Source organism: Lepeophtheirus salmonis, chromosome 5, assembly GCF_016086655.4.
Source record: "Lepeophtheirus salmonis chromosome 5, UVic_Lsal_1.4, whole genome shotgun sequence".
Classification (NCBI taxonomy): domain Eukaryota; kingdom Metazoa; phylum Arthropoda; class Copepoda; order Siphonostomatoida; family Caligidae; genus Lepeophtheirus; species Lepeophtheirus salmonis.
The window spans coordinates 34,249,879-34,310,826 of record NC_052135.2 but is presented as its reverse complement, the minus strand read 5'-3'; the positions used below and the strand labels follow the sequence as shown (position 1 = coordinate 34,310,826).

The 60,948-nt window shown below is 29.1% G+C and overlaps 3 protein-coding genes and 1 long non-coding RNA gene across 7 annotated transcripts; 2 read left to right on the top strand and 2 right to left on the bottom strand.

Moving 5' to 3' along the window:
• Positions 1-12,329: 12,329 nt before the first annotated feature.
• Positions 12,330-35,818, top strand: LOC121118404 (ras-related protein Rab-23). 3 transcript variants are annotated; one of them, XM_071888629.1, is made up of 5 exons: positions 12,330-12,490; positions 16,384-16,669; positions 18,717-18,838; positions 34,661-34,903; positions 35,106-35,818. In XM_071888629.1, exons 3-5 carry the CDS (start codon positions 18,756-18,758, stop codon positions 35,488-35,490), a joined length of 711 nt encoding a protein of 236 aa, XP_071744730.1. In that variant the 5' UTR covers positions 12,330-12,490; positions 16,384-16,669; positions 18,717-18,755; the 3' UTR covers positions 35,491-35,818. The 3 variants fall into 3 exon arrangements, with proteins under 3 accessions (XP_071744730.1, XP_040568920.1, XP_040568918.1); XM_040712984.2 differs by having other exon boundaries at positions 12,331-12,490; positions 16,384-16,588; XM_040712986.2 differs by lacking the exon at positions 16,384-16,669.
• Positions 35,819-49,081: 13,263 nt separating this feature from the next.
• LOC121117387 (12S rRNA N(4)-cytidine methyltransferase METTL15) lies at positions 49,082-50,956 on the top strand. 2 transcript variants are annotated; one of them, XM_040711803.2, is made up of 3 exons: positions 49,082-49,736; positions 49,809-49,956; positions 50,017-50,956. In XM_040711803.2, the coding sequence occupies exons 2-3, from the start codon at positions 49,815-49,817 to the stop codon at positions 50,913-50,915; spliced, it is 1,041 nt and encodes a 346-aa protein (XP_040567737.1). In that variant the 5' UTR covers positions 49,082-49,736; positions 49,809-49,814; the 3' UTR covers positions 50,916-50,956. The 2 variants fall into 2 exon arrangements, with proteins under 2 accessions (XP_040567737.1, XP_040567736.1); XM_040711802.2 differs by having other exon boundaries at positions 49,098-49,736; positions 49,809-50,956.
• Rae1 (ribonucleic acid export 1) lies at positions 50,913-52,392 on the bottom strand. Its single transcript, XM_040711801.2, has 3 exons — positions 51,963-52,392; positions 51,474-51,906; positions 50,913-51,417 (listed from the first exon to the last, which is right to left on the bottom strand). The coding sequence occupies exons 1-3, from the start codon at positions 52,251-52,253 to the stop codon at positions 51,005-51,007; spliced, it is 1,137 nt and encodes a 378-aa protein (XP_040567735.1). The 5' UTR covers positions 52,254-52,392; the 3' UTR covers positions 50,913-51,004.
• Positions 52,393-53,656: 1,264 nt separating this feature from the next.
• Positions 53,657-57,756, bottom strand: LOC121118636 (uncharacterized). Its single transcript, XR_005864518.2, has 4 exons — positions 57,550-57,756; positions 54,613-54,893; positions 54,049-54,488; positions 53,657-53,966 (listed from the first exon to the last, which is right to left on the bottom strand). It is a non-coding gene; the product is annotated as an uncharacterized lncRNA (long non-coding RNA).
• Positions 57,757-60,948: the final 3,192 nt, after the last annotated feature.

Sequence of the window (60,948 nt, the reverse complement as noted above, 5' to 3'; positions counted from 1 at the left end):
TTTGTATAGGAATAGCGCAAATTGCAATCAAAGAATAAGATAAATTTTGTTTAAATGAACACTTGTTATGAAGATAATTAAAAAACTTATATTTTTAAATGTACACATATTTATTTAAAACATAAATTTAAATTTTTTCGCAATATTGTAATATGCGAAATCATTAAATATAGAAAAGTGTCATTTAAATTTTAGATAATGCAATATTTAAATATTCCATAGATGGTCTATCTATTAATGGTTCAATATTATATTTTTTATTGAACTTTACTAATAGATAAGACACATTAGATGGTAATGGGTAGAGCAAAAGTCCCCCTACCATTTCCATTACCTACAACTTTTTTCAGAGAAAAGATAAGTAAGTTTGGTTCTCATAAAAAGTTTACTTAGTCTTTACATTTTTTTTCCCGTTATGACTGGAAAATTATATCGGCTAAATGGTGACTGCAATTCGAAAAACAACAAAAAATCTTCAATTTCACTAGACAGCCTTAGGATTGCATTGCTTTACTTAGTTCGTTGATAGCAATCTTGGTAGCAATTTATGGACTAATTTTGTACGAGAACATTTTCAAATTAGTTTTCAAAATTCTCCTTAAATTGTGTGCAGAAATGTGTTACTGGAATGCACGTCTGCGAATTGATGTTTTTGGATACTCCGCAACACAATTGCACAACAGAGCCACATTTTCTGCGTAAAGAGACGTCTGTTATCTTCCAGAACGAGGTCTGTCTTTTGTCGTACCGTACTGTCAAAAATTTGAATGTGAAGGATAAATTGTGGTTTTGTGAGGCACTGGATGATTATGATATCAAAATGGTAGCTGGATTTTTGCCCCACCTGTTATGAAGGGATTTGAGTGAAGAATGAATTCAATGAATGAATTTATTAACTATTCTTGTTGGAAATAAAAATAGAATGTAATTAGTTACTCTAATTGAAAACTATAAAAGGAATTATAAAATATAGCCACTAATTTTTTCATAAATTAACATTACATCATTCGTTTTTTTATGCACGTCAATTTTTTGTCTATTTCTTTTTGTGTTAGAATGATTAATTTCATCATAAATCAGTTCAAACATATGATGATAAATAAATGATGCTAATTCTTCATAATTGGTGGAGATTTATTCTAGTGTAATATAATTTCCCATTATGCAAGAATAATGACTGTAAACAATTTTTCACGCCATATAAATCCTTAGAAGGAAAAAGTTATAGAAATAGACTTGTAAGAATAATTACATATTAGATTTTTTTTTTCATATGCTGCATTTAATTGAAGTGAAAAGTAGTAACATAGTTCAGATAATAAGATAAAGAAGATGATATTAGACAATTTAGCGTTAAAATGATTTATCATATTGATTCATTAATCTACAAGTTTAGTCTAATTGAAGAGCTTTCAAAAATTAGTTTTTTTTTGTGTTGTATTTTGCATAGTTATAGGAGGAAACTCTTTTTAAGATAAAGAGTTGTTTTTTTTCTCAAAAAAAAACCGTTTATCTGAACATAGATATATGTATATGGTTCGTCATCAGAAATGTAATTTTGATCAAAATGATAAAATATGAGAATCTCCAATTCTTTTTTTTCACTTAATATAAACAGTTCAATATTTAATTGACATATTTCGATATTAGTTTCAAAATTATGGGATAGAATAATATTTTTCAAAATTTTAACTATAATTTAAAACAATGTTTCACAAATTATATTCGATACATAATTTACTTTTGTTCAGAAATTTTCCTGGGGAAGGAGTTCTAATAATTTTATACATTTATATTGGGTGTATTAAAAATAAATCCATTACTTTTAATGGATTTAAAAAAAAATCTATTAATGTTTATCTGCTGGGTAATCAAAACAGTTGTTACGTGATGGTCAGAGTCGACGATTCTATTATTTTATCCACATTTTTGACAATGGCCTTCCAGAGCGTGATGGATTTTTGACCAAAATTAATGAAATGGAATCGACGAAACCATAATTGTGCATAATTGGGTGTTAAAATATGAAAACACTATTCACATTTTCAGCTGCTTGACTTACGTTTTCGCCTTTTTTTGAAGAAAAACTGTAAATATGACGTATTTTCTCTCTGCGGATATCCATCCTTGAAGTGCGCTCAAACAATATTGAATAAAACAATCACAAAACTGACTAAGATTTTTTTTAGTATGAAATCTTATATTTTTACACCCTCTAGGGTAAACTGATCGCACTTATACAATGCAAGATACACATTATTAAATCTATCGTTTCCAAATTTAATAGATTTCTTTTTACTACTTATTATGTATAATAAATATCATTTAGGAAATGTATTTCGTAGAACCACAGGAGGTCTATAATATAGCTCTTCTGTTCCGTTGAACCACGGACTTAGAGCGAGCATCCATTTGATTATATATTATTTATTTTTCTACAATATAGTCTATCAAAATTTGATTATGAGAGGAAGATGAGCCCTCTTTGTGGCGCCTCCAAAAGATTCACCAGAAAAATGTATAATAAAAACTATAATTGTTCTGTTAATAAATTGTAATTCTTATTCATTTTTGAAAAAAAAAAACAACAACAGCCAAAAACATTCTTACTTGATTTTGTATGGATGGCCTACAAATATATCACTTTATTTATATAGGTAGTACTAGATTTATATTATTTCATGGATTTTAACTATTATATATAATATAAAATAAACTAAGTAAACTAACATAAATTATACAAGGTTTATAAGATATTTTTTCTCAACGGTATATAGACTCATTAATAAAAAGGTCGTATGGGTCACACGTACAGAAAAATGCACGATACTGTAAAGAAAATTTGAACATAAATAAAAAATAATTTTTATGGAAACACTTTATTTGAAAACTTTTTTTCCTCATATATTTTGTCGTTTTTATTAATTAATTTTCATTAGTGCTATGATGCACAACTTCTTTAATGGTAACTAATGGCCCAGTTTTGACTTCAATCAATGATTTAATTTGTTTTAGGGAATAAGTAGAGACACTACGGGCTCATTATTATTTTTCTTAGAAAATACATTTTGATGAAGAATAGAACAAAGGATGATGAACTAGTAAATTAGATGAAGAAATATAATGGTTGTTAAGGTTGCATAATTTGTTTGACTTACAAGATTAAATCTTCTTTGTTATCGTTTTTTTCCACGAAATCCAAAAAGGAAGTTTCTTTCAAGTTTTTTTCGTATATTTTGAATCAAACATCAATACTTATAGCCAAAATATGAGAACACAGATAGATTGATTGATAATAAATGCACGGAGTAGTGAAGTTTTATATGATAATTCTTTTATCATATATTTTTAATTTCATTTTTTTTTGTGGAATTTATCCCAAGATTTTCAACTTTATACATGACATTTATAAAGAGGAAATGTGTACAAAGAAAAAAACAAAATTTAGCGATTAAAAAAGGAAAAACGGTTGATGCGTTTGCTTTTCTTCTATCGACATTTTTTAGTAAGTAGTGGTGTGTTAATATCTCCCCTGAAAGAATAATTATCTTCTATATTTGATATAAATTAAATTAAAAATGAATAACAAAATAAATATATATATATATTTAAATATAATTATAATACTTTCTCTGAACTAATACTATTTTAAATGTAGAAGGTTCTCCTCTTTATAACAGAAGTTCATTTATTCCTTCCCAAATCATGAAACAGGCAGCTGATACTAAAACGAAGGTTTTAATTCAGATGTACTATATATGGCTTGCTCCTGCTTTTTTTCTTGCTCTTACAAAAAACCATCTCTAGTTATATCGTTGTGTTTATTGTATCTCACAACCTTTCCCCTAAAAAGTAAAAAAATAAAACAAAATAAATTAGTAGGTAGTTGGCCAATTCTTCCCAACCATAGAACTAGTATTCAATCCTTGTTGATAACTGTTCAAAGCTGAACAAGGGATAGTTTCAATTCAACCAATCAACGTTCAGAATACTGATTAGGGCAAACGAAATAGAAATATCGACATCTAACAACAATATGCAATGTAAATTCTTGTGTTAAGTAGGATTACCACATCTATCATGCGTGTACACGTAATACATCTTTAAACAATATATTACTAAAGACTTTGTCGATATATATTAGGTAACACATAGGGGGAAAAGTCCCTGAATTTTACAGATTGAGGGGGTTATTTTTTAATAACTTTATTTTCAGTTGGTACCAACCTTCAAAAGACAGCTGTCAAAATTTTATGACAAGATGTTCTTCCGTTTTGTGAGCTATTGTTCTATATGTGATGCTACGTTTCTTATTTCCAAAACAATGAATTAAAAAAATCGGGTTTTAATTTTAAACTGCTTCTTGATGCGAAAAAATACCGTTAGAGCTAAATTACTCAAAGGAAAGACTGGACAGACAAAAAATCAAAAAACAACGACATAAAGAAGAAATAAGCTTCTCATCTACACATTCATGGAACACTAAAAATTGTAATACATATTACATTGATAGTTGAGCATATTCAGGAATATACAATATGGACGAACAATAAGTTGTATTTTTGACATTTATTGTCCGTTTCTTATCAAATATTTGAAGAACTGTTGGAATCCTCATCATCACTTTTCCAATGTACTTCATTTTCTTTAATCATGAAATGGTAGGCTAGTTTGGAAATCAAAAATCACGTCGATATCATTCTCCTAAATCTTTGCTAATATTATTATATTCAAACAAATGATCGAACAAATTTATATCAACTAATTTGAAATTAATCAAAACCTTTGTATTCAAAAATAAATAATTGCAATTCTAACTCAATGAACAAAATATAGGTTAAATAAATAAGTTGAAATAGATTTCAATACACATAAACTTTTTTGTCGGCTAGAGTAATTTTTTAATTAAATCTTAGGATATTTAATTAGGAGTTATGATGTTAGCTAATAGATTTTAATTTTTAGAAGATGCTGCGATAATAATAAATAAATCATTTAAACAGTATCCCTATACAAATTTGGTAATTTTAATTTATTTTTTAAGGAGTGTACTACTAATGCTGTTTTCATTTAGTTTTTTATTTACTTGGATATCTCGTGTATCACTATTTAGTATTTACTGTATCTATTTGGAATTAATGCATATTAAAGTATTTTACAGTCTTATGAAGTATCGCGAGCTACGAGTATAATAGCGTATTGTATGTCAAATTTCCTTGGAAAAATTCATTATATTTAGTCTGAAAGGAAAACTTTGAATACACCCTAATCAAATTTCATACAGAGACTTCGTATCGGAAACAAAGATCAAGAAGAAATATTGGCCAAGAACGGTAGCCAGTAGACCACTTCAAGAAAAAACGTTAATCATAATTTACTTATTGAACGAGATACGAAGGAATATACTCTAGAATAGCTATACTCAAGCGGTCTCTTTATCTCTCGTTGAAGCCGACTAAAAGATCTAAGCCTCTAAACGAGGTTATGAATTTTCCAAATAATTCTATTCTATAAAAAATTAATTGTGTAGGTAATATCCAAATCTGGATGAAATCCAAATTTTTATTTAAGCTAGAAAGAAATTGAAAAAAGATGGCAGATTATGTTAGTACAATATTTTAATTATCTATGTCAATAAGAAAAATATGTGACTGACATCATATGAAACGCAAAATCTTGTGAAAAAACATTAAATGCTGCAACATTGTATCTCCTCAGGCTTATGGCCGCGTTTCGTTACTTTATTTTAACGCTTTATATCCAACTATCGTCTGTCAGTGCATATTAGGTATTTCTTATATATTAATGTGCAGTTCCTCATAGGCTTTAATTTTTCTTGGAATTGACGATTTCCCTGTTTCTATATATGTACATGTTTAGCAGAATTGGGAATTAGTTATGCAACTTTTTCTGCTACTTTTTATATAAAAATTAAATATTGGCATTGCGATCGAACTACTAAATATATCTTGTTTTTTTTTTTTTTTTGGCAAACTGACAAATCTTGATGTATAAGAAAGAATTAAATCCCATAAACAGATGTATCCATCGGGAAATTGAGCGATCACAAATACTTAATTGCAATAAAGGTTAATTATAAAAGTAACTGTAGGCTTTATTCAAGGGACTGACTTAATTAAAAAAAGTTGGTGCGCTTCAACACGTAAGGATGCTTTTTATTATTTTAGTTATCTAATTTTATCCAAACTTTTTTATCTGGGTTACCATTGAAAAAACAATTTCTCTCCTCCGGGGTTTTTTCATTGGTTTCCAAATGGTAAAGTATTAGTTATGTTTCTGTAAATGAACCAATGCATGGAAAAGTCCAGTCTTTTACAATTTATGGAACGTAATATTCTCCTTACAAATGCCGCTTCGCCCATAGATTCCTGTTTGTTGTTTATTGATCGGATATATTGTATTTTTGTAATTCAAGGACCTGTAATCTTCGAGCCTGTCGATTTGCCTGTCCCCTTATGAAAAATAACAAAAAACTATGCGTGGTCCAATCTCCCTTCCACGTACTCTAATGTTTTTAAGAACTCTGTTAATGTCCCTATTCCTCGAGGTAAGTCGAATTAAGGGTTGAGTTGAAAATCTCACCGACATAATCGAATTTATTCTTTGTTTCAAGAATTAATATCTCAGTATATATACAAACGTATATTTAATTCACAAATCAATTCTTCCAACATTTAAGAAGTTATAAAGGTTTCAATTTGTTGTTTTTGAATGTAAAATAATGATAATAGTTTACAAAATATTTTAAACTAATTTCTGTTAAATCATTAAGAAATATATTTAGATATTCTTGCTATCAAACAAAAAGAAAAGAAAATTCTATTTAAAAACACGCGATATTGAATATTCGTGACACCAGTGGCCCTTGTATGCCATAAAGTTTAGGTCTAATTGGAATATGTTATATTCATATAAATATGGGGAGTTTGTTGGTGAAGATGTATTGTTGATGATGTGATAGGCTGGTTTTTGTGATGACTTCGCTTAGAAGTTTGACATTTTATCTATCAAATATAAAAAGAAAATTCAATTTAAAAACAATTTATATTGAATTTTCGGGATACCGGTGGTGCTTGGTTACCATAAAATTTAGGTCTAATTAAAATATAAATTATTTCTATAAATATTAGATCTTTGTAGATCGAAAATTATTGATAATGACGGGATAGGCTGGTTTCTATGGTGACACCATTTAGGAAAGTCCAATTTATATGGGACGGCTTGCTTCCAATTTGAAGGTATTCTTAAGATTTAGGTCGAGACGTCAAAATTTTTTTGGACCTATTCACCGTCCAAATAAATTATAATAGATATTTGTATAAGCTTCCATTGCCGCTTACAAATAAAGAACCAATATTATTTATGGTTTAACAATTTTTGAAATCATATTGTGAAATTTGTGTGCTTAGGTATAATATTTGGAACTCCATCAATTGTCTAATTGTTTAATGAATGAATATTTTAAAGCATTTTTCACGTATCAAATTTCATTTCATTAGAAAAAAAATGTTCTACATAATCTCTCCAAAAACTTATTCTGACATTAATCCAGCATTATCTCTATAAAAATGCTATTCATTCATACAATGAATATATAACTATTGTGAATGTATGTATGTAACCAAGTAATTATTACAATATAAAGTTTGATTAAGCTATGAAATAAGTTAGTGCCTACTTCACAAAATTATTTATCCTTTTTGGATAATATGTACTTGGGATGGTTCTGGGTAATACCCATACCTGTGGATTCGTACCTGGGGCTTGAATGAAAAAATATCCGTATAGTAGCCGCAAAAATGGTTACCTAACATCGATAAAAAAGTATTTGGGTCTTATTTATTGCAGAATACCCATTTTTACCCGGGTATTTGTGCTTTACCCTTCACTATTTCCAAATAATTTCGAATCTTTCCTTTTTTGTATGATTACTAGAAGAATAACTGAGACAACGAAGTAGTTCATAGTTCCTGTAACATCATCATCTGTCTTGGAAACTCACTAAGAAATGTTTACGATTATGTCACATTTATGTAGTTTAGGTATTTGCCTCTGTTTGTTTGTTTTTTAGTCACCAGGATGATGCAAAAATTTACGGATCGATTTTGATCATACTTGGTACAAAAAATATATGGTCATAGAAAGAGGCTATTAAATTTTGAGATATCAGGTCAAAGGCAAGATCAAAGTAACACAGAACGTAAAAAAATGCATAATGGACCATAACTTTGAAACAAATTGAGATACATAACTTAATTTGATTTTAGTGCAGAGTTTTTGCACTCTATCGCGTGCCCCTTCTTGTTATAAATTGTTCTCTACCCACGCTCTCATTCATTTGTGATCAGCATGGGTGATAATAATATTATTCACCGGTATGTTAAAAAAAGAAACCAAAAATTAATATGTTCACCCTGATAATTTGGAAAATGTTTGGGAGAAGAGCAGTATAGCTGTCATGACGTTTCATTAAATAGCTGTGAGTAGTTATGAGTTGAAGGAAATAAATAAAAAGCCCACTCTGTGTTCACCAATGATACAGGGAGGAATTACTCTGATGTCGTTCTCAATTTACTCCGAGTCCAACAATTAATCCTCAACATATACTCACAGTTACTCCTTGTCTTTCGCGCACTAGTGATTATTTTAAACTTATAATAAGGACAGCTTTGGAATTTATAAAAAACATACATTCTAGTAGCAACTACGAAAAGTTGGGCCCTCTTTTATAATAATATTATTTTTATATGTATATGGTCATTAGTAACATAGAAATTGAATTATTGCATTAATTTCTACTTCTGAAGATTTTTTTTCATTAAGGGATATGGCTACAAATTACTCCAAGGTATTAAAATAACCGAGTTCGAAGTTAAGTTCAATAACCCGTGTATGCCTGGTTAAAAAAATGCCCGAAAACTATTCATAATATGCATTAACTTAATATCCGAATGTATTAGAGATTAAATATGCTTGCACTAATCTCATTCAAAAGGTGTTTGCCTATATATGTAATTGTTAACATTTAAAAAGATGAATAACATTCTAACATCATAAATGAAAGTGGGAATATATCCATAAAAATATTTTATTCCGTCAAAACATTAGCTCACTATTTTTTTATACATAAAAAATAAACAGAAAAATAGCTGTAGGCATAAACATGTCCAATCATTTAAAAAACAAAAAAGTCATGGTAAAAATTTAGTGACAGTTGTTGGGTTAGTAATATAAATGTTTCATAAGATTTAGATGATTATTTTATGTAATCAAAGATACTGTAGATCCGATACTCAAACGAAAGAAAATAAGAAATAAAAATGTTTTATTATATTTTAGGAAATATGATACATTTTATTATTTTAAGATGTTATTCCAACTAATGTGATGTAAATCATCGATCACCCTTCTAAAAATACTTTTTGCCATATTTCTTGCAATGTAATGTTATAATAAGTACCCTTGATATAAAATATTATAAGAAAAATATATCCTTGACTTATTTTGGCTCAGATAGAATCACTTTCCCAGGAAGCCTTACCTTCTTTTTAAGGATGAATTATGATGGTATATCTATATGCCTACAAAATTGATTTGAAATATAAATACTTATATATTTATTTATTGGGTATGTATCATATAAGTACAAATACTTCTGATTAATAATTATTCACCAATTGGATACATTAATAATTATATAGGTACCTACAAAGAACTTCGTTCAAGAGCCCTTTCCTTAAATCAAATATATAGAGTTAAAAAAATTATAGTGGGCAATCGAAAATGTTAACCTTGTTTTTTTTTAAGAAATGAAAAATAATTGATCTACTTGCTTTGGTATTGAAAACAACATCAACATTTTGAGTTGTCAAAATGTCTAGTTTTGTGTCATTCCTTATTTATCCGGACAGTCCATAATTACGACGGGACTATAGTCTTCATTCATAAATAAAGACCAACATAACACAAGATATATCCCCTCTCTTTAAAATTATAATTTTTTTAAGAGACACAAATAATAAAATACAAGCTGTAAGTTTTTTTAACCTCCCAAGGAATTATGATATTAAATAAAAATTTTGTTCCTGGTCTAGACTAAGACTCAGTGGTGTTAATAACACTTTTTTTCTTCTCAGAGGGAGTTGGGGGCGTATTTGTTAATTTTTGGCTAAACCTTTAAAGACAATTTTGCACGACTTTTTTTTTTAAATAAAAGGTTAATGACATTAATTCCATTAAAGACAGTTAAAAACATATATGTAATTTTTTTTTTTAAATTTGACACAAAAAATATCGTTGAATTTATTAAATATTATGAAAATATCATTTTATCTTCTTTAAAGACCAACCATTGGAATTTGAATGGATCAAGGTTCTTGGTCCTAAATAATACTGATCTGTCTTCCATATTTAAAGAAAATTACAAAATTCCAACTTGTTATTGGGCTCAAAAGTAAAGTACACACTACAGGATTTGGCACTCAGGGAAACAAGGAAAATATATCATTCTTTACAAAACTATATTACTTTCATAATGGAATAAATTATGTCTACCATTTTAGCATGTTTGTAATTAAAAAATATATATACTTACTAACATAAATTATGTTATGCACAAATAAATATATATTGAAGGTTGAAGACAAGAAAGAGCTTTGGTGTTTCAAGTATGTTTCACATAGGTATATACATTATATATACATATAAATATAGGTGTAATTATTAGTTTGACGTGGAATATGCAAGTATGTATTCTATATGTTTGTATGTTGAAATACTTTTATAATATATAGTCTTGCTTTACATGACTTAACGTTGGAAATTAAAAATATAAAGTTTTACTTCAAAAAGTAAAGTATAAGCTACATCATTTTTTTAAATTGTATGACTCATTTTTCTATTAAAATTGTCATTTATATGTTAATTACACTTAATACCTATTAAGATTGAAACACGATAACAAAGTGCAGAAAAATAGTTGTTTTATCAATCTGCAGGTGTTGAAATCCCATATTTAAAGAACGATAAATGAAAAAGTTTTAGAGAATAATTTTGGAAGGGAAAAAAAGTATTTTATAAATTGTGTTTCAAATATTTGATTCATTAAGAGGAAAAGAGAACATGTTCTCCCTGTTTTATGACAAACGTGCATCCTTCAGGACGGTATTAACCCCATTTATATTGTATTTTTGTTGTCATCTGTCGATATCTGCTTGTTTTATCTTTATTAGTGTTCTGAATGTTGATTGGTTGAATTAGAATGGACTCTTTTTAAGCGGTGAACTATTCCTAAATGTAATTAGTTATAATTATAGCTCAATAGTTGGGACAAATCAGCCTTGTTTCTGCTTTTTTTTTCTTGGTACATAGTTTGTGAAATACACTAAAGATAACAATATTTCAGAGCTGTATTGGTGAGGCAGTGACCGGAAAAACCTGTGCGTTTTTCTTAAATGAATTATGACACGGAGACAGTTTTACCTGGAGAACACAAAAGTTTACACTTTATTTTATTTGTCAGCTGTCGATATTTATGTTATTTCCCCTCCTAATCTGTCTTGTGAAAGTTAGTTATTTGAATTCGAATTTGTTTTACTTTTTCAGTTGTGAGCAATTTCCAACAAAGTTTTTTAAATAATAATTTCATAATTGGAATGATTGGCTAACAACTATTTTTGGGAATTTTTTCTGTTTCTTTTGTCTAGTGGCAACTGCTTTAAGTCACCCATAAAAAAATTCAAAGTAGAAGCCTTGATAAGAAAAATACAATCAGTCATGTATGCAGCAAGGACTAATAGAAAAACAATACCTCAAGGGATAGGGAAGATGGTCAAGAGATTAATATGATGTTGATGAAGATGAGATACTGATTGAATATATATAAAGAAGTAGAGTGTTAAAATTTGTGTTTTAAACTTTAAATCTCGTTATAGTTTTTTAAATAGTGATCCTTTAATTATCCAACAATACTTCAACTAATAAAAATGTTTAAAGTATTGTTTTCAATTGCATAATGTGTATTTTACGCAAATAAACTAAGATTTACTAATAATTTCTCATCATTTGTTACTAAAAATCTTATTTTATAATTATTCATCTCATTTTTTGGTTGAAACTTGTACACCTTACTTATACAAGTTACAACTTGTACATAACATAAATATACATATATTTGCAAGTTATGTTTGTAACGTTGAAACCACTTTGTAAAAACGTATCTAGAAGAAGAAAGAATCGTACGCGCTTTAACGCAAGTTACGCTCTTTGCGCTCACAGAAATAGAAGATATATTATCATACGCATTAGTTATAAACTTCGTAAAGAGTTGAACATAGTCGATAGTGCAGTAGTCATAGGTGTGATTTCTATCGTCCTTGGTTATGTGAATGAAAAAAAAAAAAAAAAAAGAACAACAACTTTAATATACCAAAGGATATGAAGAAGTTGAAATTCATCATTATCTAAGATTGTAAGTATTGAGTGACTTGTTTGTTTGTTCATTTGTTGTCTTTACAAAAGAATATTTTTCTTTTTTTGTTGAAGAAACAAGGATTTTTTTACATTATATATTCATTCTTTGCCCTTTTATTTTTTTTTTCTTAACCTTTTGGCACTCATTATGAGTAAGGAAGGAAGTATGTATTGCGAGAGGATTGTATTAACTCAATCATTATTTCCTCATCTTTCTCTCCATTATCCAGCCAGATTATTTATATAATGTTTTTGTAAACACTGATGAATTAACCAAAAATATTCAATGATATTTTTTATGACATCCCTTTTATAAAATCAAAGAGTTGATTAATGAGTAAATTTGAGTGTTTGTACGAAAAATTATATATGGATAATTTTTTGGGCTTTATTTTATGTTTCCAGATTAGGTATACTCATTAATGATTGAGTGCTTTTTTTAATAAAAAACTTGTTAATTTACATTGCATGTAAATTATTATTACTACTAGTTGTGTGTTACTTCCCTTCAAGCCCTACAAATGTATTTCCTTAGGGGTGTTTATTCACCCCAACATTAAAATGGATATTTTATCAATATAAAACATTATTTGGGCTTAGTAGTTTCTGTATAGAATACCTACTCTATGCATCAGTAAACAAATCGAATAACTTTGTACTATTTTATTTTATAAATGTGAAATTTATAGTGTAAATTCATTATCTAAAATAGTAGTTGGAGAAATATTATTAAATTTTGTAAAATGTAGCGGATAAATTATTATCAAATAAGACCTTTTATTTAAAGAAAAATATATTTGCAACTCCCATTTCATCTCCTTTGTTATATACAACATTGGCATGAATAAACAATGTAAACGCAGTAAAAGCATTCGGTCTTAAACTTGGATTATTAACTGTTGAACTTAAAAATAACTCTAAAACTAATGAGGTATTATATAAAAAAAAGTGTTTTATGAAAGTAATTTATAAATTAAGGGCTTTCATTTAAGATGGAGCAGACATCTGATACACACAAGATATTAATTGGTTATTTCGGTCTCTGAAAGGAAAAGTAGCATAAAGAAGCTCCTTAGACTGAGATACAAAAAAATATGATCCTTAACCAACTTTCATTGGGAAGTATCGACTCCAAAAGAATAGAAAATACATCTATATTTTGGATTTTTAAGGGATGTCAAGAGCAAATTTATAATGACGTATTTAAAAGTATAATACTGGTAGTATCCGCAATCCCTATTGATCTAATTTTTGTGAAATCACATTATTCTACTTTATTTTATTAATTGAGAATAATTTCGTAAATAATCTAAAATTTTGGTATTTTGTAAAGAGTAAAAACGAACATTCATCTATTTTATCAAAAATTTTATGTAAAAATAAAAAAGTAAATGTTTTTGTAACTTTAAAAAAAATAGTTACACAAAGTACAGTTTTTACAGATTGAATAAATGACAAAGATATGTTTATTTTACAAGTCATTTAATAATTTAGAAATTAATTATAGTTATATTATAGCTTCAAATGCAACTATATAGATAAATATACATATTAGACGTACTTGAACACATGAATGCTCCTTAATGCATGAATTTAGATACAAATATGGACATACATAGAATTAGAAATATGTCCTCAATGGATTATTATAGTAATAACGATTATCCATATATTACTTTTCATAGGTGATTTAATATGCAAGAAGGTATTTTTAGTTCTAGAGAATAAAATCAGAGACCTTTAAAGCTATATACATATATACAGTCGTATTTGAAATATTAGCTGCATGAAAAGAGATAGATCCCTTATATGTATGAATATCGCTTTTTCAAAAAAAAAAAATTATATACATAAATGTATGGTAGGACTATTACGGGGTAGGTTGTGGAAAAAATAGCTGAATATATTTATTTAAAAGATCAAACCCTTATCACAAGTTATAAAAGTTTTTTATTTGACATATGTGGTAATTTAATATACAAACAATATTAAACAAAAGTCAGGGAAAGGATAATTTTTGCTATTTTTTCTTTTTTTTTACATCTGATACATATTTCAATCAATTAATAGGCTTTGTATTCCCATTTATGAGATGATAAAATCTTTAACAGCATTTGACCACGATATGCCCCATTTCAAATGCAATTTAAAAATATTTAATTATTTCATTGCAAAAAAAGGAGAAACCGAACAAAATTTGGGAAAAGTAGAAATTCCCAATTATATATATCATATACGGGGCGGACTGTTTTCGTGTAAAAAAAATCTGATTTGTTTTTCTTCTCAATATAGTCTCATGTAGCTCTCAATACTTTTCCCATCGAAGTTACAGACGGGAGCGGTTATAGAATGGAAGCATCGCTCGGGGAAAAATGTTTAGAGCTACAAGGAAACCATGTTGAAAAATAAAATTAATAATTCTGAATTTTTTTCATAAAAGCAATCACATCAACTCACTTAAACGAGTCTGGTGAGTAATTGTCAATAGATACTTGATCAATGTGACTAGCTTTTATTTACGAGTGATATCATCTTCACGCTGAGGTTGGAAACTTTTGAGACTACCCTCGTATATGTTTCGTATAGATATTTTGGTATGTAATAGGCTATATATAACAATTTATGGGATTAGATCATATAACCAAGAATGTTAATTTTAATTTAAAATCTTCGTTTGAGTTGAATTAATTTTCAATTTTATTTGGCTCAAATAAATCTATAGGCTTATACTTTGTTATTGATCCTACTATAAGTACTATTAGGTAAACGCAGCTCTAAAAACTCCTTCGGAATAATTTGTTGATGTAAATTAACAAAAATTAATCAATGAAGTTTAATTTTTTTGAGAAAATTATTCTAGCTTGCTTTTGCATTGACATACCACTTATTCAATAATATACTTATTTATACCTTTTTGTATACATACAATCCCTCTTTGAGTCATTAGTTAGGTACCACTGAGTTACTTACATATTCTCATGCTGGCTTCTTTTTCTTCTTCGTCAATGAGAAGTTAAACCTTCAGCATGGCAGTGTTTTCCCTTTATGTAGGTATGAATGTTTTCTTTTCAGTTATAAATAGGTTCGTGATTCTCCACAATAATTCTTATTACGCACACTTACTGTACACACGATTATTCGTCGATCCTTCTGTATACCTACATATTTGGTAACGATAGGGTCAAGGAGTAACTTCCCTTCTTTCATATTCTTCATTTATATAAATGATACACACACCTGTTTTATTCTCTACACTAAATATGTAGCAAGTCAACACAAAAGCAAGTTAAAAAGATGTTTCTCATTGTGAACTTTAGAGTACATTAGCATTCTTCGACAAATTATATTTCTATTAGAAAATTATTCAAATTATTCCATTAAAGGTCCCGCAAATTGTATTTAAAGGAGAAAAAGTCACAAGTGGCGTCGCTAGAAGCTTTTGTGGTGTTGTTGGGGTTTCAGTCCCCTTAAAATTTTTGAAGCCCCCCCCCCTCAAAAATAGTAATGAAATATTGATATAAAAAGTTATATAACTGTGTTGATAATTTTTAAGACTAGGTCCCTCAAATGATGCAAGCTAGCAACGCTCTTGATCGTCACAATAAAAAAAAATGCGAATTGATCGATTTTATTCATTTGATATACCATATCTGGCTTAAATTAAGTTCTCTTGAATCAAATGAAGATTCTAAATCATAGTTTGCATTATTTCGAATCTAAACTCATCCCAGAAATTGAAGTACAAAGTTTATAATTGAATGAGATATGAATATGAAATATTGGATTGAAAATATATTTTTTTTTTTGTTGAAGATTTTTTTCTTGACTACATGCATGTGTATGTGAAATATACTTTTGTTGACTAATTGCCTTTTTTTCCCTCCATTTCAGAGTCAAGCAGTTCAAGAACAATTCATATTGGTCTGTCGAATTTCTGCAAATTTTTAATATTCTTAAATAATGGAACATAAAGAATGAATTTGTTGTACTCGTAGACCCTAGGAACATCATCAAAAGGGTTGTCGGTTCTATTATTATGATATTAGGGGAAGACAATGGTTTCGATACGGATGAAGACTATGAAATTGCAATAAAGGTATATACATCATACATATACGGCTGTCAACATCAACTCATAATTAAGTTGAGTGACTTGACTTTAATTCATGGTACATAGGTAAGATGTAAGAACAACCATCTGTTTTCTTTTGAAACATTTTTTTCTCTCTCGTTTTTATTTATAAAAAATGAGAGTTACATATATATTAGGGTGTCAATCCATTTGAAGTGAACATTATAAGTATTATAAATTTTTTGTACTTTTTAAATTTCAAATGTGTTCATTTTACTGTAAAATCATTGTATTATTCAGAAATGAACGATTTTTATTGTCCATCTGAGTGTAAGGATGTGTGTTCAAATTAATGTAAAATCTACTGATGCAAGGAATTAAATTTTTCCACGAAAATTCAATAATAAGTTATGATTATAAGGAAACTTTAGATAATTATTTGATTACAATGAAACTATAAAACAAATATTTAACTAAATAAGAAAATAATTATTTTGACTGAATCCTTAAATTATTTGGTTTAACGAAAGAAATCAATAGAAAATAATGAGAGTTATATATTACTTATCCTTTCATTAACATTACAAAATACCATTTTAGAAGAAAATTATTGATATAATTTTTGAAAGGTGGTATGTTCAACTAAAAAATAAATATATATTTCCCCATGTTTTTGGATGGTAATGAAAAAAGAGGACAATCTTGGTGGTTTTTACGTTATTGGTATAGGGGGAGTTAGACCAATTAGATATAAATAAACATTCTAGTATTACAATTAATTCATCTGACCTAGAAAATATTTTACAAGTCAATATACATGTATATTTCCTTCTCTATGAGTCATAGGTAATCAAAACTACACACATTGAATTCAAGAGAATAACTTCTCCTTAGGTGATTTTTTGAAATTCAAACATATTGAGCGAACATAGAATATTAAATTTCTTCATTTTTTAAATTAATACACTGATTTATGAAAGAAAAAGAACAAATCTAGGAGGTATGGACAAAAAAAAAAAAAATTGAGAGTATAATGTTCACTACATATAGAAAGACACTCTAATACATATCTATGTAATGTAAAAGTTGTAACTTGTATAAGAAAACTGTACAAGTTCCAAACATAAAACGAGATGACTAATTTTAAACACAGGATTTACAGTACTTGGAATAAGGATAACACATAATTGAATATTCTATGGATGATCTACCAATCAGTGGTCTAAATTTTGACTATTTTGATAATAATTACCAAATTACAATTATCCTGTGGCATATAATAAAGTACAAATCACCACACATATATACCTCATAAATACATAATAACCATGTAATTTTAATAGATCAAAATGAATTGATAGTATCAATATATAGCCGGTAATTAGAATGGTCAATGATTTAATTAAATAATGCATTTTAAGACGAAGAAATTACAACTTGTACAATTTTCTCATACGAGTTGTAACTTGAATATACATTGGAACTTGTAGACAACATATATATATACAAGTATATGTGTATACGAAATGAAGGCTTCTTAATAAACTACCTTAGATAGTTAAAGATAGGTTTTTATGTTAAGGTATATAATATATATACATACACAATCGATTATTTTTTGTACATAGTTTATATCATAGCTCAAGACCTTAATATACCCTAAGATTTATCATAATTACAGTGATGCTGTATATATAGATTACACATAATATAAGATACAAAAAACTTTATAAAGATATATTTTTTTCTTTTAAAAACACTATAATTTGTGATGTGAGCAATGATATCAGTGCAATTATTTAGTGTTCGATTTAAGTTATAACTATCGAGTTTGGTAGAGTTCGAGTAATGTCATCAGGCCAAGATAAATACTTTTTCATCAAATTAATTAAATCCAAGTCGACTTTTGTACAGTCGAGTTTGAGTTATTCTCGAGTTCAACACTACCATTATCACAAGGATTGAATACTCCAATTACTTCATTCTTGAATTCTACATTCATTATTATATAATTTACATTGCAATTGTTGAATTAAGAAACATGCAATTTATAATTAGTCTATGTATCAAAAGCTTTGGGTAACTGTATTTATATACATATTATGTCCGGATAAATTAATAACGTTTGAATAACTAGTATCTACCATTTCAGGTTGTTGTCGTAGGAAATGGTGCTGTTGGTAAATCTTCAATGATTCAACGTTTCTGCAAAGGGATATTTACGAATAAATACAAAAAAACTATAGGAGTAGACTTTTTAGAAAAACATATTACGTAAGTAAATTCATCATCAACAGCAACAAAATGTATTTCCAATTATTTGTAAGGGATTTAATTCTTTTATAATTTTACAAAATAATAAATTTTTCATAAAATTTTATTGACTTTTCATATTATAACTAGAGCGATAAAATACAAATGGACTAATCTTTTTATCAATTTTTCTACTATTTGTTCCCCTTATTAAATTGTGCTCTGAACTCGAATTATCTCATATTGTGTGTTTCACTGACATTACAAATTTTATTGTAATTGAAGGTGATGTCAATTTTAGGAGTCATACTTGATATTTTTACCATATCAAGTCAAATAATCTTAAAACTTAATCAAATGATTTTAAGAATAAAAAAGACTTAATATCTGTATTCTGCAGAGAAAACTACTTTATGTCAATGATTAACCGTAATATTTAAATTAAATGGATATATTTGTACTATTTTTTGTTGTTGCTGTTGATCGATTAGGGATAGGAAAAGTACAATAAGTAGAAAAAAAATGTCATATTATTTCCATTGTAATAAGTTAATTTATTGTCTATACTATGGAAATAAGATTGTATATGATGTAATATAATATTTTAAATACATATTAGGGTTTGATCCCTTTATTGAGAAAAATTGTATAAGGATGTATCACAGTTTAGTTTCCCGGAGTAAACTGCCAAATGAGCAAACGGATCAGTCTGAAATTTGGAAAAATAATGCTTAACTGCGTCATTGATAATCTGGTTTATAAGAAATTCCCAATTTTTTTTTTGCAATAAACCCTTAAAATCTCGAATTAAATTTATTTTTTGACCTTTTTATTACTCAACCAATTATTTTTCTTTAAAGATTTTAAGCAACTTTTGTTTCTCTCATTATTTGATTTGGGTCATTTTGTTACCTCATAATTCATCACAAAGTAATTTAAATGCAAATACACAGTAATAATTCATTATTGTCATTAAGACTATTATAATAAGCATAGTTTGTTATAGCCCAAAATGATTGACATTAACAATTCTGACTCACATGAAAACTATCTATTGATCAACTACGAACAATTCCCTACTATTAAATGAGGAATGGTCTCACAGTTGGTAAATAGTTTGTTAAGTTGCAACAGATTTTAAACTTTTTTCTTCTTGTTAAATGAAAGATTGAGGGATAAAATTAACACCACATCGTGTGACCATTTGATTTCAATGACTGAATGTTTTAAACAAGATTCTTTAAAACATACAGCTTGGCAAAATATATAATTTTTGCATGTAGACATATGTATGATTGTTGCAAATAACAACTTTAAGAGTCTTAATAAGCGGAACTCCTATTTTAATTACACGGATGATTAAGGAAATATCAACAGATGACGATAAATTAAAACATATTAACAAAGGTTATTAAATGGCAAATAGTTATTTTTGTGTGTAGAAATGGAGTTAGCATTAAAACATTCATTGAAAATTAACAGATAAGAGATTTGTATATTTTTCACTTGTACATCTACTAGGAACTCACTTCTTAATAAAATGATGAATTGTAATTTATCTTCTTAACTTATGCTAGTTATTACTTAATATACGATTAGTTATTACATAATATAAGATTAGTTATTACATAATATAAGATTAGTTATTACTTAATATAAGATTAGTTATTATTTAAAAAAATCATATCCACCATAATTTGATAAATGATCAATTAAAAATTATAATCCAATAACTACACTCTTAAATGTTTTCCCCTTAACATAATCTTTTAAAGATAGGAAGGGAGGAAGGAAAATAAGTCTTTAGAAAATTACTAGGTTAGAAATACTTTTCAAAATTACTAAAATGATCTTCTTTTTTTTTTTTTTTTGTTTTAAAAATATCCAATTTTTTTAATTGGTGGTTTTAAAAGAAAAATAAAAAAATAATAATTACTATTATAGCTATGATTAGAGATGAAGCTGGTAAAAGTAACAAAACAGGGTCATAGTTTTCACCTTGTCTAGCATTCATTTTAATTTAAGTAAAGGAGACGAGGAAAAATTGCTGCACTTTGAATTTGCCTCAATTAATCTAGGCTAGTTTGACGTAAAACCGCTAACTTTTAACTAAAAATATACACATATGTATTCTCTTTTTTTAAACTGATATAAAAGTTTACCATTAAATTGTTTTCCTACAAATTTGCACTTAAATACGGCTTGTCAAATTTTCCAACCACCCTCCGTAGCCAATGACGGGTGTAAAAGTTAAAAAATATTAAACTAAATCTAAAAATGAAAAAACTATACTAAATAATATTTTTTTGATGAATAAATAACTACATTTTATTATTAGGTCAAACTATGGAATTTCAATGTATTACATGTTATAAATTAAAATATTAGAAAGTATATATTACAGATCTGAAAAATTTACTCGTACAAAACTTATCAAGGCTCTGCTCTGGATAGATGTAAAGTGTGATTGTATAAAATATTAAAAAACAATTCGCATAATACAATGACAATTGCAGTACTTGTTGTAATTGAACCCTTGGCAACGGGAGTGCAAATTTATCTTCAATGAGTGACTTTTGAATTTGGATAATTTATATCAAATAGCAAAATAACCAATGGTGCAAATGATATAAGTTATAAGTAAAAATAATGATAAAATGGCTGCATTATTATAAAAATAACTATTCCTAAAAAAACCACTTTTCCCCACTAAAAAATAGTTTTTATTCAATATAACGAAGAGAAGTTGACAAGAATGATTATTTTATTACAATAATCTACATTATAATATACAACTGTGCTGTAAATTTATGGTTGTAGGTTTTTCGACGTTTGAAAAAGGGAACTGTTGCAACGGTTTTCCCTACTATAAAGCTGCAAGACAGTTTCTTCATTTATTTACTTAAATAGAAGTAAACTTTGAAAATGCAATGATATGAAATAATCACTTCAAAAAAAAAAAAAAAAAATTATACGTATATTATAATGGAAAATTTAAAAAAATGGGGGTAATCATCATTAAAAACTCCTTAATACTTCCAAATTATAGTTATTCATATTGAAGTCAAATGCATTTACATGCGAGTATCCTTTTTTCTTTTGCAATAATACATATATATAGAAGATCCGATTTGAAGATATTATCTGTTATTATTCAGATAAGATGAATTGGACTTACTTATGTATTTCATAAAATGGGAGATAATTTTTTTTAATAGTATTGGAATAAATAAGTATACAATGATTTAATACTGCTAATTAAGCAGTGTTTGTTATAATGTGCAATTAGTTGGAAGGAATTTCATATCATCAAGTGTATAAGTCATGAGTTAACACAAAAATATTCATTGTACCAGTTGCGGTAGTACCCGAATTGATATCGATATCCAAAGGCATCCGCAGGGAATGGACTGGAGGGGTTGTAACCCTCTCTCCCCCAAATTAAGGATTTTTTTGTTTATACCAGATTTTTTTTGGTCAGGATGAAGAAATGTTACACAAAAATAGGGGTTAAATTTTTTTTTTAATGATTTCTTTAATTAAAAAAAAAATAATCGGGGCAAATTATGCAACAGAGTAAAAACTTTAATATTTGAAATTTTTGTGAATACCTGTGGATTTTTGAAATTGTTTTCCAAATAATTTAATTTTAAGTAAATAGCTGTGGATTCCTCTTCTTGTAGCTCTAAACTCAACAATCACGAGATATTTAGAATTTAAAGAGGATAATTGTAAAATACTTTTACAAATTTTATGTTTTCTTTTTACCCCTTCTTTCTAACCATCACTTTATTTCTTTTATATTTTGTTTTTTATAAATAACTTGAGAAAACTCTTATTTCATTAATTTATAATATTTTGTAATTTAAAATATTAATCCTTGAGTGAGGTATTTTGTATATGCGGGGGAAAAAAAGTTGTGGACTTTTGAAATTTTAAAGAAAAAATTTAATATTTCAAATTTGTTACCAAAAATTTAAATCTTTGTGAATATCTATGGATTTTTAAATTTTGTTTCAAAAAATTTTAATGGTTGGATTTTTTTTTTCTTTAATTCCAAAAACAGTGTTTCTCCTCCTAAAAAAATTAATATATCTATAATCCTTCGTACCCCTTTGGGTACCTTTTTGACTAAAAATATATGACAAGAAAGAGCAATTCCCATACAATTATCTAAGAAAGCTGGTAAAAGAACGCTTTGGAGACACAATAGACACAAATAATTATTTTGAACAAGGGCAAGGTGTTATTTTTTGGCGAATGGTGGGAGGGGTATTTCTGAAACTTGATGACCTTTTTGAATAAAAGACAACTTGTATTTTTGTATTTTTTCTATAAAGGACATTTATTTTTTGTTTGGGAGTAGGAAGGGAAGAGGGAGTCTATCTCATAAATTTGTGTGTTAGGTCATTGTTAGTCCAATAATTTATTACGTATTGACGCTGCAAGTACCGGGTTTCAAGTAAATTTAGTTTAGTAAAATTTTAAATGTCTTTGTACCCCAGTACCACTATAGTATTGGTATACCAAAAAAAACATAACTTTAGAATCTTCATTTGATTTGTGTAAATACACCCTTTCAAATTAAATGTATGTATTTACTTATTATTTATTGCGTTGATGAATTTTTGTTACTTTAATTGCAATTTGTAGGGCCTCTACAGGATTAATCAGAATAATTTAATTATAGATGTTGACGATAAGTTTATTCAAAGAATACAAATGTAATCCAGACTCAACTTAACAGAACACATACGTGTATGTACTTTATTATATGCAATTTAAATAATGATGATTTCATCTCTCAATTTAATGCTGCACCTATTTTATATGTACAAGTATATGCGAAATAGGCAAATTGGGATATGTAAATATATAATTGATAAATTATATCTTTTATAGTCTTTTTTTTTCTGTATAAATTCAATGAAAACTAATGCACAGATATTGCAAATTGCATAAACGTCCACTGCAATACGTAAAAATAGTAATTTTGGGAAATCTTTTCCAATTATCCTCTTCAATTTTTTTATTGAACTGTTAGTATATGTATTTGTATGTTTGTCCAGTTTTAAGAGTGCCAATAAATGTAAATCTTCAAATACATCTTTTTAAAAAATAGTTAAAATGTATTTTAAAAGAGTATTTTTCTTTAGTTGAAAGAAAGAAGCATTTGATTTGAGTGAATTTAAAAATGAGACTTCTTAATCGTTGAGGAAGCATAAGGAGGGTGTTTTTGAAGGGCGGAGGAGAAGGTGGTAGCGAGATTTATGTTCCTACTGAATTAAGACCCATAGTTTTTGGGCTTTTTTTTTTAAAAGAAACCGAAAATTACCCGAACAATTTGAGAAATGTTCTGGAGGAAAGCAGTTTATGTTTTGTGTATGCTACTACATTTAAAATGTTAGATTATTAATTTACAAATGTCGATTAGAGTGATTACTATTTTTGAAGGGAAAAAGTATTCAGATGCCCATTTCACGTATGAAAGTCGAATGTCTAAGGATTTCAAAAATAGTTTTGACTTCACTCCAAGCCTTTCCAGTACTTTCCTTTCCACATTTTAAATATTTTGTATATTTTTAGTATGAGGCTGCCAAAATTTTGATTTCAGATCTATTTTACTATGTTAATGTGTTGAAGATAAGTTGAGAGTTGTCAAAAGTTTAGACAAAACACTAAATAACCAATGATAACGGAAGGTGTTGGTAACTAATCTTGTTTCAATTTGATATGAACAAAGCAAAATACTTCTTTCTTGACATTTTCTTTGTTAATGATTGAATTTTTGATAATACGCGAATTATCTATTTGTTTTATTGACTGTTTGTGTTCTGCAAAGGAAATTTGTTAAATACTCATCTGAATTCAATATTTTTTTGCAAACTCATACTAAAATTAGACAAAATCTTTAAAATGTGCCTGAATTTTTTGAGAAGACTAAATTTGGACCCGAAACTATTTTTTTAATTTCTAAATATGTTTCATTCATACTTTAAATGGGCTCATTCATACTATTTTATTTAAAAAAAAGTTTCATGTAGATATTTTATGAAAATTACTTTACCATACATTTTTAACTAAATGTACCTTCAAAGATAGTAAGGAATTCTTCAATTTTTTTGTAGGGGATTTGTTCACAGCCCATCTGTCTAACAATGAATTAATATAATTTCAAAAATGATCAAAATACCAACCATTTTCCTTTTCTAATAACAAAACTGTATTTTTCTCTACAAAAATGGCATCTCTAAAAATAAAATATTTGTCCAAGTAGATTATAAAAGCCTAATAAATTTCAACTAAGTTGCTTTGGCGTATTGAGGTGGTTCTTTTATCTTGAGAAACATGAAAATTACCTTTATATTTAGAAATTTCTCTTGTGGCCGAAGTGTTTTTTTTACGTTTATATAATTCAGTTTAATTTTTCTTTAAAGATCTAAAAAAACCATAAATTGTATTTGGTAGACAATATTGCGAGATTCAAAAAATATTTCAATTTTCTCTGTATAGTTTTTGAACCTTAGAAAAATACCCTTAAAGTACAAAAATTACAACAAATAGACCCTTTCTTTTGAAGTCTAGAAAATTGATCATTTTTTTATCACAATGATAAAAATTCGAGTTTGGTGTAAAGTAAGGACATATAACTTCTTTTATTTCTATTCAAATATGAACTCTTTTAAAAAAAGATTTGTTGGTTTAAAAAATATTTCTTTATAAATATGAAACTATCTAGTTTTCTTAACCATATATAAAATGTTACAATTTATAAGCCAAAAAAGCAGAAATTTCAGGTAATAAAGGTCGTTTTCATTTTTTTAAGGTAAAAAAAAATCAAGGGCACGTCATCTCAATCCGAAGGCAAGAACTTGTTGACTAGTATTATTAAATTTGAAAAATTTGTTAAATTTTAATACTCGTCTCCAAATTATTCGACTTCCAAGACTTGCTAATGAAAGATGCTGAATATTATAAATGTGTATCTATGAATGTTCAATTAAATATGGACTTGAACAGGGCATCTTTTGTTATGTGATTCTTTGTTAAAGACTCTCAAGTTACTTACAAAAGGAAGTATTATTTTTATCCTTATTAAACTAACTAAATTGAAAGATCTTCTTTTTATAAATTACATCTTTCTGACATCGTTTTTATTTGTTCGACCCCATTAACTAAAACATATTTGTAATTTTGAATTATAATTCTGAATCCATTCCTATTTTCTATTGTAAAAATTTGATTTTCACTACAATTTTGTGCTTTTCTCAAGTCCTTGAGAGCGGATAAAATTTTAAAATACGCAAGAAATAAAATACTACATGCATAGTTATATATTTATATATTAAAATATCACTTTTTTATTAATAGATCAACGTTTGTTCATTAAGTCTGGAGTGAATAAGTAACTCTAAATAGTACTCTGTGAATGTTTATATAATTACAGAAAATTCACACACTGATAAAACTATGTATAATTAAACTTTTTTTATTCCTTATTAATTATGGTTTATTTGTTATTGTGGTTTAGAACCCTTAGCATTACCTCCATATTTTTTTTAACTATGGTCGTATTTTTTTATTAGTGTAAAACTTGGGTTCCTTCATAATTTTTAGCCATTCAAATTCCATATGTAAGTGAAATCTTATATTCCAACTTCTAATTGAAAATCACAACTATCGCAATTTAATACTTAAAAAAATGTATAGTTCTTAACCATATTATTAGTACAATTTGTGGTTTATATTGGAAAAAAGTATAATTTCTTATAACTTTACTACTGATTATATATTTTATTCCAATCCTCTTCCCTTCTTTATAAACCCAATTAATACTACTAAACTTCTACATAATCCCATTCTAAAACATTTTTTACAAGCTCAAATTATGTATGCTGTACATATTTGAAATTTCAAATAGTCTATAATTTTTAATTAGCTTACTTTTTAAATGATTGTTATAATATATCGCTGCTGTTCTTTAAAAATGTAAAATCTGGACAATTCAAAACTAATTTTTTGTTATAACAAGTAAATTTCACCCACTAACACAAAAGTAATCTATAATGAGTCTCCTCAAAATTGAGTATAGATTACTTTTCTATTCGTTGAAGAAAACTCTCATCAATTTCTATCAAAAAGTTACTATGATTAATCGAATGAATTATAAATTGATAAACTTTATTTGAAAGGTTATTTCTCAGTCAAATGCAGTCTTATAACTACATTAAAGGCTCTAACTATAGTTAAAGTAATTAAGTATCTCAACTTTTCCCAGAAATTGGAATACAAAGTCTATAATTAATCAAAATATGTGTGTGTAATATTGGGATTTTTGCTTAAGATTGGTTTTGTGTTAAATTAAACTAAAATTAAATTAAAACTATAATGTTTGCCAAATATCACAATTATTAAATGATAAAATTCATTATAATTAGAATTATTATATAAATTATTTAATATTCTGTTCAGGATAGCTGTACATGAATTCAGTTATCATAGCTCAATTGTGGAAACTTGACTAGATAATATTACATTTTTGTTCCTAAGCAGCGATATTTTGACATTTGTCATAAAAGGATACATACACAGCAGGAACAAAATGAATGTTGCAAGGCCATACCTAGGCTGTCCCCCTCTAGCATATTTAGTTTGTTGTTGCGGTTGTTTTTTATATATCAATTTGATTTTTATCTAATAAAAAACCTTGATTTCTACTGACGGATACAATTAAATTATAAATAGTTATTTGATGATCATCTTAAGAAACTCGAAAGAACCATAATGAATCTGTTATTAGGTATTGTAGTGGTAGTATACATACATAGGTATTAGTGTTGAGACTCAGTTCGGTCATAAGTAATTTTTTCGATATTTTGGTCCAGTGTGAAATTCATTCCCTGGTCTAAATTTACCTACAAGGCCGGTCCAGACTAAAGTTGGACTGAGTTAGTTAAAACTATAAGGGTCTGAGATCGGTCTTGGATGTTCAGCCCGATACCCAAAACTAATATGTATCTACAATGCCTTCCTTTCAAAAGAACTTCCATCAAAAATATATTCAATAGGGATATACATATTATATACATACATACTTGTTTGGAATATATCTTCAAGGTCAGCCTAAAGTATTAAAAAATATATAGTTGGGTTAGTATAATGAAGAAAACTCTTGAGAAACATCATAATAAGTATTTATGTATCTCTGTATATAAGAACATTCATATGTACATTGTACATACATTCATATTCTTTCAACAATATATGAATATGTTCTTTAAGAAAACTTAATAATAATAGTACTTCAATAATAGACTCCTTTGTCATAAAAAGAAACAATTATTTTAAACTTTTTTGGTTTCAACAGATTTACATTTTATTTAAGCATCATAATCTGGTTTTTAATAATATATATATTATTCATTGAATCAATAGCATATATTTGGTGTATAATCAAGGACTCCAATAAAGAGTAGTGGCGTCGATAGCCCCCTCCCACTGAATGTAAACAGAGTGGACAAGGTAAATCCAGAATAACTGAAAAGGTTAATTATGAGAAATGTAGAGGTTATGTGATAAAAAAATTAATACTTGTTACATGTTAAATGATTTAGCAGTCGAATTTAATAACATATTTTTGGGTATCTCGTCGTTCAAGCATGGAAATATTCAGGAGAATTTTCATCATCGAAGCTCCAAAGGGACCATCGAAAATGCCATCAGGATTGACCTGCATTTTTTGTCTAGGGTCAGAGCCTCAAAACATCTGCTAACAGAGCAGAATAAGACAAACAGAATGAGCAAAGGCAAGATTCTTATTAAACAAATGAAGAGCAAAGGGAGTTACGCGCGTTGTTTTTTTTTCGGACGCTAAGCATAAACATAGAAACGATAAATGGATCTGTCTGGACCCTGATGAGGTCCAACTAGTCCTGAAAACAAAGAATCCGGCTTCGGTTATGGTCCTGGGGGTCATCAGTACGGAGGGACAAGTTATGCCCCCATTCTTCCAAAATGACCAGAATTTGACCAATGAGGTAAACAAGGATGTTCTCAAGGACATGGTCATCTTATGTATGAATGAAGTCACTGATGGGAAGCCATATACATTCCAGCAAGACTCCGCACCTGTTCATAGAGTTAAGAATTTCCAAGAGGTCTTAGAGCAAAATGTGCCAGATTTTGGACCTCCATTTTATTGGGCAGCCAACAGCCCGGAACTAAATCCCTTTGGTTTTACCTGTGAAGCATGGTAAAGAAGGTCGCCTGTAAGAACAATTATGCCTCATTTGAGACCTTGAAGGCCTCAATCGCCAATACAATGAAGGATATGTATCTGCGTGAAGTAGAAAAGGATGCAAGTGCCGTGTACAGATCTTGATCGAGAACGAAGGCTTTGATTATAAATAATCCTTTTACATATAATGTGGCTTTCAAATGTATACAAAATTATCTTTTGATCCCTTATACAAGTCTCATAATTAGCAGTAAAATTATTCCGGATTTATCTAGTCCACCCTGTATATTTAAAAAAAAGTATATACATATATAAGTAATTATATTACGGCGTTGATAATTTTTGGAGCTAAGCCAAACATAAATATTAAATAAAACGTTTGGTTGAGCATACTTTCCATAAGATATTAAAAAAATGTGATCAAGCTACGCTGTGATAAAAGGTTAATATTTTGAAATTAGACAAATCTAATAAAAAGATTTGTATCTGGTTTATTATTTTATTTTTTAGTTCCTTAAAAAATGACTTTTGGCCTTTCTTTATTTTTAATTGATTTTTGTTTTAAGTCGATTTGAAAGAAAATCTTAAAACTTAACCCATAAAAACAGGTGATTTCATAAAAAAGTTTCTGGAATCTCCTGACAGTATGTCAAAAGAGGACGGTTGATCACACTAATATATTCTTTATGTGGGACAACTGAATAGTTTATCCAAGCTCAATGCACTAGGGATAAATTATTCTGTTGAACTTAATTTTTGTAGGTTCGATGCTTCGTGACTACTAGAGAAGAAAATATACATTGTATATATGGACTTCATAGACACTTTCTAGTTTAAATGGAGTAATTGTAATACTACATATAACGTTTACTTATATTTAATCAGTGCAACTCCATCTGTCGAATTAAAAGAACATTAATATATATAGATATACATTTCATTATGAAACAAACTCTCCTTATATTTAAACTAAGACCTTATGAAGACACTTTATTTAAACAGTCCTGAATTTAAACTTAACTTTAACTTAAGTCGAGTTGGTGCAACCGGACGTAAATCTTGACTGTGAATCCTTATCCTGAAAAACAGTAAAAATATTCATTGAGACCTAGAGATATCAATCTTCAACCAATTTTATGGCCTAATGCTATAAGATACACATTTATCACTATTTTTATTTTTTTATTTTTTTCCAAAAGTACCGAAATCGAAATATATATATCTAACAGCGTTCCAAAGGTATTTTGCCTAGAAAAAGGCAACACAGAGTTTCAATGAATTCACATGTCAAAAAATCAGCTCAATCTATTCAGCTGTTTTGAGTCTATTGGTATAAATTGTGCATTAGTTTAAAAATATATATAACATATATATAATAATTTTTAACCAATAATAATATGTGATAGTCAAAGTTGAACATGTATTTTCTTTGCAGATAATGAAGGCTATTAAACAAAAGAAAAAAAATCAATTATACGCTATTGACGTTTTTTTGCATAAATATTAATCTCTATAGATGAAACTAATACACAAAATATAAAATGGTTGTTGAATATTTATTTATAATAGTGCGTAAAAACAATAAAATATTCAAGGGTAATGATTTTATTGTTTTTGTATGAATACAGATTAACTTCATTATTGAATATTTAAAACTATTTTTTTATTTATTACAAGACAATAATAGGATGGCTTTTATATTAGAGATATGTATGTATTATGCGTGCAATAATACGACTTTGGCCCATATTGGCATTACTAATTTTATCTCAAAGATAAATTGTAAATATAATATATTAAAGTATAAAATTACAAATGTATTTCAATCTCCCCTACACAATGCATATTTTGATTATATTTACATACATAAGTAATCATATTCGGATGTTGTAGGAAAACGTTTTAAATATTCTAGATTTTTTCGAGATACGTAGAAAATACTTTTTTTTATAAGGTAATTGATATGAAAAAACATACTTTATACTTTTTATGTGTAGGTACAAATATAAATTGACACCTGATAACAAGAGCAATATTTATATAAGCCCATTTGCTATGCTTTTAATTTAGAAAGGGGAAAAAAAGATTGCATTTAAACTCATCAGCCATTAACATATAATTTTTTTTAATTCTCCAGAACCTTGCCCTATATTTCACTTATTTGTTTCATATACACAAGCCTTGAATCGTAAGTAATCCGGAATGAAATTTTTGGGGTTGCACAGCAAGGTATCTAATCCTATTTCCACATATATATATATATCATAAATATATCTAATTAATAATGTTTTATCTAATATTTTAAACACATAATTAACGAATATGAGTTTTTTCTCTTTCTTTATATCATGACCTTAAATTTATGTTGACCTTTTTGATTATTACTATTATTTTTATGACGTCTCTTCATATTTATATTGTTATAAAGTAATAGAAGAGAAATTTTCTGTTTTTTATTTATGATGTTGATTAATGTTACTCAGATAGTAGTAGAAGTATCAATAGTGTCTTGCTTGAAAAGTAATTTTTTTCTTTTCTCTCGCTTTATCTAAATAGGTATATATGTATACTTATAAAGAGAAGAGAGATTTCATCAGACCGTATTTGTAAGATAACATAATATTATTATGAATGTAAAATTTCCCCCATGGAAAATATGAAATTACTTTATAATAACAATCATAGTTCCTTAAAAGTTGATGTATAAATATTCATCCATCTATCATGATTAAATATACATTTAAGACAATGTATCTATTCGGGTTTCCCATTTCCCGGAAAATGTTCGTATAGTGGGATACCGGGAAAAAGTTTTTTTTAAATTTCCGAAAATAATGGGATTTTGTTAGTAAATAAAATATATTGTAAAATTGAAGTATTTATTTCAATTTCTTTAAGAATAAATAATATATTTTCATAAACGTTCCATCAATTGGTCCGATGGAGTTGCACTGATAACAAAATATAATGATAAAAATAGTGTTAATTTTGGGCATTTAAAAAAAAATCGAAAATCAACACGGTAAACCCTAACAATTTGAAGAATATTTCAGAGGAGAGTAGCTTAGCTGTTATGACGTTTTATTACATGAGCCACAATCAGCTGTGACAAGAGAGGAGGGAGAGAAGGAAATAAACAAGAACATTGACAAGAATTACTCGGATGTCAATCCTCAATTCTACTCTGAGACTTACAACTATAATTCTGCAACAAATTCTCAGGGTTATTATCCGTCTTTTTTATGCATAATCAAATGTTGGATCAGATTTTGAAGATAATTAAATGTAGTAGGAAAGGAAGTTTACTTCTCAGGTTTTAAATAATAATGACAACAACCAAGGAAAAGTAAATTGATTTTTCAAATTACCAATTCCAAAAAAAAGGGCCAGGTAAAAAATACACACGATTTACATCTCTAAATATATAGAGTTCATTGCTTGTATTGAAAAAACTGCCTTTAAAATTGGAAAAAAATTGGTTTCTTTGTGTGCTCTATATGCTTCTTTCTTCATTGTTTAATAGGCCGCCGTGGTGCTAACTTCTTCGTAAGAAGTACACTTATTGCTTATTTTTCTTGTAAATTGTCTTAAAAATGCATAATAAAATAAATATAAACTAATTTTGTTATAATTACAATATTTTCCCTGCTCTAATGCTATTTGAAAATGTAGAAGGTTCTCCCTTTTATACCAGTAATTTATTTTCTCCCCCCAAAATCATATAAAAGGCAGGTGATACCTACGATCAATAATCGAATCTAAGCACAATAAGTTCAAAAGAACGCATGCAGAACGTTCAGTGTCACTTGTACTCATAGGGGCATTCCGAAAATTATGAAACCATTTATAAAACTGATCCTATCAAAGGTGCAAAGTCCCCCTAATGTTTATCTGATCTTATTGAAATTTGGCGCGTGTTCTTCCAAGAGATACTACTAACTATACATAATCTCGATACGCCCCAGTAGTTCCATCTCTTGGACTTTGCACGGAATTTTCAAATGACCCACGAAAATCAAAGGGAACATTTCAATTGGTGTTTCTGAAGAGGTGCTAATTAAAACAGTGAATCCTCTCTCCAATATTTTTTATAGCTCTATTAAAAGTTTATAACCTAAAGTAATGTGTGGGGGGGGAGGTGGGTTACACTTAAAACACGTTCTAAATATATACGCAATTACTCATAAAATTACTTTTCACTTTAAATTATATTTTTATATTCTTAATATAACAAAATAAAATTCAAAATTGACTTCAAATTCATCCATAATTTTAATTTGTTTCAACAATCCTAGTGCTAACCTATCTTTGAATGAATATTGATATGGTAAAGTTATTTAATGTCCCTCACATCAAAATATTATATGTATGTAATATTTAATGTTGCTTTTGTGGAAAGTTGCTTACGGAGTCCAAGCTCAACACTTTGTTTTTAAGAAAAAGTAGATCTTGCACATTTTTTTATTTTATTCGAATATGATAATTCACTTGTAACATATGCCTTTTGAAAATGTTATGAGGAATATAATATATAAGGGATCTTAAAATTCCATCAGATAGACAGGGTTTGACTTGAAATCATTTATTTTTATAACTTTTTCATCTATATGGAATTAATTTGAAATTCTATTCATATAGATGAGATATGTCGACTATTTTTTACTATCAAGTAATTTTCAAAACAATGTGATGGGAATAACTTACTTTGGTAAAACAATGAAAATTCTATAGTAATTCATCAACAAATTTCACAGGAATGTGTATCCATGCTCAAGCGAATAGCTTTTTTTTTAAACATATTTGTCGTGAGGAAGTAAAACTAAATAATATGACAAGTTACTATAAAAAGCAAAAAAAAAACAGTAGCAGTTATTTTTTGAAGGAAACAGAATACAACATTTTAGTTTTTGTACACCGTTCTAGAGTTGAATGATTAAAATTGTTATCTTTTGATACGCCACACCTCAGAATCAGTCTTAGTTTTCTCTTCATAAATGATATTATTTAACTTAATAGTTTTATTTTAATAGGAACAAAATAAAGTTAAAAAGCATCATTACATTTTTTTAGAAAAGCCTATAATTAAGTTGCTAGTAAATGAGTACAAAGTCATTATTCTTCTTTATAACACTTCAAATAAAGTATTTTTTATGTATTTCTTCGTAAAAACCCATTAAGAGGAGAAAATAATAATATTCCCCTTTGAATTATCATTTGTATTTCCAAAATAGTTGCAGATATGATGTGATTCATAAAGAAATTATATCATATTTTTTTTGTATACAGTTAAAAATCATCATCCTAGGTATGAGGAAAAACTCGCATAGACCAGCTGAAAAGTAATTTATTATTTATAAATGTGCAGATTTACAGCTTTTTCTTCTGTTCAGTATTATTATTATTACTTTTTTTTTTATGTAACTTTCAATATTTCTCACCACAAATCATTTGATTATTATAAATAAAATTCTCATCAGAGTTTGTATTTCTTTTGTTTGCAAGGGACCATGTTGTACATAGAAACAACAAATGGTTGTAATAATAATATATACATTACTATTTCAACGGTTGAGTAATTCTGTATTTTCTTTCTGTCGGTATTGCAGTGCATCCGGAGAAGACGTAAGACTAATGCTGTGGGATACAGCCGGTCAAGAAGAATTCGATGCGATCACAAGGGCGTATTACCGTGGTGCTCAGGCCTGTGTGATAGTCTTTTCTACAATAGATCGCCCATCATTTGCTGCTGTTAAAAAATGGAAAAGAAAAGTTGAAGACGAATGTGGACATATTCCAATGGTTCTAGTTCAAAATAAAATTGACCTTTTACACGAAACACAAGTAGATAAGTAAGTAGTAATTCATTTTCTTCATTGTACTTAAATGAAAACTGTGGCATTGATGGCGAAGCTTCCTAATATAATAATAAATACATTTTATGACTTCTCATTATTAATATTTTTCTGATATTTACATACAAGATACTTGAATTTTGATAATGACATGAGGAAGACATATGTTTCGCAAAAATAAATTCATTTCATATTTCAGTACTGAGATTGAAAAGTTTGCTCGCAACATGGGTTTAAAATTATTCCGAACCTCAGTAAAGGAAAACCTGAATGTGAACAAGGTTTTTCAACTCCTTGCCGAAAGACACATTGAATCTGTGAGTCGATGGAGCAATGAAGATCCAGATCGTGTAGAAATTGGTGGGTTCTTTGGTGGTGGAGAAGGAGTTAGGGTTACATTTGCTGGAGGGAGTCCAACTATACTCAATGGACACGAAAGTTCTCGACGAATATGGAGTTCCTCCTCACCTCCAACCATGCATAGACAGTTACATCATCCTTCCTGTTGTTCAAATCGAAACCAAAAAAATCGAAGAAAACGAATTCATAACAATGCTTTTCATAGTGCATGTAAAATGATTTGAAGGATCCTTGTATCAATAAAAGAGAGGATTTAAGGAAATGAAAGACTTTTATAGATATAAGGATATTAGATGAGGAGCTTTAAAGAACAATCCTATTCTCTCAACTCTAATAAAACCATGTAAATCCATTTATTATCTAGCTACAGATGCTTTAATTCAAATTAATCGTATTTCGAATCAAAAACCTACCAGTAAAAAAATAAACATGTCAATGATACAGGCATTTGAAGAGAAATACATTTTATTGAATATTTTTCTACTCTACTTATTTATTACAATTTGTTTTATAAATCTTTAAAAATATACAAATCATATCATTATTTATAAATGTGCCGTATTCTTTCATGGATTACTTTATTATATTTGCGAAAGTTTGATGTCTATATATTATTAAGAGGGTCCAAAGCAAGGTATGAGGTATTCTGGACCTCTCTAATTATTTCCGAGATTTGTAATTTGAGTATGTAATTTGTATATTTTACAACTTTATTTCAGTTTTAGAATATAACTAGAAGGAGATTTTAAAAAACCCTAAAATGTACTCGATATTAAGTTCAAAGTAACTTCTTTATTCTTTAAAAACAAGTAAATTTTTAATTGAAATTGCTGATTTTACAACATTAAAAGATATTGAAACAATAAATCTCTTGTGTAACCTTTTGATCATCTAGCTATAGTTATTTACTCTCTAAACATATAATAATAAAACTTTAAAATATTATTTTTATAAATTCCTAAATAATTTTGATGTTCATACACAATAAAAGTAACTTGTTTTTTAATGTTGTAAAAATTGCTCATTTAAAAAAAACCGTCATTAGACAAAAATAACTAAAAATTAAAAAAAAAAAAATTGGGCCCACATTTTATTTTCTAAAAATGTAAAATATAAAAAAAACAAAATTTTAAAAAGGAAAGAAAAAAATTGCCCCGTATCTTTTTACCCTGATCAAGAATCAAAGCTTCCCTATCTTTTTTGAAATTCGTCTAGTACCACGTCATAGGAAAAAAATCAAATTGTATTTTAGGTTGGGAGTGAGAGTAATCAAGGACTTCACGTATTATAAAATCTTGGCTATTAATAGTTCAATAAGTATTCAATCTGTTCAAAAATGATGCCAACCTTATCCAAAATCATCATTCCACACTGCATAATTAAGTATCAATAACCTTAACAATATTATTTACATTCATAAATATTATTTCTTCTAAGCATATTGTTTATGCAGTCAAGGTTATCCCGACAAATAAAGTTTACTTGTTACAATGTGGTATCATTAAGTAAATACTTGTAGTATTTTCCCTTAAGCCAATGAACTGTTGATTTGAATTATTAGTAGATACTTTAATACTAATAAACCATTAAGGTGCTAAGAATATAAAAGAGGGAAGATCTGATAAAAACTTGGGATCTTTCCCATAGTTAACCTTTTCAAAGTATTGAGTAAGGATAATAATATTATGATCATATAAATATATCAAAGCCATGATCGCTATTTGTCTGTAATTTTTATTTTTAAAGTGAAATTTAATTGTATTTAGTTATTTAAAAAAAGTTTCTTTTTAATTTACATTTTTCCGATTAGATTATTCAAAAATAATAGCGATTAAATTGATCACGTAAATTTTAATGGGTCGTTAAGGATTTTCTGTATATTTTAAAGATATGTATGTAAACTATTTTCTTGTGCAAGAAAAAGTATTTTTTGTTTTGTTTAAAAGTCAGTTGTCCAATTATATATCTATGTACATGTAATACTTTCATTCATACACACTAAAACTAAGCATATTTATATCAAGATTGGAAATTTCTATTTTTTTCGGTACGTGTATTCATTTTAGTCTCACATTTTGAAACTTTCATACATACATTCAATTAATTTTGTAAGCGTAGTATTTTGTTATAAATATTCAATCACTTGCATAATATGATTATTTTTTCAAGAAACACTTCACTAATACAAAAATGTACAATTAGAATTAACTCTTGTTAAATTGTGAATAATTCCTAATAATAATTTCATAGTTGGGAAGAGTCGGCTTATCTAAGGCCATCTTTCCATTTTTTATTTTGGGATGAAGTGTTAACAACATGGAGTGTAATATGTGAGGTCATTTTATAAACTAAACTAACAAGAAATGGAATATCATCTTTTCCGCTTTTAATAACCCAAATGACCTACTTTACATCACAGGGCAATACAGCAATTTGTCATTTTCACAAAACATAAATTTAAAGTTTAATAAATTTTAATAATTAAACTGCACTTAAAAATAAAATATTAATTTATCAAATCATAGTACATTTAAGGGTGTAAGAGTATTCATTTATTGAAAATAACCAGGGAATGTTCTGAAGGATAATTTATGTACGCAGAAAAATGTTTTCTCTTGTTCCTACCCTACCTTTTTGTAATTCATGGCTTAGGGATACAGATTGTACGCAGGACCGATGATAGGATTTTTCGAAAATGGGGATGTTTCATCTTTTAAATTAACATTATATGTAATTTAATGGCAGTTTTTAAAAAATACAAAGTGATTTTTTTAAAGTCAATATATAAATATTCGAAAGTTTCAGACTGACATCCTATTTTTTGTCACTAAAAATCCATAGGGAGAGGGGGGTCACAAATATAACTCCGCACCAAATCCTCAGGGTGTCTTTTATGAGCATACTTAAATGTTAAACCCTGTTTTGTAAATATCAATCATATTTTATATGTTGTAGAAAAGGAAGTTCACTACTCAGGAATGAAATAATAATGACAACATTTTGGGTTGAGTCGTTGGGTTGAGATAATGGTCCATGTTTTATAAATCGGGAGTTTTCAGATTTTGCGAAAGAATAGAGTTATAATAAAACCTTTTCGTATCCTAAGTAGCCACATCTGAATGATTTGATTGAAAGAGGTGTTCAAATCAGGAATGGGACCAAGTACATTGGTACTTGTATTTAAGTATCTTGAAGTCCTATAATTTAGTACTTATACTTAATTATTCATAAAACCCTAGTATTGGTACTTGACCTAAAAATTATTTATAATGGAAACTTAAGTACTTTTGTACAGAAAATTTAAAAAAGGTTTAACTTTCATTTCATTTCGTTTAAAAATGTTTTAAAAACAATAAATATTCCCATCAATTGTAGTTGTAAGTATGATATGTTAATATAGGGAGTATTTTACACTAAACGTATTATCTAATTGTGTACGTTAAGAAAGCTGCAATTGCTACTGATTAGTCTAAAGATGAAAAACGGCTTCAATCAGACAATATAACAAGATGGAATTCTCAGTTTCAGATGATTAGATCTGTCCTTTCCATTTCGGACGATAAATCGACTACTTTGTATAGAATTTCTAAGCTAATTTCCACTAATTAAATTTTTATAATATAAGATTAACTCATAAAATGTGATTGAGAATTTTTTTTTATTTAAAGTACTTGCTTTTGTACTTAAACACTTAAGTATTTGTAAATTACTTAAATACATTGGAAATACTTGAAAATTACTTAAAACTTTTACTTAAAAACTTTATTACTAATAAAGAATGAATTATGAAATAGCCATAGAGAGAGACTAAGGAATCAACAGCTGACAACAAACATGTCAATTTGCAAGTTTTTTTAGCATACCAACAGGTAATATTTTATACACCCCTATCTATGAAGCTTTTCAGTATTGATATTTATTTATGTATTGACGACATCCACAAATCTTACTATAAAATACAATATTTATAACAGAGTGACGTTTTCTTGACATTTAAAAAAAATACAAATTATGTTTTTAGCTTACTTAGTGTTAGTGCACATTTATTTACAAAATAATAAAAATAAAAACATTGAAACATTCATGATGATATCCACACCCTATAATTTTATCAATAGATGTGGGAAGTCATTATTAAAGATCTAAGGAATGGAAAGTCTCCAAATCATTTTTTGAAAATGTCATCCCACGCGAAATTATTGTTGTTTACCTTCTCTGATCTACTAATTCCTCAAGTCAGAAATGAATACTCCCAAAAATTCAAACAGAAAATGCAATTACACACTGAAAAAAACAAAAGTAACCTAAGAGAATGGAACCTTGGTTCATTAACTTGAAATAAATAAATGAGAGGATTCTATGGTTGAAACAATATATACTTAGCTATTAAATATTTTATACAATGTTCGACTAATATACAAGGATCTTACTTGTATAAGCATATTGTACAAGTTACAATTTATTCGTTTCCTTATTTTTATTTAATTACATCATCACTCATTCTAATTAGCAACTACTAATTAATGCTACCATTTCATTATGATCTTTTAAATTATTATGTATTTTCAGGTAATATAACTATGGGCATTTGAAACTCTATAGTGAGACACTGAATTCTGAAAGTTTTTGACTTCTTATTGAAAATTATTAATATATTGACTAGTGTTGTGTCAGTTGTTATTTATTTAGTCTAGTCCAGTCTTAGAACTGGCCTTTTAGAAAACTTGTAACTTGTACAATTTGTTCATACAAGTTACATCTTGTACACACAATATATATATATCCAATCATTTACTTATATTTTCATAATGGGTTCATGCGATAGTTTGAAAAAATATTAGAAGACAGAATAACGAGGAACAAAAACGATGAACAGACAAAATGTCAAAATACATGATATGTGAGATGTTGAAAGTTACTAATGCAATAGAACCAAGAGTTTTATGGTGGTGAATTAGTACAATCTAAACTCCGTTAATGATTGGAAGAAATTTCTAAAATCCCATTATTTCGAAGTTATTATGACTTTTGGATGAAAATAATAAAATTTGGTCATGGTTATTGGAGGAGTGGGTGGTTATTTTTTACACAAGGTGCTGAAAGTATAAATTATGCAATATATGTATGTGCTACTCCAAAACTACAGATTTCTTAAATATGCAGCCTCTTTGAGGATTTTTTAGAAATTCTTAAAGTTTTTATTAACCTTACTGTTCAGAATAATATCTGATCTTTAACTGTCCAATTAATATTGAAAGAAAACAAGCAGTAGTTTACTATTTGAAAAGTAACTTTGCATCTCAGTGCGTTCCAAAATAATAGTAAGGTCTGAAAAAAAAATGAAGCAACATCTCATTTATATTTTTGAAGTTTGCATGCCCATAGGTATTCAAATATGCAATTTAAAAATCAGGGATTTATATCCGCCCGAGATATGGGCTTGGGCTTTTTGGGCAGCGTAAGTCTAATTAAAAGACGAAGATAAAAACGAAGTTTTCTAGAAAATTTTGGTTTATATTTGGGCCGTAAAACCATTTCAACTCAAAAGTAGAGGGTTTTTTTACCCATTTAGAACAACAAAGTGTCCAATTTGGTAAGAATTTGACAAAGTTATGATCAATTTAAAAAAGTTCAACAAATTTAATTATAACAAGCAATAACATTCACGAAATATCACTAACTTTTCACAATACTACATTTACTTATAATACTTTTTTATAATTTTTTCATGTAACGATAACACTGGACCCTTTTCAAAGCTTTTCCAACATCATTATAAAAGAACACCAATCAACCGGTCTTTTACTGGATTTTATGTTCAAATGTGATAGGAGTTATAATGACCAACTGTTTTCCACAACTTTTTTGGAATAGTGGTTACTCTTGCTTGTGTATCTCATCCGGATATCCTTGAAATCCCTGTGGAGAGACTCGACGACAGCTTGCTCGCTATAAATCCTAGTGACTCTTGGTATCCGTCAAAAAATTACTTGACATGCACAATGGTACAGTGCACCTTTAGGCTAATTGTAATTGCAATTCTGCAATAAGCTCTCATGTAGTTTTCAATCAGTTTGGCCTTTTGAGGTTCAGGAGGGGTGTCTTTCTGACAATGAGATTAAGCTCAGTGGCCATGTTGATGAATAAATTTAAGTTGAACCAATAGTTGGCAGTATTCTTTGTCTTTCCAATTTTCACTTTCATTTTGGCACTTTGGCTTGTCTGAAGAAATGATGCAACCATCCTCACATGGCTCAGATTTCTTCAAATAGTCAGACATCATAATGGCCGTGGCCGTGGATCTTTGAGATATCTTGTCAGCAGTATTTTGTCTTTTTTTTTAGAAAAGGAGGATTGATGCCTGATTCCTCGGTCTTTTCTCACACTTGCATGTCCCAAAGGCATTGTAGTACGGTGGAGAGGATGCTTTTTTATGGTCCTTTCTCTTTTGATCTTAGTTTTCTCCAAGAAAAGGTGGGTTGGAGTAACCGACCTTAGGCTGTAGGGATACTGTAGTGGGATCAAATGTAGAGTACTCAATATTTTTGTCTTTTTTTTGACAAAACATGTACACAATAATTTAAGAATTATTTTGATTCGCTATGAATAATCCCAGATCATACTAGTTAATCCAACAAGGATCTCCATGCCCTTTTGCTCACATCATTTGATGAAATCATTCAACTTTTTTTAATTGGTCATAACTTGGTCAAATCTTAACCAAATTGGACACTTTGAGGATCTTATTGGGTAAAAAATCTCTACTTTTAAGTTGAAATGGTTTTACGGCCCAAATATAGTGCAAAATTTTCTTGAAAAGCTCGTTTTTTAAAGCTATTTTTTTTTTAATTACACTGCCTCTGCCCAAAAAGTCCAACCTGTCGATATATCTCGGGCAGATATATAACCTTGATTCTAAAATTTTCGATTTTGGATACTTATGGGCATACAGACTTCAAAAATGTATATGAAATGTTACTTCATTTTTTTTAGACCTAACTCTTATTTTGGAACACAAAACATCTGTTGAAAATGTTAATTAAAGTTTTTTTTTTTTTTTAAATATGTCATAAGCCATGGAACTCTATAGACCTGGAATAACCACGCATACTTTTTATTTGCACATGAGGGGAGTATAAAAGGATTGATTGAAAATAAAGAGTTAGGGTCATTTTTTTACTCAATTTCTTGAAGAGAGGAAATAAAGAAAAATATATAACCTACTTCCTTGTATCTAGAATTCCATGCATAAGTACAACATTTTCGTAGTTCTTAAATAAATAAAAAATATTTATTTCCAGAAAGAATAAAAATGAGAATGTAAATTTTTTTTTGGTATTGAATAACATGCAGGAACCCCATTGTAGATAACTTACAAAAGTCATTCACAGATCAACAAAATTACAATAAAGTTCATATTTAGTATGATTTGAATCATTTTAAGTGACCTTGAAAAACACGTACTATAGGAAGCAGTGCAATTTTTCCTCAAGGATACTCGTTCAGGCATTCTTGACTACATACTAAATTTAAAGATAAATAATTGATCTAAGTTTATCTTATCGAGTTTTTAATTGAAACTCTAAAATTGATTGAAAAAAACAAAAGAAAACATTGTCACTTGACAGCTATCACTAAATTTGATTATTTTTGATAAAAAAAGCTGACCCACTTATGAGAAACGAACTTTTGCCAAATTTTAGTCATCTAAATTTGGTCATTCATGAAGTATAGCTACTTTATTTAAGTTATATTTTCTTGTTAAACATTAATAGTTAATTAAAAGTCGATTTACCCGGGTGCATAGATCTTAATACAAAATCGTTGGTGTAATATAATTACGTTGTAAAATCGTGGTGTATATTACAAAATATCATTGTTCGACAAAATTGTTGTGGGTAAACTTATCGTGTAGCTATTTTAAAGATTCATTATAAGTATTATGATTGTGAGTAATTTCATTCCATGACAATATTATCGTGAATAACTTCCATGGAAGACCCTATTTGATATCCCATAATACTACCCGTAGGCTGAGCTATAGTTTAGGATATTAGAGGTTCTTTAATCCACAGGAAAGCGTTCGCGGAGAAATATAACCGGCCTTGGGTCCCAGCTGATGATTTGTACAATCCGTATATTAGATGGGGTCCTTGATACTTAGAAACGTGATAGCAGTGGAGTAAACTTCCTTTAGATCCAGCATTTCACCTGTACAACCAGAAGGTGGGAGTGTATTTTTGGATATAATAAGGGCCAATGATGCGCAGAGACTGCGGTAGAATCTTTTTTATCATTGAATAATTTGATTATCTGCATATAATATACAGTAAAATCAAAATATAATAAAAATACACTAATAGTCAATGTTTCCTCAGATAACAATTTTTAATACATAAAATATATCGCATTGAAGATACACGAAGTAAAAAATCCGCATAAAGTCAACTTTTTCTTACATTTCTTGGTATCAAGTTCATAGGAGTTTATGAGAATGAAGAATTTCCATGAGGATAATTTTTTTTTATATTTATACCAGCTAATAGTTACTCGGAGTTAGGCGGCCAAAGGAGGGAGCGGGAAATGAAATTGACAATGATCCATATAAATATTATTCCTTTTTAATGTTTAGACCCTTTTGGCGCGGGCGAGCCATGTAATATATGTATTATTTGGAATTTAAATATATATATATTGTTTTTTAAACTTTAAATAACATACCAACATCTTTGTGACAAAAAAAAATTGTCTAGAAGAGCAGTCCATTGTTTATTTTTGTCAAAAGATTGCCAAATCGAAATTTGCTAAGAAATTGTAAAAAACATTTTTCTTTTTCTTTTTCTAGAAAAAAGTAGTAAATAGAGTTTATTGGAAATGAAGACAGGAACACAAACTTAACAGAGAGAATAATGTTTTCGAAAAAATAAACCTCTATAACTAGTTCATTTGTGCAAATATTAAAAAATGATGAAATAAAATGTTCCAAAAATTGAAAATATTATAACATCCTGTTAGAGTTTCAAATTTAATGTCTTAAATGTATCTTTTGTGGCTGTTCTTCTTCAAAAATTAAAAATTGACGTTTGATGAAAAAATGAGAGAAAAAAACAGAAAAATTGATAAATTATTGAGAAAATGACAGATATTTCCGTTAAACAAGAATTTTATGTGTCATATTTAAATGCAATCGGATATCAAGACAAACTTTGTTTGATCTACTAATGCAATGTTCCATTGTAAATTCATTTTTTTTTACCTAAAAAAAAACGAAACTGCAAATTCACCGATTTCTTTCTTTCTTATTCATACTATTGTTTTTTGAGACGCCAGTCACTTTTTAATTAATAAGTTATCACCCTATTTAGTCTCTCTGAGCTTCAAAAAATATTTTTGTGTTTTGGGTATAGAATAAGCCCCCTTATATACACCCCTCCCCCCCCGAAAATTCCCACCCTCGGCTTAGCTTGACCAGATTCATAGCTCATGATGATGAAATTACAAAATCATTAGTATAGTTTATTTAAGAAAGGATGTACGGGGAAAACGGAATATTAAAAAAGTCCACGTTTTGCTGCTCTACACTAAGGGGTATCGCAGGAGCCCAAAATTGAGCTATCGCACATTTTGACCCCTTAAAAGCTGCGAATGGTAAATAAAAATCCGTTTAACTAAAAAAAAAATCCCAGATAAAAAAAATTACACCCTCCGCCCTTTTTGTCCGGATGTGATGGATGCAACACAAATGTAGAATTTGATTTGGCATTATAAGGAAGCAACACATTTCCATTCAAAGACCCATTCAAGGGCTGGTGTGTCAATTTCACATGAATGAATTGACATTGAAGGAGGCATTACAAACAAATTGATGTTGGACAGCAAGGACCTTAGTTTATAGGGCTCAATTGAAAAATCAATAAATGAAGATTTACAAAAAATGCCAGTCGTCAGTTTCAGGCCTGTTGTAGGAAAAGTTAAAAAAATTAATGAAGATATTTTGACAGATTTAAGTAATAATTAACGCTACCTTTACGACATTGCTTTGGCAATTTAGTCAGGAAACATTCCTCCCAGTTCCCTCTTACCTCTTAAATCACCAGGAACCTTGCACGAGGCTAGATGGCTTACCAAAGCTAATCTCATTTTGCGATATTATGTTTCGAATAAAAAGCTTAGCAAAAACCTCCTAAAATTGGTAGCATATAAAATATTAAGCTCCAATGTGCGTTGTAATTAAATGTCAACCGAATTGCTGCGATGGTTCGGAGCATTTTCAGCTTGCAATTTCACTATCAAGTGATGAAGACCTGGCCCTATTGCATAAAAAAATTTATACCGAAATTCTTTCTTCGCTCATCATGAAAATATATTGTTAGCAGCATTTGTAGATGAAGATTCAGATTCGTAAATTTGCATTGAACAAAGTCTTGAGTGCAAAAATTTCATATGCCCCCCATAGCCAATTCATAATAAAATAAACTATGTATCAAATCATTTGAGGAATATGATTGATTGGTCTAAGATAGTAACCACAGTTCCTCCAATCTTACAATAATGGTCAGATAAATAACTTATGAAAGCAAAGAATGAGCCTTTGAAATTCGAGGAATATCCATACCATTACCAATTTATAGTAAGGCCAGTGAAACTAGTTTCAGATGCTTCCTGTAAGGTTTACGGATATAACCAAATACGTTTTGTCAACTTTAAAATCAAGAAATAAACTATGGAAATTTAAAACCAAGTATCAGTACCTAGTTTGATATATTTACATATTATATGTTTAAAAATAGCATTCAGCAAAGATTAAGGGCATAACTATATATAATTATTGATAATTATGTACTAACTTATATAGAATTAAAAAAATAAGATATTGGCAGAATTTTCTCCTCTTCATAAGTAATTTTTAGATTTTTCGTCTATTTTCGCACTAAATCCGGGGGAGCACAACGTTTATCGCGCTGTAGAAGTAAGGGACTTAACTTTAGGGAAAAATTACACATCGTGCCATATCATTTTTTAAGGAACATAAAGCTTTTTTTATAAATAAGAAAAAAAAGTTTATTTCATCATTTTTTTTTTACTTCATACAGAAACCTTTCCGGATAAAAAGGGTATAAATTTTATTCTCCGGGATAAGCTGTTTAGATTTCCGGGTAAAATACTCGAAAGACAATTATAAAAGGAATACGGGATATCCATTCATCGAAAGAATTATCATGGGTCCTGCTAAGCTGTTCAAGTCTTCAAGTATGGTTTGTGCTTACTGGAAGAAAATGACCTATTCATGGAAATCAATTGTTGACTCCGTTCTTCCCATGCTGACCGTAGACGAACCATAGAAACTTCAACCGCAGGTTGAGTACTAGAGTTAAATTCTTCTGCACATTCTCTAAGTCCAGTTTAGAGACTTCAAGACATCTGTTTTGGGATGGCCCAAGTGTGGTTAACATTGTGCACATGACCGCTGAGTTTTTGGAGGAAATACAACAATTCATAAATAAAGATTGGGGATTGGCTGGTAATGTCACAACCTAAACATAGATTTCACCTCAAAATAGAATGCTTAATAACAAAGGTGCTATTTATTCTGTACGTCGCAATAAGTAAGAACTCTTGCATACCTACTAGTCTAGACAAAGTCCTCTTAAGCTACCACAAAGAGCTGGAGAGGTTCGATAGGAATTGAATTGTTTTATATCTTTGTATTCTAGTTTAATTGTTTAGGAGATTTTTGTTAAGATGTTATTATCTTTTTTCATTTACAACTGCCCTTATTTTTTATATTGTTTGGATAATTACTAACTAATGATTGTCGCTATTGTTATATTAATTAATTAATATCACTTTGAGATGGAGGTGCTACGTGTTTTTTGAAATGTATAGATATATATAATTAATGTACATAGAATAAAGTAACTATCCAATTAAAAAAAAAAAAAGTTTAAATGTTTTTGTCTCTTAAAAAAAATTATTCTATTAATTTTGTCATTTATTAAAAAGAAAAAAAAATTGTATCAAAATTGTCAAAAAAGGAAAAAAAAACCAAAAAAAAACCACTCCAAAATACATTCTGCCATCGGTAGCGTACACTCTGCCAATTACAGTTGCCTCCACTGTATTAAAGTTTAAACAAATTACAATGACAATGATGATGTCAAGAGAAATCGGATACATCACTAATACCTACTTCATTAAGTTAAATTAATAATTACGTTTTTATGGTTGTTAAAATATTAAACGTTTGGTTGTTATTTATTGTAATTGTAAATGTGGGGACACGGGTAGTTGGTACAGGAAATAGATAGCTCGGTGAGTGAAATCTTAGGGTGTAAAGGGGGTGTTTGTCCAGAGGGGTGTAAAAGCCTTAGAAACATCATTTTGATCTACAGTAATTACTAGTCTCTGTCAGCAGATATGTGGTCTCTCAAAATTACAAACTTATTTTTATTTTTTTACACTCGCGAGGATTTCGACAATTTTCACATATATATAATTATTTGTTATTAAGTTCGTTGGCATATATATTTTATTTGCTACACTTTTATCTAGGTATAATAAAATTATAACAACAAAGAATATGACAATGTTGGGGTATTTCTTCAGTTCCCCAAGGTAGTGGAACACTACAATAACGATTTAGTCGATAATATTTCGGGAATTTTTTTTTTCTACGCAGATGAAACGAAAATCATTTGCTCTTATTTTAACTCTGTCGGTGAGGTTGATAAAATTTTTATTAATTGGTGAGTTACTTGGAGAGAATGCTTATAAATGTTAATAAATGTGCCTTGCTTCCTGTCTCCAAAAAAGAGTGCATCCCCCCAAGTCTTAAGAGGGTAGATGATGACTTAGACTTAGGAATTTACACCTCTTGTGATTTGAGATATAAAAAGCATGTATCCTATATTATAAGGAAGGCCAAACGAAGCTTGGTAATTATTAAAAGAAGTTTCAAAACTCGTAACGCTTCGTTCGTGGTAAAACTTTAAAAAATTTATGTCCACTCGATCTTAATATACGACTTGAAAATCTGAAATCCTTCCAGAATCTACCTGATTAGGTCCTTAGAAAAGGTGCAAGCTAAGTTTGTGTCTTTTTTCCTTCATTGGAAGATTACGACAGAGCTTTGAATACAAAATCAAAAGACTTGGGCTCATCACTCTTTATCATAAACGTGCCATTAAGGACATTATTAAGCTCCGCCGAATTTTAAACAATAAGATAAACCTATCTTCCTCATCCTAGATACTAAATAAAGCCTACATCTTCTACGAAACAAGACTCTGTTTACATCATTATCTACTTCCTAAAACCAAATACACGACATTTTCAGCCATAATTTTAATTTTAGATCGGCTAGTCTTTGGAATTCTATACCTCTATGTTTTCATTAGGGAAGTGAGGCTGTCCTCAAACATTTTTTAGTTAATAATTTTTTTGGGGGACACATTTATATATACATATATTATTTACATTCTGGTTTTATTTTATGATAATTATTTGCAATACAACGTAATTTTTTTAATTTTAATATTCTTATCTTAAATCTATTACTTTTACTAACGATGATAATTTTATATTTTATAAACACTAAATAGGATAAACACTTTATAGTTTATAGGATTTGTTTATACCGCTGGTAAAAAAATAATTTCGTAAAGTCTCGCGCTACGGGGGACTAGAACTGTTTTTAATCTGCCACTGTCACCCCTAGATACATATTTTGTTTTAAGGAATTGAGAAATGACGGCACAACAACATACATCTATTATCTGTGACGAAATGTCTCTTTCCTATGTCGTAGAAATATTTATTATATCTCTAAACCTTCTTCAAAAAAGAACACACAACGAAAGAAGAGGAAAGGTAGTGGTAGAAAACAGCTGAATTATATATATATATTATGTAATTTTGTTTAGTATGTTCGATAGAATCCTGAATCACATTGTGTAATGTAGAAATTATGAAGAAAAAAAAAGTTATTTAGTAGTTAAGTTAGAAAATAGATGTGATCTCAGCTGTCGAGGGGGTTTTCTCTCTTTTAATTATACACATTGATACTAGACTTTAAGCTTTACGTTAATTGTAAAATCGTAATGATAGAATGTCGTCTTCCTCATCTCGTCAAACTTGGTTGAAACTCATCAAATCTTGGCCATCTGATCTTAGCAAGAGAAATCGAGATTTTGCTCAGATTTTAAAAGAACGATCAGATCCTTCTAGTGAGTCGGAAGTTCGAAGTCTTGAGAAGCTCCTTAAAAACGAATTTTCCAATAAATATCGCCGGGTGCATTCCGAAGCAACGGCAACGGTTCTTGGAAAAGAGGATTTGAAGACTCTTACATCCACAGATTTTCTAGAATCATCTACCAACTACGCCAATTTGTCTTTTTGGGAACGACTAAAGCTTCAGCTTTTCCCCAAATAGAAATTCATTTAATTATACCTCAATAAACAAATACTCGCTGTACGTATCTTTTGCAACATTGAGGTTACTACCATGTATCTATAATCATTTTTCTACATTTTTATTTCATAGTTTGTTATGTCACGTTCTTCAATTCACACCCTCATTCAGAGAAGTTTCTGCTTTGGAAGATTCCTTGGAGAGGTTTGTCCTCTGGGCAGAAATGTGACTCACACTCCTATATTTTTTCAGGAGGTCTTGGATATTTTAAAACCTAAAAGTAATCAAATCTATTTAGATGCGACATACGGCACAGGAGGTCATACTCATCTCATTTTAGATAACCAACCTCATGCACGAGTTATTGCTTCTGATCGAGATGTCAATGCCATTAATTTAGCCTTGAGACTGGGACAAAAGTATCCTTCGACCTCCTTCAATGCCTGTGTCTCAAGATTTTCTGAACTTCCCAAACACTTAATACGTTTGAATCTCGGCGAAAATATGATTGACGGCGTTATTTTAGACTCTGGAATATCAGATATTCAGTGGAATAACGAAAATAAAGGGTTTGCGTGTAAAGGTCCTTTAGATTTACGTATGGACTCTGAAAGATTTCCAGAGCTACCCACTGGATCTGAAGTACTACAAACGGTCCGAGAATTGGCTTTACTTCGTCTCCTCAAAAACTATGGGAAACTTAAGAAAAATTCTAAATTAGTTGCTAACGCCATCATCGAGTCACGTTACATGTTTAGTCGTTTTTTTACCGCTGAAGAGCTATACGAAGTAATTTTGGATGCTTTAAAATTCTCTGATGCACGGCAGTCTTTGTTTTTAACTACAGAAGAAGCCTCTAAATGGGAGAGTGCAATGACTGATTCCTTATTAGAGAAAACAATAACTGCTCTAAGAATGTTTATCAACGATGAAATTAATCAATTAGAGTATGGAGTAAGAATCGCTAGTCACTATTTAAAACCAGGTGGTCTCCTCCTAGTGATAGTAAGAAATGAAGCAGAAGAAATTGCACTTCGCAAGTCCCTAATGGAAATAGACTTTGACCCCATTTTAAGTAATGATCCCGAAGTACTAAGAACTCTTCCATGGAAGTTAGTAGGAAAGATTCCTTATAGACTTAGTAAAGCTGATCAAATGCTTCATCCCCGAGATGGAAACGCTCGTATGTACGTGGCTTCCAAAGTCAGGGAGATGCTCACATTAGCCGGGAGAGAATAAATTTATTTATGTATTTCAAAATATAGATTGCTTAGAAATCATGATAAATTATTATTATTTGATTCGATATCTTTAAAATGTTCAATCAATCATGTCTTAGTTCGAGGTTTTAACTCATCAAAGCAAGACCTAAGGTAAATAAAATTTTTCTTCTGGGGATAGTAGAATTCATGCCCTTTAGACCAATCGTATGATACTGAGTAGGCAAATATTTGTCCATTTGCCGTAAAACAACATTTTGTGATGGGTTGATCCATAGGTTCCGATGTTTTAAGCTTAGTACGAGCATCCTTGTCCCAAAAAGAGTATCTTCCATCAGAGCCAACAGTAGCTAAAGTTCCATGAATGGGATGGAATGCAATGTCGTTGACCGCGTAGATATCCTGAAATCCGTTAGTGGCTCCGTTGGATCGGTGGCATTTAAAGGTAAAGTTTTCTTTGGGATTAGTGGAATTTGCATACTGAATTGCGACTCGCCCTTCTACACTACCCAAAGCAAAACCTAAAAGATAATCATATTAATATCTGTAGGTAGACTCCCATAAGTTGTTATCACACCTGTAGGTTGTACTTTTTTATCCTTAAAAATGGAAACACATCGATGTTGATATTTTAACGGAGGCTCTACTCGCTTATACTCCTTGATTGTTTGTCCATCTAATGAATAAATCACGATGCCCCGTCCTGAGAGACCCACAACAGCCATTGGAAAATCAACATCAGCACAATAAACCCGTTCATTTAGATTGATACTCATAATAGGATTAGGAGATCGAGTGTCCCAGAACTTGAGAGTTTTATCCCAGGATCCAGTCATGAGAGCAGCATAATTTGGAGCTTTGAACCATCTCACGCATTTGACTGGAGCGTCATGCTGTGCCACTTGGATCGTTTGATTGGAACCCAAGTCCCAGCATTTGACTTGTTTATCACATGAAGCCATGAACACTTTGGATCCGTCATCATGCCAACAAACATCCAGAATAGGACCCTGCAATGCAAATTACTCATTAGCGTTTCATCACTTTTCAGTCAAAAAAGACGCGCCTGCATGCTTTGTTGACTCTTGGGCACGGACTGCCCCGTTCCGGATATTTCCCAACATCGAACATTATTGTCCCACGATCCAGCGATGAGAAAATTTTGTTGAAGGGAAGGAGGAGAAAAGCAGAGGCTGGAAACAGAATCATCCGGTGGATTCACTACTTCTACGTCCTTCATAGGATTCGGGGTTGAGGCGCCCATCATGGAGGTATTTGCTGCAGCATTATTAGTTGTAGCAGTCTGGTTGAAACCACCTCCTGACTGAATACTTCCAAATGAGTTTTGAGAAAACATTTAGAACCTTGTTTCCCTCGCTTTATTCCAATGTCAACCCCGATTTATTTTATACTTTGAATATTTTCTACTAGTCAACTGTTCAGTATACATTAGAAGGCGGAGCAACGTACAGAAAATAAGAGGTTCTGTCAACTATACAAAATTATTCTTTCTACGTCATTCATAATATTTATTAGGGAAGACCAAGACAGTTTAGCTACAAATTGAAGTCTGGGGGATTAGTATTACTGTGACCATATAAACTTTAAATAGTCCCAGGATATCATAACGACCAAAGAGGGATACCTAGATAAAAAAAAAGAGTCCTGCTTATATTATGAAAAAGAAGTAAATAAATAACATGTCTTAGGTTGTAAATATTACATCATTATTTTACGAAATAATATTTTCGTGTCAGTTAACTGTTTTTCAATTTTTAATAGGATCAATAATATAATAATATATATATTTTTGAAGACCTATTTAATATGTTGATTGCCATACACATGATTTATTATTATGTCTCTGATCCTATCTAAAATGACTTAATCTAGCCCAATAATAGGGCTAAGTCGTTACTTAATTTGAATATTTAAATAAATCTTAATTAGAAGTTAATAAATTAAGCGAACCAATATTGTATCATCATTTAAAAAAAAATCCCCTTATTAATAACTTGTTCTGGTCTACCCTAATATTTACTATAAAATTTAGTTATTGGTTATAAAATTAAATCAGTGCCTTTAGAAATATGGCAAATAAAGTAGTACATCCATAGGAGTACATTTCTCAGGAATCTCTTTCGTACTCCAATCTCCCTGATAACACTCAACAACTTCAAGATACCTAATCAATGTGTAATTTATGTCTTGAAAAAGAAAAATATATTTAAAACGCAAAAAAAAATATATATATATATATCTGATTAAATTATTATCTACTGAAAATGTTAATTATTAATTTATTTCCTCCAGAAATTATAATTTTTGAGGATTTTATAGTAAAAAAATCTACTTTATTTTCTTTTTAAGATACAAATTTTAAGTTACTTAATTAATTTGGCAGCAATCAACAAGCTAAAAGTTTTTTACATGCCGAAGACAAAGTTTGACGAAGACGGAACAAAATGATATGAGACATGACAAAATTAACAATAATAGGTGCCAGAAATATATAACATAGCTTCATAAATTTATGCAACATGTATATACCCTCTATTAAACTTAATATTTCAAGTTAAGTACATAATTTCTTGTACATTGGCAAAATTCATCTTTGCCTAAGTTAATAATAGTCTTGTAAGATCTAATTAAACTAATAGACATAAAATATTATGAAGTATCTAACTATTGAAATTAACAACAGTTTGAGTAACTTTGATATCCCAATAATAAATATTTTCAGCAAATGAAAAACAAATATGTAGATAAATAAATATATTATTTGTATAACTTTGACTAAATTATCCTTATAGAGTCATTATTAGAGTAAAATTGAATTCGTTACAGTTGGTTTACTAGAATTATTTTTAAGCAACAGACACCAATAAATAATTACAAAAATTCCGAAAATTATTGGAAAGACGATAATCCATATAATTTCTATTTTTTGAGCCAAAGGTTTCTTTCCAATCCGAATAAACCATAGAACCAATGAAAATTCAATTAAAATCGAAAATATGAATATTAGACACATAACCATCCATATATCTAAATAACTAACATAAGATACCTAAAGAAATATTTCAATATAAAAATATAATTGAGAATGTTTAGTTATGAATTATTATGATTGTTTATCTGTTCATATTTACCTGTGGAGTACTATCACGTACACTGTTGAACATTGCCAATGATGTAAGTAAAGACAGCATTACCATTTTGACCCTACCTGGAATGGCTTGAGGATCTAAAAACAGTGATATCCATCCCAGTATGACAAATACTATACTAGGAATGAATGTTTGAATCACGTGATATGGGATTAATCTCTGCAACTGAATACGGATGATAAGGCCAGAATAAGACGTCATGTCAGATTGGGTATCATATTTTTTTGAAATATATCAAAGGTGAAAATTGATCTAAAGTAATATTAGGATTAATGACAGAGTTACTCAGATCCCAATTTAGTTTCATATCATCCATCGAAGTATCCCAACTTTCTAAGGGTATGTCACATAGCTGCTCATCATTGGGGTATTTGTGAAAGTCCATTTGACAAATAACGTCAAAATTGATTCTTAGTGATAACCTAATTTTGTGTGTATAAGAAATTTGAATGAGACAATGTTCCATAATAGTTTTAATATTTAATTACACATTTAGATGTCCTAAACGATGATGATATTATGATTATAGATATTAAATAATTTAACCTTAAATTTCTGTTTTTGTAGTATCGAAGTGACATTGGCTGCAAATGATATTTTGGAATCCTTGCATTCTTTGCTCCATCAATAAAAACGTCAGGAATCCAAAATTTTCTTTTCACTATTTTTCCGTTAAAAGTTATAAAATCAAAGTCCCAATCACTTCCATTATTCGTTGGATAAATTCTGGGGTCTTGCCAGATCATCCTTATTGAAGTTTCTACTGTTATAAGTGATAATTTCTCATTTACTTCAAAAATGTTTCGTAGATTGATGGAAATGTTTACCTGAAATAAGTAATTTGTCAAATTATGTATATAATTATAAAGGTATATGTCATATTTGTTATCAGTAGTTGTAACACGAAATTATAAAATAACATTTTAAAAATCTCAGGTAACAAATGAATAAAGTTAAGTCTATGACTGCAGGTAATATTTTAAAATACTTGATACATGTGAAACGGTGCTTCTTAGGCTTTTTACTTCCATTATCTCAAATATTTGTTACGGAGCTATAAACGTAAATCCATTATGGACTTGAAGTAGAATTGAGTATTGGCTTAGCAGAAACTCTTGTCTATATCATTACTAGATATGGAGTGGGGTTAGTTTTTATTTACTTAGCCTTAAGGTTACTCGCAGCTAATATAACGAAACATCATGGCAACAAAGCTGCTCTCCTACCAAATATTCATAGAATTGTTAATGTGACCGTGTTATCTTTCGTTTTTTTATATACAGGCTTTTCATATTATTTCAATCTCTGATGACAGCTACGTTGCTCTTCTCCTAAGCATTCTTCAAATTGTCAGGGTCACCTCGTAAATTTTCGGGGTTTTTTTGTTTTTTTTTACATATCAGCGGATAATATTATTTTCATCTACTAGGTATGCGCCTATGAAATGAGACTTTTAACTATTGGTCCCTAGTTGTCACCAGTTAGACATTCTAAAACCGGTCAGAATGTCTAAATGCTGATTTCGACATGTGTCAACAATTTTAATTCATTGTTTACAAAGTTTCATTCAACAACGCACTTTTTTCGCTCCTAAAAATGTCTAATTTTGTGCCTTCAAACTACATTGTGCGGACATCATTGATTTTCTGTTACCAATTGAAGAAAAACGCTTCTCAATCCCATCAAATGCTTGTGAAAGCTTACAGTAGACATGTTCTAAGCAGAGTACAGTGCTTCAGGTGGCTTGAAAAATTCCAAAGTTGTGATTATGACGTGGGAAATGAAGAGCACGGCCGGCCCCCGAAAAAGTTTGAAGACGCATATTGGTCGATGAAGATGATAGCCAAACGCAAAAACAGCTCAAAGAACAATTGGGTGTTGACCGTCGGAACGTTGTAATGCCGATTTGAACCATGCTATATCCCAAAAACGCTCAAAATATGAAGCCAGGCAACACATGCTAATTTTCCTTGATGACAACGCACCACCGCATCGCTCTATAGCCACATGCCAGTTTGTTGAATCGTACAACTGGGAACCTCTTGGTCATGCGGTTTACTCACCAGACCTGGCGTCTTATGATTATCCCTTGTTTGGATTGATGGGCCACTCACTCAATGATTTACGCTTCGATTCTCACTCTGAAGCCAAAAAATAGATCGATGGCTGGTTTGCAGCCAAAGACGAACAATTTCATAAATCCATAAATTGCCTGAAAGATGGGGAAAATATGTGGCTAGCGAAGGCACATACTTTGAAAATTAAATTTTTAACCATTTTTTACAATAAACGTTCAATTTTTTTCTTTAAAGTCTCATTTCATAGGCGCATCCCTGGTATAATCATGTTAACTGCTGAATTGATCAATGTAATTATTTTAAATACAATTTAATTAGTGTAGGGGTTCTGTCATAAATTCCTTGACGGGTATGATTTTTAATGGAACAGACTAATTCAATCATTTAAAGAAACCATTCGGTCTTGATCGGTACTAAAGAAAAAAATGGTCTGGATCGGTTTCATTTAAAATTTGACATAGACCGATTTTAGAGGAATTGTTGAGTCATGTGTTTTTCAAAATTGTCAACATCGACCGACAATGACGTTAAATGAAGTTACATGTGTTGCATAAATCATATCTGTACAACTCATAAGTTTTCATATTTGATAGTTTTTAGATTGAGACAAAAAAAATCGTCTATGTATATACGAGTATTGAGACCGAAAATATCACTCCACAATTTGAAAGTGATTGAATTACAATCTAAGATTGAGGTTTGGACAGAAATATCTTTATTAATCGGTCTTGAAAAAATAACTTAAGGTTGAATTATAGAAAAATCCGGTTTCGGTCGAGTTACACGAATATTAATTATCCATAACTGACATAAGATGTATTCATAAATATTTAGTTACCTTTGTATTAGCAGATTTCAATACGAGTTGCTCTGTTTTGATTTGCTCTAACTAACTTGTAAATGAGGTGAATATGTTTTATTGCAAGTAAGTTATGTCTTTTTAGTTAAATATTATTAAAATATTTTTCCTTCAATGCTTGTTTGCACTCTAAATATAAGCACATTTTAAAGGAAACGTTGTACAACGCATGCTCATTAAGAACTGGTGGTACACCCATATTAGTTAATTTATTTTGCATTGACTTATAGTTTCAAGTAATTTACTGTAAGCCTGTCTGTGGAGATATATATTTGATAGTAAAGAAAATACATAATTTTTTTTTTTAAGTTTGGGAATGATTTCATGGACACTTAAATAAAAATAGAATTTGTTAAACAGTTATCATAATATAAGATAACTGATGATATATGTATGTTATATAAGGACGTTGAGTAATATTTGCTTCATTCATTCACGGGAGTATTATTCAATGGATTCGCAACGGCATTTGCTTCTGGGTATAAGGGATACTGAATTAAAAAGCACACGCAATAAAAATAACAAAAAACAAATGCTTTTTCATACATGCAGAGGAGATCCTTTGTTATGAGGCCCTTCCATCACACTATAGTCTTTGGAAAACTTAAGTTGGTTGAGTCTTCCTGATACACATCTTAAGGTAATCAATATGCACTGTAGTACTAGCATATCAAAAAGCAGTATTTGCATAATTTGAAATACAACTTTTCATGAACAAAATGTTCCTTACTATTAAGAAAAATGAATGAAACTAAAAGTAAAACACTATGTTTTTAATTTGTATGTCAAATGCTTTCTCCACTGTCTAGCAACGTAGGTATGTAAAAAACTCGTAATGTGCCTTGATTTTCTTTCAATTATAAGTAATATCATAGTTGTGTTCATACATTTATCTGATTTAATCAGGAATTGTTATAAAAAGTATATAATTAGATACATAAATTTATGTTATACTTATTAATCCTGTCACCAGGGCGGCTTTCAGTGTGAGTGGGGCCTGATGCAAAGATACAGTACAGGGCTACTTTTTTTCAAAATAAATTTAAAATGATAACTTAAGTAATAAAAAAAAATATATATAAGCGTCCTTTTTTTCAAATTGCCTATTTTATAAAAAAAAATTCCGTCAAATGGTCTTTTTTTCGAATAGAGAGTAAAAACGAGAAAAATGTATTGAAAAAGTTAGGTTTGATTAGTTTTATGCGTCAAATACCAAAAGCTTGCTATGCTGAATTCCTTAAAATATATAATAGAGGTGGTAGTCTCTATACGGTTCTAGGACACTTTGCCGAAAAAAATAATAAATATATTTGATGATGATCCTATGTAACAATGATTCCCATTTATGTTATAGCAATTTTAAACTATAAAATGTTTAATTCATTATTTCCTACATATTACCATTATTAAGTATTGATTCATTTAATTTTAAGGATGTTTTAAAAGTTGGCTCGAACTTCTTTTGGAACTGTTGTAACAAAAATAAGAACAATTGCCCAATAAGTAAATTAGAAAGAGAAAAAATGTGTATAGAAGAGAGGTGGATCAATCAATGATTATTGATTAAAATTTAATGGACAATGCGAATGAACCAATTGTTAGGATTGAATGTGTTGAAATCCCTTTCTGCCGAGTCAAGTCCTGATCAAACCTATATCTCAAGATCGTCTCCGATTCAATCATTCTAAAGATGGGGTTTTCATTGGAGTAGAATCAAACACACACCAAGTCCCTGTGACAAGCAAAATGAAAATATACAGCCAATACATCTTTTTAAGTAATCAAAATCGCTCTACGTTTTTTAATATGTGATTTTTGTACCATTGCATACAATTTGTTGTTCCTTATCAAAGCTTCATGAACAAATGAAAAAAAAGTAATATATCACTTCCAGTCTAGTTTTTCATGTTAAATCCTACATTTTCTCTTTTTAAATCATTATAGTCTATCTGAAATAACTCATTTCATTTATACATATATATATGTATATTATAATTACAATTGATGAGAATAAATTTATTTTATAACACCTTACGAAATATACGTATTATTATTTTCTTGGTTTTATCATTAAAAGTTATTGTAATATGAAGGGGAATCATAATTACAAAGTAATCCAGCACGAATCATCATCAAATATATATTTACTATCGGTAAAATGGTCATTCGGCAGTGATTCCATTCACCAGAGTGACCGTGTGGTAAAGTGGATTTTGGCAATGTTTCCACGGACACTTCTTTACACCATCAGAAATGTTATAATATATTTATTTTGAAAATTAACTAAAGATTCAAAAATACTGCTATTACTCAGCAAACGGAGGTAGAAGACTTAATAAATATAATATAAAAGAAAAATGCAAATTTGATCATTGTTTCCCTAACAAAGCAAACATCATTGTTGTGAAAGTAATCTCTGCATTCGTGATACATTTTGTTACAGAAAATAGGAATCATCACTCATGTTGCAAAGTAATGTACGAAATAACTTTGATATGAAAGATTGTAAAATAGATCAAAGAAATTTTTTCAAAATTGTACGTTGCATAGTAAATATTATATAATTTGTATATTAAATATAAGCATAATATTTTTTAAATAAAATCTTTTCTTTTAATTTGTTTCATTCTTTCATAAATTCTTAATTTGTTTTAAATCACTGTCGACGTTATTATTAATCTCATTGATGGAAATAGTTTCAAAAAAGTTATCATGTATTTAGTGCACGGCACTTTGTTTATTATGACAACTAAAGTATTTTTTTATTTTGAAGTTCCATCCTATGTTAGTCTATCCTATGCAGAGATGTAATATATGTTGCTATCTAGATACACTTTTTTCTCACCCTCTATTAAATTATGGCTTAAAAGGTACATTTATCTATAATAATAATAAGCCCGCTTTATATTTTTTTAATAGATAAGTTATTCAAAATGGGACAATAGTTAAGGAATAATCCACATAATTGGGCATAGATCGCATTCATTCTATTCTTGCGGAGCGTTTCTAAATAGTTAATATATATAGTAGTCTACAAATTAAAAAAATAAAATCAAAACACTTACGTCACTACGAAAAAATGTTTATTAAAAAAATCTTTTAAAAAATTTTCATAAGTAACTTTATGTATTATATAATTATTCTTAAATGCACACAATTAGACTATCAGAAAATGGTTCAAGACAATGTATGTATAATTTGACGATGTCATAATACTGGCATATATTTTTTTTTAGTAAATACTAGTGGTAGTATGCGGCATTTTCATGTGTACACTCAAACAAAACTACTCAATACTTGTATTAATTCCTACGTATTTCTCGCCTCAAGAATGAAGGAATAATAATAAGAGTTTGAAAAAAGAAAACATATACCTGCCTGGGCCTCCATGGACGCCGATTACATCCAGCAAGTCTGTGGCAGCTTCGGACGTCTCCTTACCAGTGTTATTGAGTCAAATGGTGGCTACATTGATTAAATTTTATCACAAACTATTTTATTATTCTAAAAATGTATGAATAAATTGTTTCTCAAGTCATTCGAAATGTCATTATTGTACGCGATATGTTCTGAACAAAAATCGGTAAATAATTCTGCACGGCCCGGTATATATATATATATTTTTTTTTTTTTTTTTGGGGGGTGTTGACTGATGATTGCTTTAGTCTTTAGAGCGCTCACTAACAAAACCACCAAGCCAGCCTGTGATCCCAATATGCTAAATACAAAACGCTTGTGAGAGTTAAATTATTTTTACGTACTAACGTTAATATTTCATTCAAATCTGCACTTTCTGCACCCCTGTTCTCCAATGTCTCTCGACTTATTTTGTGCAGCCTGAAGTCGTCTTAAAACTAGATGAATGCACATTATACTGATATAAACTTGTTCTGTCCGTAAATTTTTATGGAAATATTTAATTGAAAGGCTATTTGATGATAGATT

Coding starts and splice junctions, on each gene's coding strand:
- Rae1 (XM_040711801.2), bottom strand. CDS start 52,253: ATGTTTTCTCAAAACTCATTTGGAAGTATTCAGTCAGGAGGTGGTTTC. Junction 51,907..51,962: donor AGAGTCAACAAAGCATGCAG/GCGCGTCTTTTT, acceptor TTTGCATTGCAG/GGTCCTATTCTGGATGTTTG. Junction 51,418..51,473: donor TAAAAAAGTACAACCTACAG/GTGTGATAACAA, acceptor ATTATCTTTTAG/GTTTTGCTTTGGGTAGTGTA.
- LOC121118404 (XM_040712984.2), top strand. CDS start 16,529: ATGATATTAGGGGAAGACAATGGTTTCGATACGGATGAAGACTATGAA. Junction 18,839..34,660: donor TTTTTAGAAAAACATATTAC/GTAAGTAAATTC, acceptor TCGGTATTGCAG/TGCATCCGGAGAAGACGTAA. Junction 34,904..35,105: donor CACGAAACACAAGTAGATAA/GTAAGTAGTAAT, acceptor TTCATATTTCAG/TACTGAGATTGAAAAGTTTG.
- LOC121117387 (XM_040711802.2), top strand. CDS start 49,815: ATGTCACGTTCTTCAATTCACACCCTCATTCAGAGAAGTTTCTGCTTT.